Here is a 72089-nt window from a genome sequence, read left to right as displayed (position 1 = left end):
CTTCGAGGCGTTCCGTTCACAGCCGTCCGGCCAACGGCTAGAGACACCGTTTATGCGTCCGGGCTGTCTCTCCCGCGGCAAAAGCGCTTCGTCTTGCGTTCAAAAAAGTGGTGAGTAATTTATGTGATTTTTATAAATATTTATGTAGCCTCGCATCCGATCCCTTCCCTCCAGGCCCAGCGCCAGAAACACAGAGGATGGTTAATTATGGGGTTTTGACGTCGTCGTAAGGCGCACTGGAATTCAAATTAAGGCGCCGTTTCGCCATTTTTGCGCGCGACGGACACCGCTCAGCTCTTTCGGAAACGGTCGGGGAAAAAAAACAAAACCACAAATGATGTACCTGCAAGCTGTTGTTGGGAAGAGGGGAATGGTGACCAGAAGGGGAATCTTCCACCCGGAATCTTGAGCACACGATTGCGGGATGTACGCTTTACACTGCGGAGCGAACCTTAAAAAGCGAAGATGTCTCATTACACTGTCCGGTGGGGATCTTGTTGTTTTATTTTTCGTCCTTACTTAATCCATCAACATTGGTCGGGGAAAGCGGGAAGCCTAGATAGGGAGCAGCAGCTGAAACAAAAACATGCGTACCTGATGCCGTATGCAGATTGCAGACTGTCCAAACACTGGGCGTGTGGTCGACACGAAGGGAAAACAGATCCACACAGCGACATAAAATAGCGTCTCATTATCATATTAAATGCACGATTGAGTGTACCACCTGTAGTCGCTGGGCGCGCGCTTGCCCAACACTTGCGTACACTCGCCACATTGTGGATTATAATGTATTCAAATTTTTACCTAGTACACGGTACACACTTCGGCGTACCACACGCTGCAGAGAACCAGCTGGCGGAACATCGTTCCGGTCCGTGCGCTGTGGACGATCGAGGACGCAACAGAAGTAGCAGCAGATCCATTCAGGGGGCTTTGGTTTTGTGTTTGAATTGTCAGGTAAGTATGGGTTTTTTTTGTTTCGCTTCTTTACCGTTCAAGTAGAATCTAATCATGCTAAACACGGTTACGAAACTCACGACTACGCGTTTTATGTCCTGCAAGGTACACCTTTTAGGACATTAGAGCTCTTGGGCTCTTTTGAGAGAAGAACAAACCTGAAGATGTCTCCAATCAAAACGAAACGAGACACACACAAAAAAACAAGCAAGCATAAAACAAGAAAGCCAATCAACCTTTACACAGGCAAAAGCAGCTTTTCTGCGTCCCTTCGCACGCCCTTTGCACAATTAACTCAACAATTGGTCGGCCTTGTGCTCGCGACCATATTGACAGTGGCTCAGCAGCAAGATCCTACCATTGTTTTACCGCTTATATGTTTTTTTTTTGTTCACGTTCACGTTTGTTGTTGTCTTCTTTGCCCTTCCTCTTTCATCATCATTTTAATGATGCCGTTTGAATGCTGTTAAAGTCCTAAAGTTGTTTCTGGCGCCCGCGTCACCGCCCTGCATGGTGTGTCGCAAGGTGCAGCAGGACTTTCGGTTCTAGGAACCCTCCGAAAGGGGGAGGGAATGGTATAGAAGGGAAAAAAACACGGACAGCATCACGCAAGTGCCCCCGATCAGTATCGTCTCGTTACGGTTCATTCAATTTAAACTCCTCAATCCTCCTTAACTTCCAGCCAGCCGGGACAATCGGGACAGTTTTTCCCACCTTTTTTCTTTGTTTTTTTTTGCGTGCTTTAAATCGCTATTCAGGCTGTGTGTGTGTGTGTGTGTCTTCCAAACAACATAAATATAGTAGGGAAAAACGAACGAAGCCCCCGAAGTTTGATTGCCTGGCGAGAAAATTGGAGCAGCGAAAACGCATTTTCTAACGGCGCGCACGGTTTCGACGCAAACGGACCAATTCTCTGAGGGCGTTCGAGCGAATCCGAAGGAAAATCTTAATGCCCGACCAGCCAGACGGTAGGGTACGGAAATGCGGTGCAAACAGGCTCTTTAGACACGCAATCTGTCCCGAGGAATCTTCCCGAAAGAATACAACAAAAAAAATCCCAACAAAACTGGCAAAAAGAAAGAATCACACAGAAATCTGCTCTGGGGAAGTACTTAAATTACACTTAAAATACGATGTCCGCCTAGTGTCTGGTACCGCCGGGAGCAAAACCGGGGAGGGTCGAGAGAGATATATATGTGCGTATCGGTAGACCTCGGACGGTTCACCCCGGACATGCACATACACACACACACAAAGGACACATTCTAATCTGATTAACTGACATTATTAAAAACGCCTCCCGCGGTGAAGGCAAGCGCCGGCCCGTTAACGGCGACGTTATTTACGCGGCCACGGCCACTCCAACATGCGGACTTCGCACCGCTTTGGGAGCACAGCGGGCCGACCATTGTCTAGTTTGAGAAATTAAATCTTACCAAGGTGTAGCTACCAGCTCCATCTTCCATCACCTTGTGCCCACGCTGCACAACGACCCGCTCTGGACGCTGGGCATTATTTAAAGTCCCTAAGTGTGTATGTGTTTTCTTTTTGTCTTATCGCTTTGTTTTGCAATGTGCCACCAGTGTTGGATCGGCGAATGGGGGAGGAAGATTGGAATCGGAGCAGTGCGCTTAAATTTACGGGAGCATAATTTAATGAGTACCACCTCCCACCCGTTGTCCTTGGCAGCGAGACGACCACTCCGAGCATTCGCCTTGCCGGGCTACCGTTTTCCGCAGCATCCATACTGTTTGTTAATTTAATTTTTTTGCTCGTTTTTTCTTCTGGACATCCTCGTCTGAGCTGGAGGAACGTGTCGCGTGCCTACTGTGATTTTGGACAATTCATTCGGAGACAGAGAAAGATAGAGAAGCAGAGCAAATGTCCTCGTAAGAGGAAGCCCTCCAGTACATTTGAACACTGCGTAATCTAGGGAAAGACACAAAAAATAACTTTGTGTCACATTTGAAACAGAAGCACGTACAGTCGGTGGGAACGGGATACATCTGTCCACTTTTTGGTGCAAAATGTTTTTTTGGAAATGAACGAAAAATTGGGAAACGTCGACATTCGAGCAATACTTTTTGATGTAAAATTCACACAAAATTTACTACCACAAGCGTAAAACGCACAGCAAACTCATGCAGACCGATCAGAGCAAAAACCAATAAAGATCAGTTTGCACTAAATACGGTCTATAAATTGAGTACCTTGAAGAACCTAAACAAAACTGTCAAGAATTGAAGATCTATTACATCAGCTGCCCAAAATCTCTCGTCTTATGAGGCCCACTCATCGATACGGTTTCCCCCCTGCCCGAAGTTCACTCACTTCTGTTTGATATTCTCATTTTTGGCTCAAAATAAACAAATTTGCTACCAAGATACACAATTCAGCCCGTTGCTGTTCACCAAAATCGAACGACCACACCGCACTAATGTACCGCCCTCGGCTGCTGCGTCCAGATACCGAATTCCCTCTACGCACTTGCCCTCCGTTTTTCAGCGCAGTCATCAAAGATTCGTTCAAGCACAAACCGACAACCGAACCGGCCCTATGAATGGCCAATCAATCGAAACGCAAACATCTCGGCCCATCTTGGCCTGACTTCAGCACACACACACACACACACTCACGGCCGTGTGCTCTTCCCTTTCCCGCCAGGGGTGGCGGTTATCAATTTAAAGTTGCGCCTTGCGTACATCCTCCGCCGTACGGAAACGGTTGCCGACCGTCGCAGGCAAGCAAGCTTTGCTTCGGAGGGGTTTTCGCATTTCGATTATCTGATTCGTCGTATCCATTAGCACAGGATGCCGTCGTCGGCTGGCCGTGAGCGGCGGGTGTCTTCGCTTGCCATTGGCAAGGGAAGCACGGGGAAGGGGTACACCTCATCGTCGTTACCATTTGGTCAGCAACTTTGTTTGTCCCGGGGTTTGCTCTGTTTGGTCTCGGGCTGGACGGGAAGGGAAGCGAACTCGATACAGGAGTGAGCAATCACTGTCCGAAAAATCAGCAACAGCAGCAGCATCGTGTCTGGGGACCTCCGGGAATGGAGGGAAAAGTTTTTGCCGAAGTACTCAAACCGCCTGGCACCGGGGATAGAGCACCGACGGGCTTGCTGCACGGACCAGCTCGCCTCAAAAACCTTAAATGAGTTTGTAATCTACAAAATATCCATCAATACGTCTTCATAAAGGAGAAAACAACACCAACCCTCGGGTTTTTTCATCATCTTCTTCTTCTTCTTCTTCTTCTTCTTCTACTGGTCCGTTCGAAGTGGAAGCGAAAGCGATGCAACCGAGGGAGCTACGATTTTCCTCAAACGGCGTCCGTTCGTCCCCAGCGTCCCGCGCGTTGTTGTCATCGTCTGGTGAACCATTTTGCAGATCGCCTTTTCGTACCCGCATCGCCACCCTATCTATATCCTTTAGAATTGCCCCGTTCGGGGATAGGCGCACTGTCCTCTACGTCGTCGTCGTCGTCACGGGGCCAGCGTCAATGCGTCTTCCTGATCTGAAGGTCGCTCCCGGGGCAATCGAAACGCGGCGGTGGTATGAAACGATGGAAAACAGGGTTGCCGGGCCCGGGCCCGGGCAGGACTGACCGGAACGGGTAGCGCCACCATTGATCGTCACCAGTCGACCGAGCCGCTTCGGTTGTCAGGTTCTGCTCCAGGGTCCCGGAACTTTATCTCTATTCAATTTGATACACATTTATTCATTTTGCGTTCCGCTCCGATGGGTGGTGTGTGATGATGGTGGTGTTGCCGGTACTGGGGATGTTGGTGCTCGCCACCGACGTCACATTTTCCGGGCAGATTCCATTGTGTGCGTAGACCAAAAATCGGAAACTTCCGGGCCGGCGATGCGGCGTGCGTTCCGTGACGGTGGATGGTGCGGGAAAAGTACTCTAATAGACACACACACAAACACACACATATACATACCGGACGCACGAAGAAGGAAAGCAAGTGTACAATATTTACTCGTACAATGTGGCCGCTCGCTATGGAGCAGTTTCCTTCGCAGCCTTCAGCTGTATCGGTGAGCGTTGCAGCTAGAGAGGAGACAGAGAAAATTAACGCTATCCCTTTGTCCGGGCATACTTTATTAGCTTGCTGTTAATAATTTTAACTTTCCTGCTTACTCACTCTTTTCCTGCAAAGCGGCTGCCACAGACGTCAAACTGCTGATGGACAGATTCGGATTTTTTTAAGCAAAAAACGCTAAAGGTAAATGCAAGCACCTGATTACCCTGTCTGCTTACTTTCATCTTATCTTTAAACACGTTGATTTTTTAATCTAGTTTTGGACTAACGTATGGCAAGTCGCTTGCAACTACGTTACGTTGCAGTGTCATTTAAATCTATTTTATTTTCTAACAAACTGGCTGTATTGAGCGTTTTGTTAACATTACAAAGTTATTTTTAATATTTATTGCTGCTAAATTAAAACAAAGCACATGAAAGAAATAATGTGTTATTAAAATTACTTATCAACATTTTTGTTTGGTTTTGTGAGTTTATTGTCCTTATTTCTGTTGAATACAGAAATAGTTGATTATTTAGAACAGGGGTCTCCAAACTTTTTAGTTCGCGGGCCGCATTGCCGCATGGCCGTAGTACTTAAGACCCCTGATTTAGAAAAATGAAATGATGTTGCAATAATGTTCTGCAAACAAACACAAGGAGCGCCTAATTAACGCTAATAAACAGCTCAAATCACTGCAGTAAAATCAATCTCATATTCAAAACAACTTGAAGCTCGGAAGATTAAAAAATATAGCCCACACCCCGGAAACATTTCTCACAAACGAAACAGTCAAGAAGATACCCGAGATAGATGTGCAAATTTTATTCCCTTTCACCACTCCTTCACTCCCTTTGCTGACAATTTCCCACGGCATCCTGCCACCCATTTGACCCTTAACCATCGTATCGTTTAGCAGCGTTTAAAAAAAACATACACACACACTCACAAACTCACTCACCATGCGTTACGACGGGCTTGGGGAAGGCTGAGCAGGCCGCGGAAACATATTCATACCCGAAAACCGTGTGAATCGCATTTTATTCCTTCTCCTGCTCTCATGTTCCTGCTCTGCGTAAGGGAGCCGGGAGGAGCAACAAGCAGCACCAGTACAGTAGAGGCAGGCAACAACAACCAACAAAAAAAAACATCCTCTCAACGTGACGAGCGCGAGAGGAATGACGTCAACGTGATGTCAAGGCCCGGGTGGGCACGGTTCGCGTAAAATCAGCTTCCAATTTAACGCCGTTTTAATGCAAATAAAAAGTGCTTGCTTTCGTTCACACACACACACACGGGCGCGCGCTCGGCTTGGTTCCCTGGACGCTGCTGTAGTAACCAAACAACAGGGTACGAACCATGGCACGCGAAAGAGGCGTAAGCAACTACACACACATAAAAAAAAGAAGCGTAAAACAGTATGACGTACTCACACGACGTTCTCTAGCCCAGCGACTGGCCGTCCCTGCCGTATGATGACAATTTTGCAACCCTCCGTAGATAACGTTCGAAAATGATACGATTCCAGGCAACGCTGTTTTCCTCCCTCGAAATATGTGCGTTTGCGTTTTTTTTTTTGCTTTTTTTTGTGGCCAAACAGTACACGACCAAATAGAATGAAGATGTAAGCGGCAAACCGAGTGATTTGAATTTGGAGCAAATGTGTGGGGTTATTACGCCACGCAAACACACACCCCCAAAAACAAAAACAGGGAAAACGGAGTAAAAAAGGATTTCAAAAGTAATACCAGCAGCGCGATGTCATGAAGCGCCAAATAATAATTAAAAATGATGAAACGTTGTGCGCATTGCCTGTATCTAGGCGTCGCGTTGCCCTTTTAATCGGTGTCAAAGTAAAGGTTGGAAAGCAAAAACGAAGCTGCCACAAACTACGCGCTAATGTTTCCACGTTCCACGTTTTCCACGTTCGCTGCTCACACACGTCCTTTGCGTTCGTCGATCGCGCCTCGCGTCAAATGCAAAACACCGGTTTGCCCCGACCGGTACGGGGCGCACCAATCATTAATAAAATTGTGCTAATGGCATAGATTTAGAGATGATTTGTCAATCTTCTGCAAAACCCCACCCGCTGAAATCGTGGTCTGGGGAGCTGTGGGCTGAAATCTGTTGACAGTGAAATTAATTTCGAAGCGGTTTCTGAATCCCGCGGGAACTTTTCTGCGGGCGCTCGCGAAAAGATAAATGAAGCCAGCGGGCACGGATGCCGGCGGTTTTGTTTCGTTTCTTTTTTTGGCGATTTTTTTTTTTTTCGCACACGTTCACTTACTAGGCGGCAGCTAGGGCGCTACCGATCGCGCATTGGTATGTATGCAAATTTCATTCCTCTACCATAAGGGGAAGGACTTTTTGGTGCAGGGAAACGTTCAATATTAGAGGGAGCGAAAAAATACACCTTCGAACTGTACACACATACGCAGACATACACGCACTGTGCGTCTGCCGTACCAAGGTGAGCGTAAAATTGATCGCTGATGGTACTAGATTGTTGTTATCTTCCATTCTTGGTAGGATTAAAATTTTAAATTAATAGAGGCTTATCGATAAGCAGATTATGCGAATCTAGGGGGGGGGGGGAGGGGGAGGCGAGGGGAGGAGAGAGCTGGCAGAGATTTATGGTTTGTGCTTGTTATGTTTATTTTGCTTCTCTGTCTCACTCCGGCATTTCCTTTCGAACCAAAAAATTCGATAAAACCAACCACGCTGCGAGGCTACCCTATCTTAGACGAGTGCATGCTTCGGATTCCTTTTTTTTTTCATTGCCATTTTTCACAACGTAATTTCAAAGAGGAGACAAAAAATCGGACTGTATCTCTTGAAAATTGCGTTCGGTTATATGGGAGAGTAATTAAAATCGGACACAGTTGCCAGCCGGGATAAGGCTGTTCTTTTTAGTATTCGATTTCGATCCGGTCGCAGAACGATTTTTTTTTTTCTATTCCGTTTTTGAGAAATTAATAAACTATAGAACATGTTTCAGCCATGTTTGCTGCTGCAACATCTGAAAGGAAGAAGCGAACGAAGAAATCGATCAATGGTAGGTTCGATGAAATCAAAGAAGAAACCAAGAAACGGAATAAAATTTCACAGTAAACAAAGGCCACAAGGAAAGAATAGAAGAGAGTGGAATGAAAGAATCGACTAAACTTGAAGGAGGAGCTAACATGCAGTAAGAAAGATGAGCCAAAGAACGAATGAGACAAATGAGAAGGAAAAAAGAAAACTGAAAAAGAAAAAAAATAAATAGAAGTCGAACAGAGAATACAAAAAAAAACGATAATAACGATGGAGTTCAAGATGGTTGCCAATGGTAACAGAATTTTAATGGAAAAAAAATAAAATGAGAGTCACTGATGACTTTTTTTCTGATACTGATGACACTGAGTGTGAAAGATCTGAATTCTAGAGACTTTCAATATTTTCCCTTTTTATTTAAGTTCTATTTACTCAACATTCTACACTTTTGCTTTTTTAAACAGAAAAAAGATATAATACTGTTCTATTTTCCAACATAAAAGTATACATAATTCCCTCTAAATGTACTCCTTGCTGAAAGGATCGTTCAATTCCCCATAAGACTATCTTACACTCCTTTTTCGTACTGGTTCACATTTTACATGAATTTCTTTGGAAGCAGAAACCGCAAGAAGGCTCCCGCAAACAAACATTGCAACCAAAAGCCCGACCGCTTGATGACTGGATGCGGCATAATTACGATTTTTTTCAGACATCGGCAAAGTCAAAAGGGGGACAAACCGGGCCACAAAACCAGATAGCATAAACAAAACGCAGGCAGCAAATGCTTTGGCGGCGACGGTTAAAAAATAAAAACCATATCAACGATACCTTTGCACGGTTTGCCGCGGAAGGCATTCCACACTTGAACATTCTTCTTCAAAGATTCGGCCAACTACTAACAACAACGCACAGAGTTATGTGAGTCATTCACAGCAAAACCGAACGCACGCAAAACATGTAATCAGAGAGTGGAGCGAGCGGAAAAACACATTCATTGCCCATAATGGGCTAAAATTTACAACCCACTTTCCTTAGCCCAAAGGGGTGGCAACCTCCAGTTGCCCGGGCAAAGGGTAAAGTCACGAACGACCACACAGGGGACGGCCACTGTTTGATCGATACTTTCAATATGAATTAAATTATGGTTCCGCTTTGCCTTCTCGGTCGGCGGCGATGATCTAGGCACAGGAAATTTTAAAAAAGGCCTCCACCGCCCCTTCCCGCCCCGGTTGAACGTGTGGCGCCAATTGACTCCGGAAGGTTTCGTATTTTTTTTTGCCTCTCACACGCAATGTTTAACAAACACATGCACAAACACACGTATCATCACCATCATCACGTATCAGGTGAACGATCAGGCTGGTTTTGTAATGGAGCCGCGGACCATTCCCGGCCTACCGCTTTGTTGGACGAAGAGGAAGAAAGGGGAAGTCAACAACCTTTAAAACTTTCTCCTGCATTACTGGCTCGGTTCAGCGCTCCCACGTAGAAGGTATAAACGCCCGATTGTTCTTGTTTTTGTTTTTTTTTTTGCATGTTGCCCCTTTTTATGAACCCTAACACAGTGCGAGCCGCCTGAATGCAGGCAATGATTAATTTTAATTGAATAAAACCCCATCTTCGACATGCAAAAGCGCGCTGTGATCGGCTCGCGATGTGGAAAGCGCGGACAGAGACACGGTGCCGTGTGCAGGTAAAAACTTAAATACACCCATTACCCGCCAAACCATAAACACAGGGCGCTTACACCAAGGCTAAGCGGCCCGCTAACAAATAGGACACCTTGGGCTCGAACGCTCAGACAAAATAAACAAACTAACACAGGTCTCTTTGCCAGAAAAAAGACATTAAGTCGAAGGTCCTGCAATAAAGAAACACACAGCAGACATAGCGAACAGGCCACAACACCGAGCTGTCTTTTCAGCAGGAAAGATACGGTTTGTTTTCATGTTTATCTCCCCCTCCCCCCCTCCGCTCTCCATCCTAAAAAGGCCCAAAATGGATGAGGTCTTCATTAGAATACTGGAATTGTGAAAGCAGCTCATTTTAATAGCATCTTTATACGACTTCCCACAGAGCCTAAGCAGTAAAAACGCCAGAAGGTAGGCTTACCGCTCAGCACTAGACGCGTTGCATTCGGCTAACCCCCGTACTGCACTGCACACTGCATACAGTGCAGGCGAAATGACGGTAAATCAAACGCAAATCAATTATGACATTACATGCATTTACATAAAAGCTCATCATACCCCATTCCCCATGGAGCAGAAATCCACTGTGTATCCTCCTATTAGTCGATAATCTACAAAGCACTACAAACGAGCAACTACCGGCCAGAGGGTCATTTATCTTATCGTACGCAACAATCGGTCCCCCCACCGACTGCCAAAACTGCACCGTTTGGTCAGGCTACAGCTGCAACGCCCCGCTGACAATCGTGGGAATATATGTAAATGTCGAGCGTTCTCCGGTCAGTGGTCAGCTAGGGAGAGCTAGCTAATACTTTTGCGCGAGCGTGCACTTACCGGACTCCCGGGTGCCGGATGCCGTATTGCGTTTCACAGCGTTCGCACCCTCCCTATTGGGCTACTGCCGAATGGTATTTGCATCGCCGCGCCTGTCGCATGTAAACTCGAAACCCAATCCCCCCCCCCGACGGTGCAATCGAGCAAACCGGCGAAGGTGATTGAGGGCCACCCCGATGGTTGCTAAGCTGCCTGGGGTGGCAGCCACCGAGACATAACAAATTGATTATCATTAGTCAAGCTGGCTAGATGGCGCAGAGGGGCAAAAGGGCGATAATTGGGTCTACCCCTACGTTGCTTGGTGCTCTTGCTCTCGTTCTCGCCACCCCCACGCACAGGCCATGCTAATGTAGACATCTCACGCCCTTGGTTGATGGAGTCGTTGCCGGTTGGGAAGCGTACGGGCTGCCAGGTGAACCCGAAGCCCACACAATACAGAGCAGGAGGAGAAAGCGAGACAAACAAGGCCAGAAACCAGATGCATCCATCTCGGCTTCAATCCCAAACCCGCAAGCGGACGAAATCATTTCCCATTAATCCATTGCCGAACCGGAAAGCGTAACGGTAGGGGAGCATGCAAATGAAGCCACCTGATGGATTGGTGTCATTTTGTACGCGGTTCCACTATTTTCCACCCCCTACCCGTTTCGTCCTGCGGTGCGATGCGGTGGTTTGACGTTTAGCACACACCGCAACATTTCAACCACAAAAAACAGGCTTCCCCTTCGTTTTGCTCGGTGGGCGGTCGGGGGAAATGGCATAGTGCGGGCGTTACAAGTACTCTCCGTTTCCATCCCTCACCCTCTTGTTGCGTGTTGTGAAAACAGCTCCAGCACACGGCGTGGCACGGGTGCAGGCAAACCAGCAAAGACGTGAAAGCGCAAGTTTTCCCCCCTTCTGTTCGAGATATCGGGAAATGGAAAACCATAAATTATGAGCCTTATTTGTGTGTGTGTGTGAGTGTGTTTATTCGAGTGGTCAGTGGCCCGGGCGATTGGCAAATTGGCCAAGTATGTGGGTAACCGGGCTGTCGGTCAATTTGCTTAACATGTTTGCCTATGGGAGCGTTGCATCCCTCTCTGGAGTCACGCCACATCACGTCAAATCACTGACAAGTGAGGGAGTAAGGGGAGAGGAGTCTTTGCTCATGGGAAAATAAACTTCCAGCACCCGGACCGGGTGGCACGAATAGTTTTGGGAGTGAAGGTATGAAAGCATGTATGAGCAACAAACATCTCAATTACTTCCGTTTCGTCTTTTACATATCAATCATTTCCTGGGAAGCAAGTCGTCGGGCTGTGTGATGCGTCTGTTTGAAGCAAAGTAGCATTATAGACGTGTATGATGCGATCAGGTGGTTATCCCAATAGTTATCTTTGCAGTTTATACAACCGGTTCAAACAGCCAATTGCTCACACAGTAAATCGACATCACGCACTGCTTGCTAATATCGTATTACTAACAGCTTATTTATTTAGCAAAGGTTTAAAAAAAGGGTGCTCAGATCTGACATAAGCACATAACATAATCCAAATATTTGGTCCTTCCAGCCCGGATCAATCCACTGGCAAATATAAACACAACAAGGAAAAAGAGGAGAACGAAAAGAAGAAAAAAAACAACCAATCAGTGTCACAATCAATTCAACCTTTTTTCGCCCCCTTTCCCACGCCGCGTTTTGCTCACTCACTCAACCCACGCACACCGCGCGCAACTGAACCGGGTGAAGGGACACGGAAAAGGAGGAAACTCATAGCGGTGTGACGAGCTCGGCGATGGATTTAAACTGCCAGGAAATCGATACCCTCTGGCACCCGGTTACACCTTGCCGCGGTGGAATGGGCAGCAAATGGGACCATCCGCGACATCCGATTGTGTTTTCCTGGGTTTATTTTTTTACCCTCCACCGGAAATAGGTTCATTCAGAGATAAAGTGTAAATAAAAATCGATCGCTGAATTAATATCTACCCCAACCCTGGCCCATCGGCTTGAGCTTAAGGTCAAACGAAACGAGGGAAACAATGAAGAAAGTATGCAGAACATGCAGATGAAGAAGAAACAAAACAACAACAACAGAAAAAAACCATAACAATAAGGCGTGTAATTTTCTCAATAAAAGAATCCGTGGCAGCGGAAAATACATCGGCGGTAAACTTTCAACCATCCATATCGCTTATCGACCCTCCAGATTGTCCGCGATTGGTGGGTTGGGTTCGCGAGGTTGGAATCAGTGGGGCTCGATATCACGCGGGCAATCAAATAGAAAAACACAAAAACGTCCGTGCCGTTGTTTATCTTACAATTTAAGTACAGTCAAACGGTACGAAAAAAAAAGAGCAACCGCCGCGTGAAATGATTCCATATTCCAGAGCGAGACGTCGATCACTGCCACGGCACGACCAGTCAATATGTGGTGTCGATTTATCGGACAGCAGCTTGGGAGCCTTTCCAGTCACGGGCTCGTGTTCATGCACGCAAAAGGCAATTATATTCCGGTGAAGCTGAAACACAAACCAAATTCACCTTTCCAACGAACCGGGAAAGTGATCCGAATTTATTCAGCTCCAATATTGGTTTGCGCATTAACTGATGGGCAACAAGCTGTAAAGACGGTAGCGTGAGAAAGAAATGAAAAAAACAACAACACAATTGAAAAGCAGAAAGGTAACAACAAACGAAAAGTAAACGTTTTCTTTTAACTTTCTCAAAGATTCCTGCTGGCTGCTGCGATCAATGCTCCTGCCGGCTACCACTACCGCTAAGCTGAGCGGAGGGGACAAGATAAAAATAAAATAAAACAGCTCTAACCCGGCTCGTATCGCCAAACCGCAACCAGAGCCGTACGGGGGACGGGGGAAAACCCAACGTAAAGGAAACTGTGCGGTAAGCAATCAAAAATCTGCTGAGCAAGCAGTGTCCAAGCATTCGGTGAGCTATGAATGATTCAATCAATTTTTCACCTCACACCAAACCCCAAGCACGTCAAACATTTCCAAACGGGATTGGCTGGTTTTACGATAAATGTGGCTGGATCGTAAACTCTGTTCAAATGCTTCTACAAAAAAACGGTGGTACAAATGATACAAATTTGTATCATTAAAACCTATGTTTTTTTTAAAAATAGATATTCAAACATTGAACTACGTAACGAAAGTAGCAATAGCAAAACATAAACATGATCAACGTGTGAAAAATTTACATTAATATCAATCAAAAAATACAGAAATATTTGGATTCAAACCGTAAAGGCTAACGATACTAGTTAAGTTCATGCATCGTAAACCGTGTGTTGCTTCATAGGCTACGCTGTAGGCGCTATTGGCTGTAATTCGATTAACATTAAAGTTCACAGTTCGATTCCCACTCCAAGAACACCTTCTTCGCATATTTTTCTTACAAAAAAAATCAAGCTCATAAATCATCATCAAGTGTCGTGTTTTTAAATTATACGGAGAGGATGATTTTCTCTCCTGTTGATGGAACACACAAACATACAGCCTATAAACAATATGAAATCGATAGAACAAACCGAGTTAGGTGTTACTTTTCACATCGGAGGGCATGGCATATATATCTGTGCTTCATCCTGTCCCTACAACTCCTTCACTGCGCTGTATCACAGCGGGAAGAATCAGTGGTAAAACAAACTTCCTCTGAGCACGCTTTCTTGGACTATTATTTAGCCATCAGCATTTTTCTTTCCCTCGGCACGTTACGTTGTCGGTGTGCACCGTGCTAGGTACACACAACGAATCCCCCCATACAATGGATGATTGGGTGCAGATTACACCGAAATATCACTCTGTACAATTCCATCCATGCATAGCAGCACACATCACACCCGGTGCGTGGAATAGCTCCCGTGTAAATCAAGCAATAAGTGTTTTTGCTAGCTTTTTTTTCTTTACTTTCGTCCATAACATCATTTTCCACGCGCGTCTTGTCAATTTTTCGGGTGGTAAAAATATTCACTCCCCCATTTGCCGACGAGTTGACACGCGTCAGGTGGTCATAAATTGTCCGCATTTTCGGTGTGTCTGTGTGTGATGGATTCGGGATATCAGAGTTTGCAGATTCCCGTCCCGTGGCGCCACCACGTTTGCTTTATCGCACGGCAGGAGTAACATTCTGTGACACATTGCGGTGGATTTTTATGCACCGTGTTGAACCACTTATCATAGCAGGCATTTGTATGGCACTGAATGAAACATAAAGGTGAATAGTGTCTCTGGAGAAAGCGTTAGACGATAAAAATGGCTAGCGATGCTATGCAAAACATAGAATCTTATCAAGGTGCTTGCTTTTGTTCCATGGATTACGACTAATTCACAATGTTAGCCACTTCTTTCGTATCGTTTGCGTGCTACTTAAACTCACAGGACCAATTTCTGTAGCAAGTATGCACTCTTACTCAAACGAAACGCCTAAATGTCGGCAATCACAAAATCCCTTAACGAGCTGGTAAATAGTCTATTAGTTTCATTTCGCCCGATCTACTTACATCTTTTGTGCTCGGCTTTAAATTATCTGAAAATTAAAAGTGAACTTAAAGCGCCTCGAACGCATTCCCCCACCCTCGGACCGGTACCAAAACAGATGCTGAGGGGAAGCAGACATGGACACTCGCACGCCAAAGATAACACAAAGCACGTGCCAAGGTTTCATCAGGCAGCAGCGAAGAAGCAGGCACAAAGCTAGCTGTAATTTTGTTTTTCCCCTAATGCTCCCCACCCATCCGGTCCATTTTCAGCTACGTGCAGGGCCGGCTTCTTCGCATGAGCCTGATGGTGTGCACACGTACTGGCTAGATCCGGACCGATCGAGCTAAGGTAGAAATTAATGAAAGCCACCCGAACAAAGACAAGCAGCTATTTCTGCTGACAACCGAACCGGATGCGGACCGGGAGCTCCCCGACAACCTGTCAGCACTGGTGGAGAAAGGGAGGGAGGAGAAAATAAGGTGTAGGCAACATCACACATTCGCACCCCTTTTCTCCCGACGAGTTGCGGGTGTGTAAATTGTAGGCATACCACACACACACACACATACACACATACACACACACACATACACACATACACACACACATCCCGAGCGTACCCCCAAATGAGCGTGCTTAAGTTTTTCGGCTCAATCACGCGCGAGTTACCGCCTCACTTACAGCCATTGCTGCTGGGAAGTTATTGCGAACCGTTTTGTTCTGCTCCAGCTTGCTCGGTGTGCGGAAGGAATGAAAGAAGGAGAAAAAACACACGATCCATGGTGATAAAAATATTAGCATAAACCCGCAGCCAGCACAAAGGCAGGAGTGGGGGGGGGGGCATTTGAACCTTTTTCAGCAGCGCATTCCTCGATTGACACTAGATTTTATGCAAATGACGGTCTAATATATGTTAAGAGCGGATTATTTGCGCGTAAGCACTGGCGAAGGAAGGCGGCAACACGTTCGCATGCATACGTAATGCCGTGCGCGCATACACTGTCGCGTACCGAACGATCCGGGCCTCTTCACACACCGATTAAAGCATCCGTGCCCCTTGTTGCCCTCGTTGTGCGGCGCTTTTACCTTGCAAATCGGATTGTTTGAGGCTACCAGTGCCAGGCTTTTCCTTTTTGTTCTTCATTTTAAATGAACTTTTTCTTTTCCTTCTTCTTCTTTTTGTTATCTATTACAGAATCTTAATTTTTCGGAGGAGATTGATTTTTCTCTTCAATACTTTACAGTTGCAGTGAGTGCAACACAACAACTAAACACATACATCTTACAATTTTAACTTAGATCCAGTCTCGTCTCGTCAACTCGTATAACTTAGGTGTCATCCATCAATTACGTAACGCAAAAATTGCAAATCCCATGCATCAAGCAAATTCAAAAAGATTCTGATAATCGGATCCTCAGCACGGTTTGCAATGAACCTGCATCACCATCATCAGTAGCGTTTTTCATTCATCCATTTTACTGGTCCTCCATAAATATGTCTATCTTTCCAGAAATGTTTCTCTGGCTTCAGATGTTGTATCATCATCAATTTGATTATTCTATTAAACATTACATGTTTAATATAATATTCTACGCATATCCTGCAAATTACCAACAAAATCCGTAATATTTGCAAGAATTTCGGCTGCATTTACGAGTTATTTTTAAAATTACGACCAATGATCAACTCTGACGAAAAAACGGCTGACTACCTCAACTCGATCTCCAATTTGTTTGAAATGAATTGGGTTTGTAAGGAGTTGGATTAGTATAGCACCTGTTTACAGCGTTAATGTTGATTCTCGTGCCATTTGCTTCCACGGACATGTCGTCACTTGCGAATCGCATGCTATTGTGATCAAATGCCTGTCTATACAATCGAGTGGCAGAATGCTTCGTTACTGCGACGATCCTGTGTTAAGATTTTCCGTCCATCCGTCCGTGTTAACCAAATTCGATAGACCAAATGATGGACTATTCGACTGCGTAGTACTTAAAAAGAAGCGATATCTTTTTCAGACCGGCATAACCGCGAAGGTTGTGAAGTCACCAGGAAGAATCCACGTTGTTTACTCCTTAGTTATTCAAAAAACAAAATTCACAAAGTTTATTTTGCGTTACGTAATCAAAGTTAAACTCCCCCTCTTCCCCATGTAACAAATCGTAACCTTTGACGACACCCCCCCCCCCCCTCCCAACCAATGGACCCCCCCCCCGAATGGACCGTGCTCCCATACGTAGGACTGACTATCCTGCTATGTGTAATCAGTAGTAAGTCACTGAAAGCCAAGCCCACTAAGTGGTAAAGGCAGGCCTTAGCCGACAAGCGTTGTTGTGCCAAAGAAGAAGAGAAGAAAAACTTAGATCGCGAATCAAAATAATTTCAAATCTTCGATCACTGTCGATGGCTTGCAAAATGATTATGATCTGGATAATTAGCTGTTGGTTGTTTTTAAAATCATTATTTTGTTAATTAACGAAATCCTCCCGCATGACGTTGCCTTAATCCGACCAAGACCATTTTATAACGCCTAGTGCATTCTTCAAGGCGTTTTGCAAACATCCTTTAAAACGCCCAGTTTCTCACTTCAAAATCTCATTTCAATTTCACCTCTGCTATCCACATCGTTCGATAAAACGGAGCATCTCTTATTAAAGTGTTGGCGAGTCGGTTCGGTCGCCCAAATATGTTGATACCGCAGCAGCCCATTAAACCCGACCGGAACTGTCAGTTAAAATCTTGCCCAACATTCTTTCGCCCAACCCCTGCCAAGTAGCAAATGTGCCCTCAGCCCCGGCTAGGAACTTTTAACCATTAAGCTAGGCGTTCCCTAGCCTTCCTTTCCGGCTTGAGCGGCTCCCGCACGCCTCTCCTCCATCGCAAAACCTTCAATGGCCATTTTATGTGTCGATGTGAGCGCCGAAATTGGCAAACACCCGCCAAACGCGAGCTCCTTTGGGCAACCCGGCCCGCATCTTCGTACCAACTGTAAGAAGCAGTGTATATAATTAACTTCACTCCTACCGCAGAATAACCTCCCGCCTCCTTTGTGCCGAGGGACGTTTGACCATGTAGGACGTCGTACCGCACCACGCTACGCCGCCGCGTATCTGCGCGGCAAACAAATAAGGCGACCTCAAGAAAGCGACCACCTTCGCTCTCGCCCAGTCTACCGTAAGGACCGGAACGGTACACGGGCGGAACCCGTGTCTGGAATAACCCTACCGATCCCCAGTCGATCCCCGACACACTGCACACAGTCGTTCTCATTTAAATATTAAACGAGTGCGAGCCGGGCACTGCACGGCGCATACAGTGACTCCCACCTTCGGCGAGAAACCCCCGTTGCGACCGTTCAGGATCTTTGCCCAGTTTTGCCAGGACAAGGGGCAAGACACTCCACAGTTCACAGCCCATACACACACATACACATCCGTTTGGCGGGAGGCAAGGGTTTTGTTGGCCCCGAGATTTAAGTCTTGTACGTGTACGATTCTCCTTCCGTTCCATTCCGCGCTCCCGCTCACTCTCCAATCACAGCTCCGCGCCAGCTCAGCACACACACACACACACACACGACAGCGGGAGGGTCTGCTACTAACCTAACCTCAAACCCGAAACTAACCCCGAGGATAAATACAAATTAAACATAAGAAATAAATCTTTATGAATGTTTTCGGGGTGCGCTGCGTTTATTAGGTTCATGTTCCATGATAATTGTGCATGTTTCAGCGACGGCTCGTACGGGGAGAACACCCCAACTCCACACTGCTCCTTGCTCGCTCGGGAGCATTGCAATGCTATCACCTTCCGCTTCTTCACCCGCCATAGCGCTGCCTTAATTTCGTGCCCGTCTTTAAGTTTGCGGCTGCTTCCGCCTGCTTCCCGTAAACGTCAGCACGTCCTTCGCATCGCCCTTTCACCCACGTGCACATCTTGAGTCGGGTCGCGCGTCGTCACCCAAACCCAATGTCTCCGGTGTAGTGCCGGTGGCGTTTCACCCCACCCCCTCCGAACAATGCCGGTTGCTACACAGCATAAATATACAAATGCGAGTGCGCTACCTCGCTAATCAACCACCGTGCGCGGTTGTTAAGGCAAAGGTTACTTCCTTTTGGGGCGGGCGGATTTTATTGCGTGCTACATGCAGACACACACACACGAGCACAGACCCTCACTCTATCTACTTGAGAAGTGCATCCGGATGAAAAGGCAGCACCGTGCACCTGGGAATCGCTGGCGAAGCTGATGTGCTTGTAAGGTCATACACACGTAACGAGCGTGTACGGTTTCTCGCGCTGTTGATGGAGGGGCCGGAGGTTGAGAGAGAGGGAGAGGCGAAAAAATAAATAGCAGGAATGTCTCGGAGAATTCCCACCGCGCACAAACGCTCAGAAGCCCAGGCATCGGTTAACATATACAGGAAGCAAATTTCATAATTTATTGCTCATTATAATATTTGCCCCACCGGCTGCTGAGTAGGGACTTCTTGCCATGGGTAGTGCTGGCTGCCGGTGTTGCAGTGAGACACAGTTCATCACTCGACCAGGAGTTTTTTTTTTTTTGAGTTCATCCTTCACATGAATGTTGGTGTGAAACAACGGCAGAGGAGAAGGAATAGGGCATCTAGGAAGAAAGAGTGAACAACATTTCCTCTGAATGCACATTGCACATACTATACTTGAGGATACGGGAGAACTCATTACACTACCGGAAGAGGGTGTAGAAGTCGCCCGATTGTGCCGTTCGTAGCTTTTTTTGTAGAGCAGAGGATATGCTCCATAAAGCTTTCTAACTTTCATAATATAATAATGTGCCATGCACTACTTTTTTCTACTACTGCACACGACTTCAGAGAATCATTGATGTTTCGTAGATGCATTCCACAGTAGGGTATGAGCTACAAAACTGACAATAACTCGAAATTATGCATCTTCACGAGGGAACACTTGCCATTCTTCTTCTTCTTCTTTGGCTCAACAACCATTGTCGATCAAGACCTGCCTGTACCACTAGTGGGCTCGGCTCTCAGTGACTTATGGATTATCAGTGACTTATGGAACCTATGATAGTTGATAAGTCAAAGTTGTTAAGGCTAGTTGTTAAGACGTACAAGTTAACGACTGTAACACGAGATCGAACTAGACCTAGAGCGGCGCGAACACTTGCCATTAAACATGATACAAAGGAGGTACTAAATCTGGACATCTCTATTCCTGGGCATCTGGGACAAATGAATGTTCTCTGAAATATGTTCAATAAAGTCATTTTGTTGAAGATTTCAAGTAACCCCTTGATGTCTAGTTTTCGAGAGATTTTTCGAGAGAAACACGAACTATTTTGTGCCATGATAATAGACATCAAAGGGTCATCTAAACCGCCAACAGCCTAACAAAGGAGTGGAGCTTACTCCAATTCTAGGGAATAAAGTTTACCGAGTCTAGAGCCCAAAGACACGATAGAAATAAGCATTAGCATCAAAAACAATGTGAGGCTCTCACAGCCAAAGTAGAGCCTTGTCTCGAGTCAATTCACGTTTTATTCGGGGATCTCTTAGAGTCAACTTAATTCCCGAGATTTACATCATTGCAATACTTGGAATTCGCTTCGATTGATGCCTTGGATCAGCTTGACTTCAATCAAATTAATCAAGAGGCTTTACCTAACAGCTTTGCCCTTAATCTCTTTCGGATAGGTTTAGCTTCAAGTATCCAGTGGATAGCCACAGATTTTGAACTTCGGTTAATCAAAATAGTTAGCCAAAAGCTCCTCTAAAGGACATATGTCACCTCAAGCTGTTGTCTCAATAAAGCCCCAGTACCAGTCGCTAATAATACCACAAGGTGACCACTACAGGACGATCGAAAAGATTTAACATTCCACGCCCGGCAACTATTTTATCCTTAACAACACCTACAACATTGCTGCCTCGATCCGAACAGCTCCTCTGCCAAATGGCAAAGACAATCAATTCCGTGCACCTTACAGCATTCCTTCAATCTTTCCACTCCCATTGCTCCGCCCAGCGGCTTTACAAATCTTCACATTCACATTCTTTCCCTCCCGACCAATTGACGTACAGCTTTCTTTTTTTTTTTTTCAAACTTATTCAAAGCCATCGTTCTCCTTCTGCCCAGCCCGGTCTCGAAGCGTGCGGGACCTCCGAATTGCAGTCAAAATATTTCCACTTCCCAGTCCATCTCGCATGATTGACATTATTATCCCAACAGTCTCACCAGCTGTGAAGCCACACTCTCCCCCTCTCCTGAACCGCCCCCGCCTTGAGGACACAGAATGAATATCCGCAAGCATGTGGCCCTGCTTCTTGGAATGTAGATTTATGCACACCTCGCTTCCCCCGCTCTCTGGTTTCCCCTCCTGCATCGCCCGGAGGGGAATAACGCTGAGATGACCGAGGCGCAAAAGGAAGTGAAATGTTTTTGTTAAAATTAAGAGCAATCGAGGAGGGTTCGCTGCCGCTACAGTCCTTCCCTTGAATGCCGCTGCCCGGCAACCCGGCAGCCAGTTGGTGCCAATGACGCCCGGAGGATGCTGGTCCGTCCGGCCCGAAACACTTCCTTCCCACCCAATTCCTCCAGGCCCCCGGGAAGGAAAGTAAGTGGTGGTTTTCCACTATTCAAATTCGGAGTACAATTACGGTCCCGCTCCCTTATTTTCACTCTCGTCACTTTCGTGTTCTTGACTGCTGGAACAACGGAACGGAGACTTGGCCCCGCACAGAAAAAAAAAGTCTCTCCCACCCCTTTCCAGCCCAAAGCCTGAAGAAAGAAAACATCCTGGATCGGGAAGAGTTTTCTACGTTTTTCCTCGCTTTCACTCACTCTCTCTAGCTCCCATTCTTCCTGCCTTAGCAACACAGGAAACAGCAGCAGCTAGAATAAAAAAAGGTCAGCTATTGTGCAGACGGGTCAAGCCGGTGATGGTCGAAGTTTTGGGTGAACTCGATGAAAGGCTCGCCTTTCACCCTTCAGACGGGTCACCAGCGGCCAAACGAGACGAGCGTCACCGAAACGGTCTGACAGCTTGCCGCCTGCTCCCGGCCTGATGGGATGGAAGAATCAAGAGTGTGTGGTTAAGGGGCCCACAATTTGCACAGTCAAATTCACACACACACGCACACACATACATCCCAATGTTGCATAAGAATGTATGCGAAAAGATCCACCCCGGTTCAGCCGGGTTGCGTATTGAAATCGGTTTCAGAATTGCAAATGCTGCTTCATTCTTCTTTTTTTTGCTTCATACAGCTCGAGCAAATTTGCACACGACTCGGTTCGCTACAAATCAAATCAATTTTTTACGCCTTTACCGGCACCGAAAGTGAATGGAGCTAAGAGAATAAAAGGGACACATCCATACGGGGATGGTGCGTGAGTATGTGGCATAATGCAGTGGTCAGCAAGTGCTTCGATTATGATGTTTTTTTAAACGTCATCTATCTAGCGAAATATATTGTTAGATCGAAGGATTTTCTCAGTGAATGATACATTTTATCATCAATAAGGTTTCAAGTAGTATGTTAAACAATATTTTAGACTTTTTTTTGTTTCATTTCATATTAATTTTTATCAATTTATTTTTCTTCTTATAATTGGCGTAACCGACTCACACGGTCTATTCAGGCTTTCAGGAATTATTTAGTACCAAACAGCAGAATAATCAGCCTTTACTGACGGACGTGTTGTTAAGTCGTACCACGGGACCATTACCAATTTATTATTTTATTTTATTTCGTATGGCATTCCAGTTTAGGGCTGCTTGATTCTCTTATTTTATTCTGTAAATAATATTAATTTTATTTACTTACATTGCACACCAATGCAGCTTTTTTGCCCTTACCAGCCCTGACATAAACGGAGCGAAACAAAAACACAACCAAAAAAAAGCTACACCGAGTGACACAGTCACTCGTTTTGCATACTTGGTGTGTTTCCACCATTCGACCTCTGCGTGTCAATTCAAGCACATCATTTTTGCTGTTTTTTTTCTCTCTTTTTTGTGAGCAGGAGGAGAATTTCTATGCTATGTGTTATGGTTTGTTGTTGCTTTCCCGAACTAAGCATAAATAAAGATTTATGCTTGCGGGTGGCAAATGTATGGCTATACGGCGCTATACGGCAGCGGCACACACACAATGGTACCAGTCATCGCAGCCGGTCGCCACTCGCGTCACTTCCAAAAGTCCTAAAGTTAGGTTGTGGGAAGAATGGTTGTTATTGTTATTGCTATCGACAGACTGCAACCACCGGTCGTTGCTGTTTGGTGCTTATCTCGGGATCTGCTATTCTTCCTTAAACTCTCTTGCTGTCTCTCAATTCAAAATGTATGAGCATATATCGTTGGCATAAAAAACTGTAATGTAACTACATACGTCCATCGTGTTGTGTGTTTTTTGTGTGTATTAGCCAAAGATTTAGAGTAATATTTCAAAAAACATGTGCGTAAAATGCGTTAGGTTCCCGAACCCATGTCGATTCTGAAATTTTACAGAATTCATACTGGTGCTGTAACTGATCCCAGCCAGTTGTTTGAATTAGTCATGAACCTACTCTGGCCCTAGAATTGATCCTGACACCATACCGGTCGTGTAATTGATCCCGATCCAGGAGCCTGGAATCGATCTTGTCCCGGAAAACTGACTTGTCCCGGAAAACTGTACCGGCCCTGGAATTGATTCTAAACCCATACCAGAACTTCCTCTGAACCCATACTGGTTCTGGAATTGATCCTGATCCCACATAGATCCTGTAAATAATACCAGTACTGGAACTAATCCCAAACCCTTACAGATCCTTGATCTAATTAAGATCACCTATCGATCCTAGAACAGATCCTGACCCCATTCCGAACCTTGATACTGTTGCTTTTTTAATTCATTACCAAAAATAGTACCGGAATCTGTCTCAGTCAACTCTCAAAATCAAGTCTCGAAACCCTGTATAGGCGGGCATGATCTCTTGCCCCTAAAATAATATTATTTGTTGCACTAACTTGTTTAAAGAAATATTGCCACGAAATTTGTAACATCCGGACCTAGCGTTTCGGTCACCTAAAGTATTACATCTTCTAACTTTGAGGCTTCCCGGACAGTTCCTTGAACCATTTATTGGAAAACTTCCCTCACGCGTCGTAGATGACATTCTTTAGCAATGCTTGGGTCAACTTTTAGGTCGATGAATGAAAAAATCTTGTAAAAACCTCGCATTAATGTATATACAGTCTGAACTTGCTGGTTGAACTTTGACTGACTGCCAACTATTGAATATATGCTTTTTAGTTGGCACGATTTCATACAATTTTTTTTTTTTTGACATGTTATAAGAGTTATTTTTTCAACAAATCCCTTTTCCGTACAAACATGCGCATTTGAATTTAACTGCCAGCTATATATAGAGCGTTTAACTATAAAGCATGACAACTGAAAAACATTCAGCTATTGCATTCTGACAGTAATTGATATCATTCTTCTCCAAACCTTCCAAAACACTCAGAACTAAGTAAGCGTTTCGTTTTCCTTAACCATCCAAGCAGCCGCTGAAAAGTAACGCTCTTCCCTGAATAGTTGAAAAATACTTCTTAATTGTGCATATGTTGGCTTTTCTTTTAACCAATAACTACAATCGAATTTTTCATCCTCAGTTTTAATGCATGTTTTTATTATTATTTTATTTTAAGCTTTACATCGGTGATTTCAAACACACTATCTACACAATTTCGCTACTTTCTCTAGCCGCCGCCACTCAACTTAATTGTAGAAGGAACAAGATTTCTCGCTAACTACTTCGTCTAACACCAGCGCAACACCGTTACCATCCCGCTATAATGCTAATGATTTGCAGCGTCGTTTTATCGCTTCTCTCCGCGTTTGAACGCTTATCATCCACCCAAACCTCCTCTCATCCTCTCCCTCCCACTCCTTTCTTCGCACTCCTTTGGATTCCACTCTCAACCGTCTTCAGCATTTTCCGAATCGGATCATCGCGCGGACCAGCACGTGGCGCTTCGTTAGCGTTTAACAGAGATAGCAAGCGAAGTGCTTCAAGTTGGTGCTACTGTTGCTGCCGCGGTCACCGTTCAGTATGGGTGTGAGTAGCATATTTTACACCCCTCCTCTTAACGATAGTACGCTCGGCGGGAGACGTCTTCAGTCAGGCGGAAGTCGGATGCCGTCCCCGAGTAGCGGCTTCCTTATCCCACCGACAACCAAAACCCGCCTCCTCCATCCCCCAGCAAGGAATGATGAATGAAAGTGTAACTTAATTTACTTCCTCACTTCCTTTACCGCTTTGGTCCGCGATGTTCGATGGCTGCGTGCGATCCTAGCTAAAACCACTAAATGTCACCTCGCGCATCATCGCAGCACCCCCCCAAAAACCTCACCGGGAAAACACCAGCCACGGGGCCGGAAGCGCTCGCTTAAGAATGATAAAATACACAACGGGCGGAAGAAATAAGAGCAAAATAATAAGCGAAAACAGTAACCATTCCACAAGCAGCGGCGAGTTAGATCCAGTGCCGATCGGGCAGATGAAATATGCTGCTCCATAGTTCATAACAACATGCCCACACTTCACTTCACTGAGGGAGTGCACCCTCCCTCCTGCCCATCTCACTTCACCATGGCGTATTTGAACGGATCAGCAAATCGGGGAAATCGCGCTCGTTTTGTCATTCCGGGGGCAATCAAATCGAATCATCTAATTTTAATGACTTCACTGATAACACGACGCACTTTATCATCGATGGCTTCCGCGCGAGACACGCGTAAACACGCGCTTCCCCGCGGAAGCCCCGTGCTGCTCAAGATAAGCGGGGCACAGTGCGAGGAACGTGCTAGCGACACAACGACTACGTTTCTCATCTTTTAATGATTTGTTTACATTTCACTTGTCAGCCGAATTTCGTGCAGTCGACTTTTGATCCCGCATCATTCGGGGCCCGATTGAACGGGCGCCCTCTGCCGGGAGCAGGGGACCGAACGATGCGCTCATTACGATTTGTTGGACAAATTGGTGTAAACATTTCTTCATTAGCAGCGAGCGAGGAGCTGAGCGTGCTGCCGCCCCGCAAGAAGCTATCAAGTGAGCAAACATTTAATCGCATTTAATCAAAAGGTCCCGCCAGTGCTGGCGCTTTCAAAGTTGGCACATTAAGTCGCAGCCAATGTGGAGCAATCGCGTGAACTCTCCCGTTCTTTAATGTGACGGCATTCCCGGCCTTCCGGCCCTAATCCGGGGTTGGTATTGGCATATTGGTGGTCCACAACACCCGAAAACCACGGAGTAGTGGTTTACCGTTCAGTTACAAATCACCCCGCATGTCAACCCATACCATAGCATCGTTCTTTGGTAAAATAAACAGGCGCCAGCCCGTACGCAAAAGCGGCTCTGCTGCCGATTGGTTGTGGCTTTAACAGGCACCACGTACTACCGCAGAGCAAACCCACACGGCACGATAGTAAAACGCGATGAAGGTGTTTTATGCAGAGCGTATCACTTTTGGGCGTTTCTTAAAGCAAGTGGCTTGTTCAAAGGGCACATTTATGGAGCTACTTGAAAGACATCACAGTAAAGCGCAGTCAAATATATTAGGAGCTCTTGCAATATTTTCTCCTTTGAATGTGTTCTTTAATTCTGAGAGTTTGTGTGTAATACAATGCGCTTTATATTGAAAATCGTTTTAAGCTAAAAAAGTTTCAAATTATAATTCATCGCTCAATAATACACACATTCGCCAAGCTGTTTGATTTGTGTGAAATAGTTTCAATTTTAATGAATTTAAGATTAAACGGGTGATTCCGCCCTACAGTATGCAATTTGCCCAGCAATATTCTCTTATTAGCTCCTATTTTCGTGCTAGTTTCATACCACTCTCACCTGAAAACTTGTATTTATCAAGCAAATCGGTAAACTTTACGTCACAGTGCAACTTTCAAACAATTTTCAAGAGCACCTATTTTCCTCCTCCTTAACAGCGGGCGGTAGCATCAAAGCTTTGCCTGTCTTCTTGTACCGTCTGCTCGCAAGGTCACAGGACCGTGGCAAAACTAATCTAAGCGCCTAAACCGAAAGGATGCTTCAACTTTCCCAGCCGAGGAGTTTGCGTTTTGTTTTGGAACCGCTCGTAATGCTTCACGATTAACGGCAAGCACCACGCCAGTGTATGTGCGTCTCGCAAGCAGGCTTACCGAAAACAGCCAACCATTACCGCTGCGCACGGCAATAACTACCTTCCCGGCTTTGCCGAGTGCCGATGTGGGGCAGAATTATTGCAACTACCGCCACTAGACCATGTCAAGCAATAAACAACCTAAAAATCAACGAACCAAACACTAAAGATCCAGCACACTGCTCGGTTCGGTTTGCTGCTGTGCCGCAGTTGCTGTCTAAAAACTATCATCGATTTCGCTAGCGCATGGGAGAAGAGTCACCGTTTCTGGATGGGTGTAGCCGACAATAGAGCGAGTAAATAACTTAGAGCAAAAGGTTTAGCGCTACGTCCTTCCATCACCATTAATGGTGAGCTAGTGCGCCACACCATATGTGTGTATGTGTGTGTTTGGGAGTGTGTGCGCGAAAGAGAGAAAATAGTAAAAAAGATTAATTTAGCATTAAATTTAATTGAGACTATGCGTTTAATGTAATTTTACCCGTTCGCGCTCAGCCCAGAGCTGATGTGGTGCTTTTGCTGCCAGCGTAACCTTCGTCCCATTTAAGTTCAGTAACGCTCGCTTGCGGAGGTGATGATGCTGAGTAGCTTAAAATGTATCCATTATCGGAGCCAGCTTTTCCACGGGGAAAAAGGGAAAATGTGCAAAAACTAGCGATGTCAGCCATTTTTTGCCAATTATAACATCTAGTGGGGAATTTTTTGCTCCAAACCTAAGCCTTGGGAAGGCTAGAAATGGAAAGCACTTGATCAGATTAGATTTAATGCTGTGCTGCAGGGATCGTGAGCCAAGCAACTATGCAAACCGCCCAAAAGTATGCAAAATTCTGTATAAAAAGCATTTTTAATGTTCTTTGTTTTTTTTTCTTCCACTGTACTTCATTTACAAGTTTAGGTGTTTTTACAATATAGCCTTTAAATTATATAATCAGAGTAAAACTTGTTAGAAAAAGAAAATGGTTAGTGTGGTTTATAAAAATGCTTTGTTAAATAACATTTTTCATTACCGATAGACGATTTAATGTCAGCCCAACTTTCATTGCTGATAGTGACATTATTATGACCGATATTGAAACACATTCAAACTATAAATTAACTCAAATGTGACCATTTTAAAGGTAAACTTATGGCCATAAAAGCCCAAATGCAAGCATACATATTAATGAAATAATTTTAAATTGGTACATAAAAAAATTAAATCAAAACTTAACTCCCTTCCCACTCTGCAAGAGCAAAACCCATGCAACGCTGATCTAGGAGCCAACCTTCATAAAACTAATGATGAATTACCGCTCCGTTTTGTCCAGAATATTCATCAAGCCACAACCCCCACGACACCCCATCCTCCCTCTATACAACCAGCCACGTGTGTATGGGCTGCGAGCGTGCACCACACAAGGCGGGCAAAGTTTGTCGACGAGTTTTGCCCCAAAACGACACATTGAATGGATTTTCACTATGTTGCAAATATATTTTTTTGCTTACACGTACTTACCACCCCTTTTCCCTGTCCTATCGCAAACACACACACACACACGCACATCCTTTTGAGACACACGGCGTGTAATGAACGTATTACAGTTCTCTAGCCCTAGCTCTCTCTCAAGTGACCAGTAGCAGCAGTTTCGGCAAAAAAGAAACGAGCTACAACGAACCAAACCAAAATGAATAAAAAAAAACAAAAAAACAAGGGACAACGACGACGTTTGCGAGGAAACGACGTTCTCCAGCCGGTACTGAAAACGGCCGTGTGTGTGTGTGCGATGTTTTTTTTTTCGTCCTGTTTTGCCTGCATGCTCGCAGTATCCGGTCCACCTTTGCAAAACATTACCGGCGCACGGTGGCAACCGGGAGCGGAAATTTCAAAAGGAACAATTTAATAATTAAAAGTAATGATGATGAAACGCAGACGACAATGAGGGAGCTCCACCGCGCACACACGCACACTCTCGTTCAGCAGAAAAAAGGCACATTCGCTCGTCCGTCGGTTTGGACCGGTCAGACACACACGATGTGGCCGTCACGGGCGTCTTTCGTTCGGTGCACGCTCCATAAAGCATCGTCCTGCATCTTCAAGCCGGGGCGCGGGCGTGGGGTTTTACCGGACGGCTTCTGATGTCGCAGCTGCTCAATAACCCATCTCTGAATTTACAGCAAAATGGGATGTTAAAGGACACATATACACACAGGCAAGCCGGATGTCAAACCGAATGTCCACGGGTAGATGTTTTTTTTTCAAGGAACAGACGCATACAGGAAGTGTGCGATTTCGATTATAGTAAGTCACAAATGTGTGTGTGTGTGTGTGTGTGTGTGTGTGTGTGTGTGTGTGTGTGTGTGTGTGTGTGTGTGTGTGTGTGTGTAAACGATGATTTGTACTCTTAAGGATTCTAGGCTGTAGTAAGAGGATGGGAACCCGATGATCCTTATTCATCTACAAATATTGATTCTTGGGTTTTCCGCAAGTAGATGACATTTTCGGTTGATAAAAACGAGTGAATTCCACGCCACAGACATGTTGATATATTACCACAGTTGATGATACTATACCGTCAGCCAAAACAAGCCTAACTGCTTGTAGCGGACACGCACGAAAAAATTTAATCCTCCGGTTGCATAAATTTAGGCGTTATTTTAAGTAAATTGCATACTTTAAGGAGTAACTCCCCGCAGCCCAGCAGAAAGGTGCTATTTACACAATAGTACGTATTACTATGTAGTTTTGGCACTGCGGCACTATTTTCATGCCAAATTTAATCGATAATTTTCTTTCCGCAAAACTCTTCACGGGTTATTTCGGTGGTATCGATTCGTCAACCGTTCGCAAGAGCATGACCCGTTCCACTGCAGCCTCGCTTGAAGTTGATTGATCAATTCTTAATGACGGAAATAATTCTACCTCTCTTTCCCTCTCTTCTCTCTTGATAACATACTCTCTCTCTCTCTCTATTTCTCTCTTTTACTTCGTTTCATAATCAGTTACTTCAGCTGACAGCTCGAGAAAAAACATTTGTTTCCCCCCCGCTCGATTGGACACTTCAACAGTAGCCCGTGTCCTCTCATCGACCAAACAACAAACGACCTGACAATTACGAGTTTGTAACGCTGCGATCCAATTTAAATTTACAGTCAACCGAGAGTAAGTATGGTAAAGAAGAAAGAGTGAGAAATAAAAAAAGAGTGGGAGAGATAAAGGTAGATAAAGATAAAGAGCAGAAACGGTTTGTACCGAAAAGTGAACATTTCACTCCAATTGACACTTGCTCATTTCCGGTGGTTTTTAACCACTTCAGGTTAAGTACACACACACACACACAAATTCCCCACTGCACTAATGGACACCGACTGGCAGCGACAGCGAGTGAAGTAAAAATGTTCCAAGAGCCCCACACATATAACAGGCGCGTACAGAAAAAAAATCGCATCGCAACGGTCGGGAAAAAAAAGTCTTTGCCGATCAAGTTGAAACCACAGCACAGTGGTAACGCTAGCCCCGCTTTGATGAGTGGCCCCTAAATTGACTTGTTGAATAAAGTTCCGAGTCGAGAGGTTCCGCGCACTTAAACGGCTGGGAAATTGAAGCGAAGGAAAGTCGAGTACAGTGGTTGAAAAAAAACAGAAGCACACCCACACACACACGCGCGCGCACTAGCTTGTCCAACATCTGAAGAGGAAAACTGAGCGCTCAGCTCGATTTGAGAAAGAAAAAATAGATTCGGGGCGATTCAAAGCGCAGTGACGAAAGTATCCAAAACTGATGAAAAAAGGAGCGTGAGATTGAGAGAGAGAGAGCTAGAGGGAGAGAGAGAGAGAGGGAGAGAGAGAATAAAAAAGCGCAAAAAAGGGCAATCCACTCGAGATCAACGCTGCGTAAACCAATATCGAAATGACGAGCGCTGTGCAACAATCTGGCTGGCGGGTTGACGGGGGGAGGAAGGGAAAATGTAAAATAATCGCTTCGCGGGAAGGTCCCTTCACCGGGCCACGGGGAAAAGCGCAATGTGTGGTGATGGATTAGGAAGAAATCGCGCGCGCGGTCTTGCCCAGGCACCAGCACATATACAAATGAACGTCAAATGAATGAGAAAATAAAAATTGTTAAAATAAATGAGATTTCGCTTTGCCAGCATGCCAACCTAAGATGGGTTGAATCGCATGCACAGTGGAATAATTTGTTTGTAATTTGGCTTATTTTTTATTTTTTTTTTTAAGTAAATGCTCATTGTATACTATGCGAAAGAACAACATAAATTCGTGAACCATAACTGTGGTCGCCTTATTCAAACTATATCATACAAGTGCACACATTTAGGCGTAAAGCTTCATTTCATTTGGAAAATATTACATTCACACTTAACGTAATTTAGATTGTTTTTTTTTTCGAGACAAAAACTCAACACAAAAACCATTTCATAGAGTTTAAATCAAGCGTTTTGGCTTTAGGTTTTCCAGTCACTATTTCATATTTTCACTCCCTTCAAGCTGATTTGCATACATTTTGGCGTATTTCAAAAAAGTGCTTCAGCATTATCGTCCTTTTACAGCGAAACAATATTAACCAAATAAAACACACCCCTATCATCGACCGGAAGCTTCTACCAGTGCAAATTCCACCTTTCTTTCCATATTAAATTCAGCTGCTCCAGCATTCCATAATCGTCCAAAGCATTCAAATCGTGAAGTCGAAAAATATTCCCCAGCTGGCGAAATGCTCGCTCCCGTCAAACGAAACTACCCGGAGCAGAGCAGCAACAAAAATGCACACATTACAGCGAATGAATAACAAAGTAGTCGCCAACTTCCATAACTATATAGTTGCAATTTATAACGAGACCCCCCAAAAGCCCGGCCCATCCGAAGCGCGCCACGGCTGACGATGATGAAGATGATGATGGTGGCGAACGGCAACCGAAAAGTAAAATTATGAAATAAAATGAAATAAAATACGCTACCCCATAATAGCGCCACTTTGTTCTGGATGAGTTCGCACGCCAGCAAACTGTTTTTTTTTTTTTCTTTCCTCTCCCTTCTTTGGTTGTGCTAGCACGAGCACTATGAGCATCGAAACGGAGTGGACGGGGAAGGAGGCACAAGACGAAAAAACCAGGGCATACCAGGGGTCGGCCGAGATTGAGATTGCGAAAGACACACACTCTCGTCCGCACAATTCCACGATAATGAGATTAACCACTCGAGGCTCGAGATTTTTTTTTTTTTTGCTTCTTCTTTTGATTTGTGAAAGGCACAGAAATTAACTGCAAGTGATGTTTGCGTGAGCGGTGGATTTGAGGTTGCCGTCGCTTGCCCTTTAGCATTCCAAATGCTCCCCACATTCATCACACAGCAGCAAATATGAGTGCTTCCTGTTTGCTGTCCTATGATTTCTGCGTCCCCGGAAGCATGCTCGGGTAGAGCTAATATTTTCCCTCGCAATATTCACACTACGATTATAATTTCTCTTTCCGTTGTTGGATAAAATTACGTTGGAATAGGAGGGTTTTTTCCGCAATTCACGATTCATGCACCCGTGGCCGTACGACGAAAACTGTCGGAGTGGCAACAGGCAGCAGAAAAAAAAACAAATCCCTCACGCACCAACCTGCATCAGCACTGGACGGCAAAACGTTAAACATAACCGTGCCCGGCTGTCCATACCGCTCCAACTGCAATCGTCCCGAATGGAAAGAATTGTTCAATTTGTGGTAGAGAAACAAATGCTTCATATTTTTGTATCCTTAATTTTTGTTTTGGCTCTCAGTCTCACAACCGAACTCCTACCGCGTCATCGGTCGCAATAAAACTGGCAACACGACCACCTTCCCTGCAAAAAAAAGAAAGGTCAGTCTGAGTTTTGCAAACACCTTACCAGAAGCTGGCATAAGGGTGCCGGTTCATAAATCCTGTTATCACGCAGAGAGATTAAGCGAAGGGATTTAACCTCCTTTTCTAGCCGACCCGGTGTGTTCGGATCCGGTTGCTGCCTAATCTGTATCGATACATGTACGACCTCGGCCCCAGTCGGTAAGCTAGCTGGCAACGCAGCAGCAGCATAGAACGACCAAATTTCCAATCTCGCAAACCTCCCAAACCGTCCGACGACCGTTCACCTGCAGCGGGGATGCGATCGAACCGGTTGCTCGTCTCGGCCTGCCGAGTCGAGTAGACGCTCCCGGCATCTTGAGCGCGTTTTTTGTTCCGTTTTTCCTACACCCTCACTGTGCAGCGCCCTTTCAAGGGCTTTTCAAAGTTTACCTGCAGCCAAAAACTGCTCCGTTTCATGAGGTCGCCCTCCTGACATTGCCTGGAACTGATATTAATTTTCAATTATTAAAATATTGAAAACGAGCGCCCGTACTGTATGCAAACGCTGTGCAGTGTGCCTAACTTTCAGGAGCGCGCACACTTGAGCTCAACCGTATGTGTGAGAGTGGGCGCGCGCTTGCACGGCCAAAACCAGCGATTCTGCTGCCAAAGAATCCAGAAAGATTCCTGGCGCTCGCGTAGAAAAGCACTGGCGCGGTGACATTACGGCGCTGAGGGGCATCCTAAGAGATGCAACAAGCCAACTAAGCTTAACTTCACTTGTCAGCTACGAGGCGAACCCATTTCCTGCCCCTGCAAACCCAAACCCGGTGCAAACCGACGAGCGCCCGATAGACAAATTTTAATGAAATCAAATCATTTCAACGATCATTCAGCCTGAATGAACCTGGCGGAATGGTGGGGGCGCTTTGCGAGTGAGCAACATCGAGCAGAAATTTGGAAACAGTTCCATAAAACCGGAAAGGGGGTTTGGCTGGATGGTAGTAGACACCGCCTGACAGGTCTGCTGGTGAAAAGTGAAATTTTATTCTTGAAAAGGGTTCTGCGTCGCCCCACGTTGTGCCGAGCGAAAGGTACATTTTCACACATACACTTGGTTGTGCGGGTGGGTGCGAGGGGAGGGGTGTTTGTGTGCATGACACTGTGATAGAGGTCAGATTCGAGGGGTCAGTCGGGTGCCTGCTGATTGCTTTTACCGCAACCGTACCGGTAAATCCGATTCATCGCGCTAGGCAAGGCGGGATAATTGCAGAAAAGAACGTTGTCTTTGCTTCTGCTCCGCCCCAGTACCGACGAACAATTACAAGCTCGGGCAGCTTTCCGGGAGCAAAACTATAAGAACCCGGGCCCGGGTAAGAAACTGCAGCCAAGCAAATCGGCAAACGGTAAGATGCTTGTCCGACTCCGGACGCTCTGGCTGCTGGCTAAATAACTTTTCCCTCGTCTCGGTCAAAAACACAGCAGCGCCGGGGTGGGCCCACCGTGCCCACCGAACCGCCCCACCGTCCACCAGCACCAAGGCAACTGGAGCTGGGAAACTATTAGCAACATTTCCGGCCCGCTGCAAGGAAACGGAATGTTGCAGCTGACACTGTGTAAAGGGGATAGCTTTCGGGGTTCCGTCGGGGGATCATTTTTAACGACCAAACTATGTGTGTGTGTTGTGTCATCCGGGGTTTGCCGCTATCGGCTGTAGCAAAGTGGCGGCCACATCTTCAACAGCGGCAGCCATAAATTAAACTTCTTCGGTAATCTAATGTCCTTGCTGGAGGTGGAACTAATGCGCACATTTGTACGGTTGCCTGGCGAAGAAACCTCACTCCACCAGGCACACATTTATGCCCGATCGACTTGGTAAAGAGTTGACCGGTTGACCGTTTATCTTCAGCCGAACTATTTCTATATTTCTAGTACACCACACACGTATACACACACACACTATCTGACAACGAAGCACCATTACAACACGGTGTGAAAAATAATCACCCAAGCCATTGCTTGTACAGCCATTATCGAAAGGAATTCCCCCATCCCTTACCCCCGGCATGACTGCTGTTCGTGCTTATGGTCATACCGGACAATTGGGAAAAATGGAGCAAAATGGACACGTGAAGAACGTTGTCCTCTCTACTGGTTTTAGACTAACTGAAGATTCAGACGTTTTGTTCGTAACATTAAAATATTTAGAAAGATCTAGATCTACATTCTAGAAAGAGGAATAAATTGAATAAAAAACTAAAATGGTTAAGAAATGTTAAACTACACCACTCATTTTGTAGTCGCATTATGGTTATCTCAAAATAATATAAGTTCGTTAAACTTTGAATCGTAACCGCTACAGCTCTTAATTCGACTGTAACGTTTGGCTTTGTTAAATTTATTAATTTTCTCCCAGTTCAATTATATAATTCCAAAGGTAAAACATACATTATGCTGCCGAATCTCCGTTTCAAACTAACAAATTTACCTCATAGAATGTTACATGGTATTATTATAAATGTTTAAACATTCCAATCGTTGTTGTTAAATCAAAGATGTAGGATGAAGCGGAATGAAGTGGAATTAGCTGTGTTAGTGCCTGTACAGTATTTAGAAACTTGTTGCTGCGTTGTTGCAAATGTTGTTGCAACAGTCAACAAATGAGGAAGGTTTTAGCCATGTAAGCTTGTGTTGGAACTTCCTACAGATTTCCATTATGTTTTTCTGCGCTTCTTCGTATAAATTGAATGGAAAAAAGAGTGGATCAGAAAATATAAGTTGCCAGTAAACAGATGATGCAAAACAGCTGATTCTTTTTGTGCTTAATCGCTAAAGTGTCCGTCAAAGTATTGTACAACTGGTGCTCGTCTCGTATCATTTCGCTAAGCCAGTTAGTGAAATTATAAGGTATCAGTATCGGAAATGTACGGGCCGCCATCTAAAAGTTTCGATAAGAGTCCAGCTTCGAAGATGCGCTGAAAAGTGGTCGAAAACCTGGATCTGTGAACCAGAAGCGTAGTAAGTCTGTGCTAAATGTCAGATTAAAAGTGCGGACATTAGCATACGATAGTCTTTTTTTAGAGTAGTCTACTAATGTTCTCTCTGGAGCGTACCCACGACTCCGATCCGACTCCAACTATTGTTAGTTCGATTCCGACTCCGCAAAATTGGAACCACGCTATTTCCACCCGGAGTCGAAGTCGTTCGGAGTAGTCCAGAATCGTCCGGAGTCATCCGTAGTCGTCCGTAGTCGTCCGGAGTTGTCTGCTGTCGTCCGGAGTCGTTCGAAGTCAACTGGAGCCGTCCGGTGCAATGTGCTTGTGATCATGGATTTCATTTCGTTGTGTTTTTTGTCTTTCTTTTTTGCGTGCACTTCTTATAAAGCCCATTGTTTCGAAGGCCGACTGTGAACAACTCCGGCCGATTCCGGATAATTCCGGACGATTCCGAACGACTACGACTCCGGACGACTCCTTCTCCAGGCATCTCCAGACGATTCCAAACAACTCCGGATCATGATGGACGGACCTACCTTCCGGAGTCGGTCCCGAAAGTATTGGTGTCGGTTCGGAGTTTACTCCGAATTTTTGCCTACTTTACCCGTCACTACAATAGTACAAAACACGACACAAACACGGTTTATCGTATTCTGGACGGTTCTCGACAAGTCTGTATTGAACCTCGTGGGAGGCATCAGGTCTTAAGTTCGGTCATTAGAATACGATTTTTTTTAAACATTTGTTATTTTAGTGTCGTTTATAAATCGAACACGATTTATACAAAAAAAAGTTTTAGGATTCACTTACTTTTGAAATCGTGCTTTTACTTTCTGGTCCACCTATAATGAAAAAAGCATGCTTAAACTTGAAATGTCAATATAGAAATCTTGTTTTATATTATGAATACTATGTAGTAACGATAAAAAATAATTAGTAATGGCAACACATAAAACCGGCCTCTCTATTTACCCCGTGTCGCATCGTTGCTCCATGTTCCCATAATATTTTATAGAAACCCTAAAAAAATCCCAAACCAACCTCATAGTGAGCGAAAAGCTCATTATTTCTCGAGCCAACGAGAGTTAAAAGATAAGTGTGTATTTTTGTGTGTATGTGCTAGAATAAAATATTGTATCCATTAGCAGTGTTGGGCTTTTTAATTAACGGCTTAAGCAGAAAAGTAGAACGGACACCTCCGAGCCGCATCCCTAAAACGAAACGTGTGAAACTGTGATCGAACAATTCCTTGTGCGTGTATCTGTGTGTGTTCTGTGCATGCTTCGAAGCATTTCGTAGTGGTGCCCCAGTGCACGGTGCCCGGAAAGCTGTCCACTTAATGGCTGCCTTTGTGTTGAGCGCTAATAGAAAAGGTTTCGCTCATCCTTTTTTGCTTTCCGTTTGCTGCTTGGAATCGTTCCTGTGCCGTGCGATATTGAATCTTCTCACCACACACACACACACACACACAACCCCCACACAAACGTCGCTCGAATGCTTAATTCTTCCCCCTCCCTTTTTTGGTAGATGCCAAATTCACATCGTGTGTTTGTGTGTACAAGGTACAATCACCGTCACGGCACACCACATGACGCGTGACTTGCTTTAATGGGCAAGGCGGAGCGAGGCCACAGCTGCACTGGCTATCAAAAAAGAATTTGACACGCCAATATGTGCGGCTATAAATGATATCACACAGCTACGGTGGGGCTCATCACACGCCAAACACACACATACACATCGTGACAAATAAACGAGCCTGTACTTCCAGCTCCCGTCCAGCTCCTGTCACCGCTACTAGGTGTTGCTAGAGACGAGATACACACACCATTTCATTCGCCTGCAATCCGTATCCTATACCTGAAGTGGGCACACTCAGCTCTTAAGCCTCTTCTAAACTTTTCAAGCGTGCCGGGTACCACACCAACCGGTACGGGGCTAAAAAGCAGAGACCCGACAGTCAGGTGTGCTCCGCCCCGGATCCGTTCGCAAATGGACTGCAAAAACAAGCTTCTTATCGTTGGTGCGCTGCGGTGCTGAAACACTGATTGGTTGGAGAGTCATTACGAGTGCGAAAGAAGTTGCTAGCGAGCGGGACTCAACAGCCAACACGAACAAAATATATTAAACAAATAGCACATCCACATGAGCTGGTCACTTCTTGCCTGCCCTGCCGCACCGCGCGTTGGTGGGCCAACACTCCGGCCAAGCCACTCGGCAACTTGTTCCATTTTAATGCACCCCGGCTTGCTGTCCCGATGATTGTGTTGCCCCGAATGCAGTTTTCCAACCACGCGCGATGATCTAGAGCACATCGGCCGGCAAATATCTAAACAGCTTTTTGGCATGCATCATCACACGGGCATGCACGGCGTTTCGGTATAGTGCAGCCAGTCAGTTGGCCGGAAAGACACATATAATTGAGGCACACTGCACTGGGGTGCAGGGACGTAAGATATGCCGCGGCATGCCCCTTGCACAGTGTGGCCGACGATACGGCTAGAGCCTACGAACAGGCTGCCGGGCACCCGGTGCTCGTTCGCTTTATTGTAGCTAATTTGTGGCTGAAGCAGCACTTGAGCGAAACCATACCGAAAGCTCCGAAACACTCCGGACCACTTTGCTGACGCGGTGCGGATCGGTACAAACACACCACCGGCTGATTGTTGTAATCCATTAGCGTGGAACCTATTTACTGGGCTCTGTACCATCGCCCGCTAGGAAAGATGTTCCCCGTCTCTAACTTACTACACAAACACACACACACAGAGCAGAGCAGAGCACCGAAAACAACGAAACCGGCGCTCCAGTAATGAGTGGAGGTATTATTAATTTTAATTTACACCCGTAATGCATCACAACAGCAGTAGCAGCAGCAGGAGCAGAGTGTCTCGATGTACTCCTCCACCGACTTCCACCGATACTGTCCGCACGCATCTACTGCGCACAAAACAACACGAGCGGCCCGGCAGCCGGTAACGCAAAAACAATTCATTAATAAGTAATTAGCGAGATTATTATCGCGCCCGCCAGGCGTCTCAGCAGTCCATGCGGGAGGGGGATGAGGCGGGTACGACCGTACCGTGCGGTGGAAGCAACCGCCACCAGCAGCATCAGTAGTCTGCAGCGGGGGTGCCGACTATGTGCAGCCGGTCCACGCCTTCCGATTGTTACTGGCACGGATGCTGCTGCGAAAATAATAAAATGCCTGGGTGACCCGTTTCTGGAGGGCCCGCCCGAAACGGACACCTCCGCCGGTTGGGGGCAGTGGATGTGTAAGAAGAGTGAAAAAATTGTCCCGTACATGTACACGGGTTTGTAAATCATTGCTAGGCGACGATACATCGTTTGGCATGTTTCGTCGCTTGATAAACGACCGCGTAGAAAGGAAACTGTTTTTGTACGGTAAATTGCATACCTTGGGGCGTTTGGCGGCAGTGGACTTAAAGAAACGCCTAAAAGTATGCAACTCGTTGTACAGTATTACACTTATTTTATCTTACAAACACCCACAAACACACTGGATTTGACGCGTGTTTTATTAGCAACCCCTTTTTTATTTGCAATCGATCACACTTTGTTTGCACGCAAATATTTAAGAAAACCAAACCTACCCCTCCTCCCGAAGGCGTCAAAAGGGCAAACTTTGAAGCTCAGCAGTACTTAAGGCGATTGTATCACTTTCAGCACAAAAGCCATCCGCCACGCCAGTATCCGATTACGCCGGACTCATACCACGGGAGATGAAAGCAAATGCCGCCGGAAGTGTTGTCTCACAATCGGCCGCTTAAATAGATTAACGTTTTCTTGCACAACCAACAACAACAAAAAATAACGAGGAAAGGAAACGCTGGGCGCACGGCACTTCAAACGCGTACTGGACAACCTGCCAAATAGACTGGCGGCACTGTTTACCCTCCGTTTGAAGATGGTAAAGTATTAGATTATCTTCCCCTCGGCTTCGAGGCGGAGGATTGCCACGGAATTCGCTCAGCTCACGACGCTTCCTTGAAATGTGTACCGGTGATAGTCATTAGTTAATAATTTTACCCCATCCGGATAGACTCCGACACAACAGCGCTTTGGTGCAATTTAAGTTTGTTTGTCGGAGCAGTGGATTTTCGAGCGGTGAAAATGGCTACGGGCTAGTTGCGCTTGCTAAAATCAAAATCTGTCTAAACAGTGCAAACAAGAGCTTACGCCTTTTTCAGGCACTATTTTTATCGCAGATACAGTGGAAGACATCAGGAGTTCTTTGTTCGAGATGATGCTTTCATGTATACTAGCTCTTTTTAGTAGTAGTGGTGCAAAATACGCAAAGAATTGTAGTAGCCCTTGGAATCTTTGAAATTATGCGTTGAAAAGATGCATGTTTGCTACTGAATGATGACTTGTCTTGACCGAGAGTTGACTTACGTCCAAGTAAATCCTTTTCCTCTTATTTGTGTTTAATAACATCCTTCCGACCATTAAGTGGACCATATTATATTTCTGAATTATCGTACTTTTTACACTATTGTCGGTATATTCTCAACATTCGTAACTTCAACTAAACAGGACAGCCCTAGCGTACGTTTCAGCAAGATTACAGTGTATCATTCAATAATCCTCAACCAATGAATAAGACACAGTCCAAAAGGTCATTAAAATATCTCCAAACCGTCGCATTCTAGAATTACAGCAGCATCCTCAAGGCATCCTAACGCCTTCTTAATTTTAATCGATTCGAAAAACTTTGAACAAGCTTCAGTTTACAAACTAACACACACACATCCCAGCTTCATCACACACTACGGCAGCTTCTCGCATATGATCAGCCACGGTGTATCAGCTGAGCGCTAATTATCGGGTACTAGAGAGGGAGAGAGAGAAAGGGCGAACAAAAAAGAGAGAGAAAGAGAGAGAGAGAGAGAGAGAGAAGGAAAGAGAAGGATAGAAAGAATGGAGGCGAAAAAATCAATACCCATTGTAATGAAAAGTTTAAAAACTACGTCACAAAACGGCACACAGCGAACGCGTGTCAAACAAACTCGAAAGTGTCGTTTCTCCCCCGTGGTTGCCGGGCAGCCTTTTCACGCACCTCTTCTGTGTGGGCCATCGTGACGTCACGCTAATCATCATCCAATTTCGCGCTTGCCTTACACGCGCGCCATAGCGGCAAAGATGGTGATAATGCTCTCCGATTTTGCACTTCAACCCCGCGACAGATCCTTGGCGCTGGCAAATTATGAATGAAAACATTGGCACGAGAGGGAGGGGAAGCAACTCCCCGGCAACGACTCTTCTGCATGCTGCTGCGGCGCAAGCAACTTTCTTCGGCGGGAAAGTTTTAACTGTTGTGTCCCAGTCATTTGCGGCCGGTACAGTTGACGTAAAAACACCAACGAACCCCTGCAAGACGAAGCAAGGGCAGCAGCAGCAGCAGCAGCCACCAACAAAACAACTTCACCCAAAGTGGCGAAGTTAGTGGAGGAAAGGGCAAAAAATACGCACAAGAAGTCCCGTCAGTCGAGGGAGAGGGAGAGCCCGCACAGGGGCACTAAAGTTTTAAGGCTGCATTAATTAAAGTTTACAAACATTTTACGCATCCGGGGAAACGCGCGGCCGGAGTGCGTGCAAGGTAGACGAGAAACCCTGCCCTACGCAACTCGATTAAATTTTAGGCCTGCCATCGATCCGTCGCTGGTTTGCTCTCAAACACGTCCCAGCATGCGTGGAGCGTTAGGTCGACGTTATGTTGTGCGTGGATGTGGTTCTTTGTGGTTTATCGTGTGTAGTTGGAAGATTTATCGTCTGAGATTCAACTGCTGCAAAATGACAAGCGATGACGGTAGGAGGCTCACCTTTAGTTTACATTGAGAGAGTTGATGTGTTGCAATTATAGACTTTAGCTTAGAGGCATAGTTTAATGAGGGCAGTGACGTATTTTAGCACTTTGGTCCTTCGAACCGGATTAAACAGTATCCCACACTACACGTTACACTAACCTATATATTATATTGACGTTCCTATCACTAACAAAGTAACTCCATTAAGCCTTACTGTGCCCTCTTTTCCATCTGTGTTCCTAGGAAACTTCCCGAAATAAAGCATTGTTCTATTCTAACCCGCCAATCTTGGGATCCACACATCTCCTCACATTACTTCGGGGAAAAAGTAGGAAACCTTTTCCAGCGCCCCATAGAATCGCCGAACTTTCGCCCCGGCTCATTGAACTCTTTCTCTCGCACACTATGGCGGGTGCCCAAGAACTCATCAGTACATGTCATCATGGCGCGGTACGTATGTCTGCCGAAAGGCAACCGGTGACGGCTAATTTGAGCCAAAAGTTGCTTTCCTAACCTTGAACTACTGAAAAGTTTAAGCAGTCATTGAAACTTTTACACCCTCTACCAGCCGCCCGCGAAAGAAAGGAACCTCTTCCGCCCCTCTGTTTTGTGGCAATTGCCGCTGTCCCCTCGTGCTGCCCAGCTTTTTGGGTAAAGTTTTCCCTCCCTTTCGCCGGGATGGCGAGGGGAAGTTTTCGCGGGCTGGAAAGCACCCTACAAAAAGAAGATTTATAATACAATGAATTGGCAAAAGTTTTAATTTTATTATCCAAAGTATTGATTTTTCGATGTGAGAGGTCCCGGGCGTTGTCTACCAACTCGGCAGACTCACAGCAAGCGGGGGTTGGCCAAACTTTCCCGACACTCCCGAAACTCACACACACACACACAACTTGCGGAAGTTTTTGGGGTGCAAATGAAGTTTTTACGCTACGCTACTGGGCCCCCCGTACTTGCCGGTTTGGCTTACTCTGCAACGGAATTTTTCACGCCGCTTTTCTCCGTCACTTAAATGACACAAAGTGGCCGCCATCTTTGACTTTCTTCACTGTTTTTTGCTTTGTTTTAAGAGCGCGTCGGCAAATGAAAACCAAATCACTTTGGGTGCTTTCGAGGTCAGCTGATTGAGCAAACCTTAGCGAAACCGTACCAATTTCCTGTGGTACTAGGTCCGACACTGCAATTAGACGTACGATAAAATTTGTGCAAAGAATTCAAGATGGCCGATCGGGCGGACCGCGCCCAAAACTCTACTACCACTACTAGGACAACTACCGGGCGGTTTTATGCAATCGATCGAGCATTCAAACTGTGGGCGATGCTCAGAGTGAGTGCGGTACGGTTTAGAAGAGCACAGTGGACAACTTCCTTTGATGCCTGCACCATGGATAAGCTGCAATATCAACTCCAGTAAATGTTCACTACCACTTTTGGCATCATTAAAAAGAATTCTGTGTACACTAGACCCATTTTAAAAGAGTTTCACCATCTTGCAGCGCTCCTGTCAATCGTGGCAGGATTTATCAGCTTCAGTTTTGCTGCGCTTCAGGTCTTTTATCAGCACTTAAAAATAATAATAAGAACAAGAAAAAGGTCGAAAAACATTGACAATACGATGGAATTTCCTATTTTACTCTCCTAATTCGGCAAATTAAATCCCCAGCGAAACATCCAAATAAATTCCCGACAATCCAGCAGCAGTATGCAGGGCATTCGTTTGGTTCCAGCATCGAACCACCAGGCAAAAGCACGAGACCCACGCAACCATTCCGTAAAGTACAAGTCCCGCCAGCATTGGGGCTGGGCTTCCAAATCCGTCAATCCTCTCCTCCGTAGCCTCCGTCGAAGCAAAAGAAAGGAACTCCTTCGACGGAAACGCCTCCCATTTTCGCTCGCCGCGCTTAAACCAACGAAAGAAAAAATTTCCACACCATGTCGGCGGTGAAAATACAACCTCAGCTTCGTGCTTTTTTTTATTCTCTTCCCCACTCTCCGAGTAGAAAAAGCCCCAAGGTTGGCCCCGGGCCCAGCGGTGCGAGCGGGACATAACACTGATGTTCCGACCGGTTGAGCTCTTTCCCTGGTGTCCGGTCGCTCACTCTGCTCGGGGGGAAATAGCATCTCGGACCGAACGGGCGAAACACGAAAGATCTCTTTCTTTCCTGGCTAGCCCGGATTCTCCTTCGGAGAATCGCCGTCCTGTGTCCTGTGACGGGCTTTTGGGACACAGGGACACTAGCGGGGGGAGAGCGACAGGTTAGCCCGCAACGGTTGGCAGCTCCAAAAGCCGAACGAGTCAAGGGCTCGTTGCTCGCTTCGCTAGCTCGCAGGCACTTCGCTACAACCGCTCGTGTGTACTCTTTTCTTCCCACGCGGTTGCATTCACTCCATCGCATGCGCTCTTCATTGGCGTTTATTTCGTTCACTCGCTGCCTGTAATACGGATCCATCTATCGCCCTATCCCTTTCCCTATAGCTCGGGCGATGAAGATGGGCCACCGGCTGTTCGCTTTTCTCGATGTTGGTTGCATGTTTCTTTTTCTCACTCCCAAAACATTAGCTTTCAGCAGCGATTTCCTCGCGTACTCCCGCACACATCCCACACGGACCACCAGTTGATGGAAGTTGGATCGGGTGAAGCGAAAGGGAAGGGGGAGGTGGTCTGAGCGACGTACCTGGCAGCAATAAAACAAGCGATATGTGCGCTCCGCGCGTGCACTTTTGTTTCAAGGGCGCAGGAGAAAAATGCATGCACCCTCGTGAAATTGCCGCCGACGCTCCGTTCCCGTCCTCGAACTTTCATGGTTGAGTGAATAGATTTTACGCGCTTTTCCTTGCTTTGCATCATTATAAAAGCTGGTGGCAACTTTTGGCGGTGCACATTATGCTAATTTAGCTACAGGCGGAAGAAACGCTTCCCAAACGGACTGGCGGGAGATTCATAGCTTTTTTTTCCTCAGCCGTCTGTCCTAGCGGATGGTTGTGCTGGGTTGGCTCATTAATTTTCACAGTTTGCTTAACTAACCAATCTTTATAGCACTAGGAAGTCTTTTCAAGCTTCCCAACACTTTCACTGCAAGACTCCCTCGGAAGCTGGCACACTTGTTTCCTATCGATCAGTGTTCCGTGTTTGTTAAAGTTTGAACGCTGAAGGCTACGCAAAAAATCAATAATCCAACTTGAGGCAAGCCAGGTTTAGCTCGCTGTAAGCTTTTGTGGTTTTACGTCACTACACCAAGAAGACAGATTCTGGTGATGCTTAAAGATTGTTATCGATAAAAAATAATAATTAACATGTATTATACAGTTTTACAAATTAATAGTAAAACACCAATCATTTTCTACTTTTTTTTGCTGGCTACTCCTTTGTTTTTGTCCTTCAACCTGCTTTAAATTTGCTCGAAATTGTTTTTCCATATCTGCTCGATTAGTACTCGATACGCCTGAAATTGTGGATTTGTGTGTGATCAAGTGTGTTGAAAGAGTCAAGATTTGGTGTGATCGTAAATTAGACTTTCATCCATCGAAGGACGATGCCGTCGAGCTCATTTTACATTCATAGCTTTGATTTTTGGTGAAAAACGAAAGCTAGTTTTGTGCGACGTTATTTTATTGAAAATCGACATTATTTCAGTATAAAAAGGCTGCATGACCAACTATAACGATAGGAAGCATCATTTCCTAGCGAATCTAGAAGAAAACAATGGAAAAGCCGCATCACAGTTGATTTTAACGAACTTTTTCTAAATTCCCTTAAACTAGTGAAGTAACTAGTCAAATACGCGATAATCCGTGCTCATAAATGTCAATTTTAAATTGATTGTAATGCGACTTTATTGTTTCTGTTTTCTGTATTTACAGAAAAATAACATTTCTCATCGTTATAATTGGTCATGTAGCCATTTTATTCCTTTAAAAATGCCATTTTTACAAAACAACGTAACACAAAATTTGTTTTAGTTTTTCATCAAAAATCAAAACTATGAATGTAAAATGAACTAAACGGTATCGTCCATCCATAGAAAAAAAATCTAATTTACACATAATCTTTCAACACCGCTTGATCACTCACAAATCTACAATTTCCGGCGATAGCCCAAGTGACATTTGCTCAAAATAGTTTTTTTTGCTATCAGCTCGACTAGTACTCGATCTAGTCGAGCAGATATGAAAAAAACCATATCGAGTAAATGTCACTTGGGTTTTCTGGGTACTTTTTATCCGGCCGGGCATATATTCCTGTTGTTTAGAAGTGACAATCCAATACAAGGATGATATTGCATACGAAGAAGGAAATTTGAAGAAAAAAAACGTTTTCAAAACACATTTTCACAACGGAAAACAATAAAATTTAAAGTAAATTTCAAATATTTTTATAAGAAAAACATGAAGGTCTTAAAAAAGACCATATGACACAAAAAAATAAAACTAGATTTCAAACAATAACTTCAAATTGGTTTTGATACAAAAAATACATACAATAGAACGTCGATTATCCGGGCAGCTCGGGTCCGGACGGTTGCCGGTTAATCGACTTGCATGGATAATGGTCCAAGAAATGTCAAACGCATATAAAATAAATGAAATTCACTAGTTTTATGATTAATTCACCTGGAATCAATCGATTAATTGTTAGTAGAATATTATTTTAATCAATAACTGTAAGTTTAACAACTGTTCATGAACAAAAATGAATTTCCAAAATACCACTAGACACTACAGAGCTGCATAAGAAACTGGTTACCCACTTGACTATCGCTGCAAACATTCGCTGTACGCATGAACAGCTGTCAGATTTATGCGCACGGTTAAGCCGCCTGCCGGTTAATCCGTCCCCGGATAATCGACGTTCTACTGTACTTGAACCCGTTATCCGTGTTATTCGAGTATTTGGACGAGGTTGAGTCCCGATAAGGCCGGATAAACGGAAACCTTCTACGGTCTTTCCCCGAGATACGCGAGTAATGCGTTCCAAAGAATAATGCGTTCTGTAATTATCGCACAGCTCATATTTCCGCGTATGTCGAATATCACGTTTTTCAGCCAAAATATGAATGATAAGAAGTTAATAATCATTGAATTGCATCATAATTATGTTTATTATTACTTATTTGATACAATTCGTGTAGAACATTCGATAATGTATGTGTACTTAGCGATTTCAAACTTTAAATAAAACTGCAATATGTTTTGAATTCAGCAATTGTTGGAGGACAATGTACCTATTTGACGTATAAATTGTTAAAATTAAAAATTCGCGTAACTCGAGTGTCGCGCAAGTCGGGGAAAAACTGTATATGTTAAATGAATGCAATCCATCCTTTTGCTTCAAACGCATTGATAATTATCGTTTTTTCGATTCGGTTATATCGGTTATAAAATTCTAGGCGTTTTTGGCGCACGGAAAATTGATATTCGTTTCCACTCATCCGTCCAATCAAGCCTAAAACCGCTGAAGCAAGCATGTTTTTTTTTTGGAAAGGGTTACACGCTTTAAAGCAGATCGATTGCTCCGCATCGCCTGAATGTACGCTATACTTGGTGAGAAACACACATTTATGAGTCGTTTATGTGCACACTTGCACGCTCCTACCCCCAATACGCCTGCGATCAAACTGCGCTCACCAAGCTCTGTCCGGCGCATCACTGTGGCGAGGGACGGGTTATGGAAAATAATCTTAAATAATCTCGCCTTTATCGCCCACGATTGATACCGATATGCCCACGTTGACAATGGGGCGGTCGCACCGAAAGCCACTGCGCCCGTCAGTAGATTAAAGACGCGGCACATTAAAGCCGCGGCTTCTTTGAGGCCCAAACCGTCCCCCAGCGCCGAGCAAAAGAAGAAAACAAAGCAGCACTTCCACTTCCACCACTGCCCTTCTCTCTTGGCACTCTACATGTGGTGAGCGGGAAAAAATCCCCCTTTCGAATCCCTCATCAGCAAGCGATCTTTTATCCCTGGGAGCACTAACCCGAGTGTTCGGAGTAATCAAGAGCCCTGCTTCTCTCTCTCACACACATATACATACCCGCACACGATCAAAAGGGGGGAGGGAGGAGGGGCGGGAGGTGTTGTGGGAGTGAGGAAAAGAAAAAGGGTACGGGTTTTCCCATGGCCAAAAACCACTGCCACATTTTGCCGTTAAGCATTTACACGCCCGAAAAAGCGAACCAACTGAACGTTCGGTACAAGGGACCGGAAGGTTTTCCGTTGGCAGGCATCATCGGTTGATCCGTTGAAGTGATCCAGAAATTAAATTACTCCCGCAGACAATGGTTGGGTTTTTCTGCGGGACCGGGGCCGGAGCGGGAGCTGCTCTGCTGGCAGAAGGGGCAAAAAAAGGATGTCTGGGGATAAGAGGGAAGTAGCGCGCGAGTGGGGACGAGTTTGGCCCTGCAGAGAAAAGGATGTTGCTTCCCCTTCCCGGACAATATTTCCACACGGCGGAGGTTTTCACTCGCTTGCCACCGCCTTCCCTCCGACCCTTCCAGCCAGCCGCCGGGTCCAGGAGATTCTGGCCCACACTCCGTGTGCTCGTTCTTGTCAAATTAGAAGCTCATCCTTCCTGAGCGAAGCACACACTCACAGCAGAACATACACGCACAAAGGCGGCCTTGCCGAGGCTTGTGACGTTTTCGGTGTCTACCACCCGCACCATGTGTGTGTGTGTGTGTGTGTGTGTGTGTGTGAACGCGCTTGTTCTGTCAAGTCAGCGGGAGAGGGCTCCCGGTCCCCGAGGGGTTGAGGGATGAGCGTTGCGGCTCGAATGCCAAAGACGATAACCCTTTCGCTGTTGTCGCCAAGCGCCCGCTTCTGCTGCTGCGTTGTGCCTAGCAAGTGAAGGTTAAAAAATACGTACGCAAAGCAGGCGAGCAAGGGTGGAAGGAGCGAGGGTATCACTACCACCACCGCTGTCCTTTTTTGTCCGCCACCCGTTTGCCACCGGCGAGGGAGGCAAAAAATCGTTCCCTCCCACCGTTTGCCAGCCGTATCCTCCGGGGATGGAACAACGAAATGACGACGGTTTTTTGATGGCTTGATGGGATCCTTATGGGATGATATATACCTGAATGGGTTTTCTGCCGGCAAATTCAAATCGCAAACCCTCATAACTACCACCCTGCCAACCCATGCTGCCCACTCGTTCACTCGTTCGCTGTTTCTCGTCTCGTTTGTTCGTTTTTTTTTTTTCTTTCATCCCTTCTTTCTTTTGACGGATTGACCTACCTACTTCAAGCATCCGAGCAACTCCAACCCCCATACCGACAGTACCACAGTAGCCGGAAGTAGTTTATGAACCAACAATACGTAATCCAACCGTGCACAGTGGTGGGAGAGCAAAGCGAGTGCGGTTGGAAAATGCTAATGATATGCGACGCTGAGTTTTGGCATCGCGAAGCCGAGCTAGTTGAATGCAAATCAGCCGCACGGGCTGGAGCGCAGTATGTTCGCAGCAAGTTTAGCTTTTCGCCACGTTATGCACATATGCTTTGCATGTGAAGCGCGAACATGAAACGCGAAAGGAAGACACCAGTCAGGCCAGCGGGTACAGAAGGCAGTCAAAGACGTTCTACGGTGATTGCAGACCACGCGTCTTTTGTTCCCAACCCGGTGGCTTAAGCAATTTTCTTTCCTTTTCTTTTTTTTTAAGCGATGCGTTTTGAAGGGATGCGTTTTGACTCATTCTAAAGTCAAATCAGTTCAGGATGGAGCAAGTTCCATTAAAATTCGGTCGCTTACACTGGTTGGATTAATATTAAGCGCTTCATAGTAACGCTCACAATAAACATTCAGAAAAAGTATTGCAAAAAATGTGACGAAAATTACAAACTATAACTGCATACTTTTACGCGTAGGCAATCAGACGGTGCAACCAGACATTTCGCCAAATGGTGTCGTGCCGTAAAGCATGAAGCCAAAATGGATGACATTCGATCATTTTCGATGAGAATTATTTCACGCCATGTGTGGACGCGTGAAAATTTTGTGATTTCATTGAATATCACGCACCATACACGATGACAGCTGGGTACATACATTCAGGCGTAAAATGTTTCAGGCATGTTGATTTTGCCAATTTTTTCTGGTTTCATGTCTTGATGTGTCTGGTTGCACGGTAAGGTAGAGCTCAGGCAGCCATCGAACGAAACAAACATACACGATTCTGTTCGATAGGTGATCTGTCGTCTGTTTCATGTCTTATAGAGCTGTCATGATGCAATGTTGTTAGTATGGTTTAGAGAGGCTTTGGCTCCTGCGGAGTTCTTTCGCCTAAATCATGATGCAATGCAAAACACCGATATAGTACCGATTCATAGAAGAGAAAAGCAGGGCAAAATGGGCATGTTAAGCAGTTTACTGAATATTCCTTTGGATATGCCACAAAACATAATTATTCTTGCATTATTATCTGCCTCTACGATTTATCTATGGATTAAAATTGCCACATAGCCTGAAAATAACTTTAAAAAATTAAAATAAATGTTGACGTTTTACGAGAAGCTATTTTGACACGCGGGACAAAATGGGTGTAGCCCTGGGGCAAAATTGACATTTGTAAACAAACTGTGAAACGTCAACACACTCGGGGCAATCTGGGCCACAACAACTGCGCTTAGCTAATGGTCTATGCTTTAGCCTACGTTTCGTGAAATGTATTCTCGTCATATCTATTGTTTTGCTGTTCAGGAAAGCCATCAAAATTCTTCCAAAAATATGTTATCGAAATTAAAACAGTTTTTACACGATTCTATCTACAAAATCAAATTTTTGAAGCTGTGTCTGTTACTATTATTGTGGGGACAAATACAACACCATAGCCTCACTCATTTTGACATATTTTGGCATCTGCGCATTTTGCCCAATCGTAACTGCTTATTTTGTCCCACGTGAAGCATTTTTGTATTTTTTATATAAACAAATCTTGAAAAATATATCTTGAACTACCACGCATCCCTGTGAAACTGGTTCAAGCTTATTTTCGAAGTGGCAAATATTACAGCAATACGTTACTAAAACTTATTTTTCATTTTTCTTGGTTATTTGTCATTAAAGGGTTATAAAACTTACATGGTGTTCATAGAACACTACAATAAATACATTTTGAGCATTTGAATGTATGTTTGTAGTGAAATAATACTTAAATAGAAGGTGACCATTTTGCCCTACATGCCCATTTTACCCGGCTTTCCTTTTTTATATAAATATCCAGTTACTAGGGGGAGTTTCAACAAATGATTTGCCAGTAATACACAATAATAATGATAGAAAATGCATTCTAATTTAATAAAATAAATGCAAAAGTATAACCATAAACACATAATATAAAGTTTTATACCTATATTTTTTACATTTTAATTGATTGTGTAATTAATAGAATAATTCAGAATCAGGACGTTTTGCAACAATAAATATATTACAAACATTGTTTTGCAGAAACTTGCTAACTTCACTGCGTTTGACAGTTCTATTCATATTAGTCATATTGGATTTCGGCAATTGTGTATAAACAAAGATACACTTTGAAATCATTATGGCTTATTTTCTTCTACTTCTTGAAACATTTTACAATGCTTTGAATACACTTTAAAACATAAACTCAAACTGTTTTTAACCTTTCTCGACAAAATATATATGTGTCAGCAGAACATATGAATAATACATGAGCATGCGACTAATTAACGCTTTTTTCTGGCTGAAATATTCAAGGCAAAACCTTAAAGGCAAGTTTGATGTTTGATTTTATTTGGAGTGATTGGCATGATTTTAGCCATCAACTAACACACTCCAAATAAAATATTTGGCTAGTATCGTAAAAGCCCCCAGTATGAGACAATTTTCTATAGTTTTAGTTCTTCGTAACGGATTAATGATACAAACGCTGCATACATGTAGGTGTAATTCAATAGTATATCATATTTGATGTAATGGTACAAGGTATCCCAATTGGTAAAACCGGTTTAGCAAAATTTTGACAGTAATAGCTAAGATATAAAAATTTACCCGCAAGGCAAACTATACGCACTAATATTAATCTTCTTGCTGCTTATCCTGGTTCGAGCAGACTTAGCACACTGTTCATCACCACAAACAGATGGAAGGAGACATATTCTATAGGTTTCTAGGAATAACCACCAATTACCACACACACTCTCTCTCTCTCTCTTTCTTTCTCGTTCTCATTGTCACTCTCGCATGAGTGTGCTGTACCGCCTTACCACTCCAGCTGCTTCCCGTAACCAACCCCTAAAAACAGTGGATCGCGCAGCAGCGATAGATATTATTCATTTTAATGGATTCTACATCATATCACATTTTTATCTTTTATTTTACTTCCCATCACGGGCACATTTTTCGGGTTCCGTATCAGCAGCTCGCCTCTTCCCACCACTGCGACTCCCACCAGCACCAGTGCGGGTGCCTGCGGAACCAACCGCTTTTTTCTTTCCCTCCACCACCCATGCTATCTGACGCGGTTTCACCTCACAATGAACTGCAAAATGCCGGAGGCCCTACCCTGCCTATCCACCACACAACCACCGACGCTTGGAAGCGCCGACACGCTCCGTCTTGAGGCGGACGGTGAACTTCATTTTTCGGTGAAGAAGCCGTAAATTAAATACCGAGAAGGTAAATAAAATATGACGCATTTTATATTATGCAAAAGCTGGGCTGGCAGGCCGGGAAGCGTGCCGGCGGATAGATTAGCAAGGGAGAGAAAAGGGCTAAATTGGTGTACTCCTGCGAACGAGTGGGACAATTAAGGAAGGGAATAATTTGCTCTCGCTGCTGCCACGGCAGGTTGAGTGGCATCAGGTTACACGGCTGGAAGGCTGAGCGAGGAAACTCGGCGTAAAATCTTCAATGCACACCATTGCCCACATTCAGGCGCAAGCAGTGCTTGCCTTTATTTTCATAATCGTATCGCATCACACTTATTTCCTGTGGCGTTTTTAAAATGTACCTCGCTCTATCTTTAAAGCAGACACCGCCCGGGCTCAAGTTATGCAGCACACACTTCATAAAGATTCCAAATAAAGCCAGTAATCTCGTCGACTGCGAATGGCTTTAAGATGCCACCCACCACCAACAAGTACATCCATTCAATGCACTGCTAAATCACGCTAAATTGCTCCACACGCCAAACTCGGATCGCCCTACGCAAAACTACCACCCAAACACTGCAAGGTCGCTCCGAGCGCTTGCGAACAATCGCAATGGCGAGGCGAGCGCTGTAGCGCAAAGGCGATTGCTCCCCGGGGTATGCTTCTTTCGCATTCTTTTTTCTTCCCTGCCTCATTCCCTGGAAGCTCGGTCGCTCCGGACCATCCCGGAGACAATAAACGAGCCGAAAAGTGGTTGCGTCTTGTGACCATCCCGAACAGTTTGGCACCTTCTTCGCACCTTGTTTTCCAGAAATCAAGCATTACCCACGCCTTGTCCCTGTGCCTTAATAAGCATACACTGCCTGGGGGAGATTTTTTGTCTCCATTCAATGGCCCCTGTAGCGCACGAGGGGTAGGGGATGTTGAGAAAATCCTATCAGTCTCCCGAGAAGATTCGGACCACTCTTACACCCGGAGGAAGTGGAACATCATCCGTTGCTGGTGTCCACAAAAATTGAACCAAACCAGGCCTGCTCGGCGTGCTGGGGCGTCCTTCGACGCAGGGCAGATTGGATTTAAGGTTGAATTTTCGGCCAGAATCTAATTTCCACCTCCATTAGGCGACCGTATCGTACTCCCTTTGGCCCAATTTTTAATGTCACCCTGTTTGTTCTCATTCCAGCATTGTCATCATCTTGCCCGCCGTCTTCGATCCATTTGGTGTAGAGTGTATCTTTGCTAACGGATGGATTTTTATTTTCAATTTCAAATAACATTAAGATTGATTAATAACATTTAATACATCTTTCCAACTTTGGCATGTAAAACATTTGAAACTAGTTGAAGGTTCATCAAAAGACAATCATGTCAGGAGAAAGACATATATTCAATGCACTTTAAACTTAGGATGAAGGTTCAAGGTAATACAATGCGCCTACATGCATGCAACATGACAACAACTGCTTAATACACCGCTAACAGCTTGTTGGTCACTTTACACAGCACCGTTTCAGCCAGGATTTGGTTGAGCAGTTCCCATACACACCCACACCCACAGCTAGACCGCCTAAAACTGCTTACTTAACCTTACTGCCATTTATAAAGACGAAGTGCGACACCGTAACACAATCCGTTACACTTACTTTCCCTCATCCACACGTGCAGCAAGCAGCAGGAAGACCCGTGAGTAATGGTTTTGCGAGCTGTTGTGGGGCCCGGTTTTTGTAGCAGCAATTTATGCGACATCTGGGACCACCATCTTAATTTCTAGCCACCTCCAACCGCTGCGTTTTCGTCCCGGTTTGCTCCAACCCACCCCAGCAACTAGCCAAACGTGACGTGTGTGCGGAACTGAACCGTTCCGATGTTCAACCAAAAACCCCTTTTTAAAAGATTTCACTCGTACAGCCCCTAGATCCATAAGAGTCGTACCCGTACGGTGTCCAGTTCGTGTATCTCCATTTCGAGGAAAAAAGGATACTTACCGTAGGTCCCCATCGGTCCCACTCGGTCAGTCTAAACCATAACCGGCACTGGCTGCGGTTCGGTTCCGGTTAAGACTGTTTCCTTTCCATGGCACGGTGGTGTGGACACAACAGAAACACACTTTCTATTTTCCCTTTGCTGTGGCCAATGTCTATGCGGCCCACTCACGCTCGATATCTAGCCACACGGAGGCACGGAGCGTATGTGGTAAGACATTTGTAAGCGTCTCCACACGGCCGAAAATAAAAATATGTTTAAAAAAGATACACATACGCTACACACTGGTCGTTACAATCAGCTTGAAGAGAAAGAAAGAAAAAAGCACGAAAAAGTGTGCGCACGGTACAACCGCTTCTTCATCCCGGTCCAGCATCTGGCGGCGTCTAAGGAGCCCAAGTCTCCAGCCGGGGGAAATCAAACAAGGGAAAAATGAACGAAAAGCGGAAATTAAACTGAAATTAGAACTAATGTCCACACTATTTATATAAATTCTAATTCCGAAGCACCCAGGACAATGGGCGAGCTGGCCGCGCCCGACACCACTCCCAAAAGCGATGCGTCTCTTGGGCTGCGTCTCGAGAAACAGCTCGTTAGGAAGGCACAACGCAGTGCGCTTTTGCACCATTTATTCAAGCATCCATTTGTTTCACTCGTAAGCCGAATGAACCTGGACCTGTGCAAGTCCGGCACCAGAGCAAAAAGAAAAGAAAACACCGTTGTGTTAGAAACACAGGGAGAGACAGGGTCGTAGGCAAAGAGAGGCAGCAACGTTCGACCGTTCCACAGTGGCAGGCAGGCACCGGGTCAGATTCGGTTTGCTAGTTTCTGCTAGTGGTAGTCAGCAACTTATCGTCTGGCTAGAGCGAGCTCGTCTCATGATCTCCCGGTGCCCGGAGCTCTGGCAAGGGCATCGAGTAAAGGCATTTTTTAATGTTTGGGGGATAGGATATGGCGGTAGCCGTGAAAGTGTGACAATTTATGCTTTCCGAATTCGACACAAACCCCCACACATTCACACACAAACACACACCTTGTGTCCCCAACCCGGAGTATTGCAGAGCAGTAGTTGTCTCGACCGACAACACCGAAAAACCTTAATGCCCAAAACGCCTGAGCTGCTTGCTCAGCCTACATCGCCCCAGGTTGACCGAACTGTCCGAGCGCTTCGGCAAAGTTTGACTTATCTTTGTTTATTACACCGTACTGCAGCGATGGGTATGAGGCAGTGAACGGGGTTTTCGGTACGTCTAAGGCCACGCTCGTCGCTCGTATCAGGTAGTTTTGCCATCTGTTCTCGCTTCTTGATTTCCGGTTGCCGGCCGTCCCACAAGACAGATTTGTATTACACCTTGCACGCCCTTGCGCCCTCCAGACCTCCGATGTGCGGGGGTTTGCAAGAGGACGGAGAAAAAATTACAACTGCCTTCCAAGCAGCCCAAATTCTGCTCCAAAACCCCGCCCAGGCACATCCGGACCATTGCATTGCACAGGTAGCTTTTGCGGCCAGCCAGGACCCAAATGCAGGGTGGACATAACTCCCGTTGCCATAACTTCGTTTCCGGGGTTTTTTGGTCGGAGGACCAGTGGAGGGTCGCTTCCGGCCATATCGGTAGCCGCGTTTATTCAGAGTCTGAAGAGTGCCGAGATCCAGCACCGCAAAACCACATCTCACAAGCCGGAGATCCCGCATTGTTTTGCCCCTTCTGCCAGGCTCCAAATCTGCGGTAGCACGAGAGAATAGCTCTTTATTGTTTACCCAGGAACCGAACAGCGGATGGCAGGGCCCGTCCGGATTTTGCTGGATGAGACTCCACTGCCCGTACAACACTCGCACACAAACAAAAAACCCATCAGCAAATTTCAGTTCCACTAAGAATATGTTTTATTGAATTAATCAGATTATATTTATTCACTGCTGTTGCCTTTCGAATTTATGTGTGTGCGTGTTTTGTAGCGTGTAACGAGCGAAGGAATCTCATCGAACCAGTTTGGCGACTTTCAGCACACTCTGGCTGGCGCTGTCGCTTTATTTATTGTACGCTGGCTAGTAGGTAGTAAATCCACCCGCTCGCTCTAGCTCACTCCCCGGTTTCCAGTTGACAAAAATGGCAAGGAGATCTATCGGTTGACTCGGAAAGCCACTGCAAAGACGCACGAGCTGATGCTGCTTCTGCTGCTGCTGGTGTGGGCACGGGACCACCAAAGTGTCGGATTTATTTACACGAATCATGAAGCGTTAATGCTACTTTCCCCAAACCCCCTGCCATCGCTAAGCTAAATCCGAATTACTTGCGACTGTTTATTGGATGTGTCATAGCAAAGTCACCAGAGCGGAGAGTCGTTTTGTTGTGACGCGTAGGATAGGAGGCTAGAGGTAGTGTGTTTCTTTTTTTTCCTTTTTTTGCCTTTTTCGTGCCGGCAACATTCCCTATAGCAAGCGAGCGCGTGCTAGCGAGGAACTGGCAGTGACTGTCAGTAGTAATTTGTTTAATTACTTTCTACATACTGCCCGGCCCGTCATCGTGGCAACAGGAAAGCGGAAGGGTGCTGGTCGCCTGTCTTATCGGAGGATTACGCTCGTGGTGATGGCATTTAGAAGGGATTCTCCCACCCCTGCCGTGCCCATCCGCGCTGATTGTGTTAATGTGTACAGCCGCCAACGCACAGAACGTGTTCACATATCACCCGTAGAATAACTGCCGGTTACCGAACACTAAACAGTTCACTTTCGAAGCGAGCGTGCGTGCTTCACCATTTGTTGACGGAAGAGCATTGATGCATTCGCCGGGTTGAGTGAGGTAACGGTTCAGTTGCTGGTTAATTTCTATATTTTTGTATATTTAGCTGTTTTCTTTCGTCATGTGACGTTTGGCTGCTTGGGCAGAAGGGTTTGGATTTGCTTTTGCTGGTATTTGTGGAACCTTTTTTAGCTTTAATTCAATAACGGAATTATTTCACATAAATCAAGCATGATAAGATCGGTCAAATTATTTGATGTAGAATTTGGCATATTCAACCGCTTTCCCAAACTCGATCGAAGAGGAAATGTAGTTGCTATTACCTGGATATATTGGTTGCTTTAAATTTATTTCATAAGTATCCTGTTCAGTAATGCGTGCAATATGCTGGATATTTCCGATTGAAGCAAAGCTCAAAATTAAGAAGTTCATGGAAGAAGTTGCAAACTCGACTGTCAGCAACAAATAAAGACAGCATATAAAAGAATTGGTGTTTTTTTACAATGACCACAAAATGACATAAATTTTTAATATTTTATACCTATTCCCAACCGGCCAACTATTGTCAAAACGCCTAATTGGTTGGAAATTGATGCAATCCTGCTGCACAAACACAATAATGTCCTGCTGCATACACTATCACCATCAGAACAATATTTTTAAGGAACTAATTGATTAATTACGATTTAGTTATCAAAATAACTAATGATATCAAATGTCATCTTAACAGATCGTACTTACTTACTTACTTATCCGGCGCTACAACCGCTTTGCGGTCTTGGCCTGCCTCAGGAGAGTCCGAAACCGCTCACGGCCTCGCGCCTTCGTCTGCCAGTCCGTTATCACGGCCTTAATGGCGGACGCCTCCACGCCATCTTGCCACCTCAATTTTGGCCTACCACGCCTCCTCTGTCCTTGCGGACGGCCTAAAAAGACTTTTCGGGCTGGATCGTACAGATCGAACAGATCGTACTATGGCTTTAATTTTCTCTTACTGTCAAGTTTACAGATTTTGCAAGAATCTCGTTTCAGGGTAGGAATAAAAATAAGCAAAAAATAACTTCACAAACTACATGATGCAATCTCGTTGTGGTGGTAAGCGTTAATACATCAGAGCTGGCAAAAGATATGGAACAAATCACCCATAACGAACCTTTAAAAATTAAAACAAGCTACGGCACGTTGGAACGATCCACTAGATCACAGCAAAGAGTAGTAGAAAGACTGAGAATTGGACACACCCAACTTAGGCATACATACAGACTCAAAAAGGAATCACCTTTAAGCTGCTCGTTTTGTGAATGTGTTACTACCTTAGCACACATTCTAATAGATTGTTTTGGATATTCCACCGAAAGGAAAAGGCACACTCATGGAGAGCATTTGGACATTGTACTTTCAAACAATTACAATGAAATTAAAAAGCTTTTTAAAGAGACTAGTCTCTACAAACAAGTTTAGGAAGTATATGAGTAAGTATATATTTATAAAACACAATTTAAATGAAAAAGCACCAGAATTAACAAAAAAAATCACCTTTCATCATCATGGTAATATGAACTCTTGTATATTTTTTTCTTGAACTTTTTCAATGTTTTTTTTTTATCTCCAAATTTATTGACCTTATTGGTAGGCTCTCAATCGTAAATTACGAGAAACGAATTTTAAAAAACCTCGTACAAGAATACTAAAAAAAATAAAACAGCAACTATGTAGTCTCGTGTATGAAAGTACTTATTTTTTCAATTTGACATATTTTTGAAAAGAACGCTACACTAAATCAAGCTACCTAACGTAGTGATTACCGGAAGCTCTTAGCAAACCAAACAGATCCCTCCCGAGTAGCACTAATTTATTTTTCATCCCAGTGCTGCTTCCGGTTAAGCGGTTGGCAAGCAAATTTACCATCTGCACCGGTACAACAACTAGTCCCGCTGCCATCCTCCAATCCAGCCGCAGTCGATAGCACCTAACTAAACGCACTCGCAGCAGCAACAAACAAACAACAACAACACATCGGCTCATAAATCTTTCTTCGACTAGGTGGAGCGGACGATGGAGAACCGACCGCTCTAGAGGGTGCACAGGTTGACCGATTCCTCTGAACAAGCAGCAGGCAGAGAGAGGCAAAGGGGAAGAAAAACGTTCCATTTCGGGAAATTAAAAGGACCAAATTGACACGGTCCGTTCCCGGTCCCGCCGGCACTGGGGCTGATGATTGTAGAGGAGGAGAACCGCTCCAAACTACCAATTGCTTTCAAAGTGTTGACACCTTTCTTTTTTTTATGTGTGTGTGTGTGTGTGGGGATGTAGTGGATTTCCCTCTTCATTTTTGCACTCGTTTTTCTCCCACTTCCAATGAGTGTGTGTGTTAGATTGGGTCACATGTGTACTATAAAACCAAAGCAAGCTCCCATCTTTGATCGCCTTTTTTCCACCTCATGTGATTTTCGTTCAGTAGCGGTAAGAGAGAGAGAGGAATTACGAACAAGAGGTGATATACAAACTGCTGACCTGCTGCTACCGTACTACTAGCATTCGGACCGTGCACACTACCTCCCTCTGTCCCAGCTCCTTCCAACATTTTTTTTTCCTCGTAATACTCTCGTTTGTAAGCACCACACACAGTTAATCCAATTTCACCCATATCCACCGCTGCGCGCTGCGCAGCCTCTTGACAGCCAAATAAGGCATCGGCACCGAAGATGAACGGTTCGCTGGGAATCGGGCACAGCACATTCACACACAAATCCTCCAAAACGAACTTCACTTGTTCCGCTCGTAATTTATTGCGGCAAAGTCAGTAAATCACCTTTTGATTACGATATCTTTGACACTGTCGAAAGCGTTGTAGGTGGTGGTCCGGACCCTGTATATTCGGGAATGGAGGAATCGGGTAAGAGAAGTGGAAAAGAGTCATGCCAACTCATACCACTGTGAGGTACAATACTCAAGGGTTTTTTTTTTTTTGTTTGAGTAAGTACAGGCTCCTTTGTCCGTGGCCGCACATGACGACCGGTAACTCCGGCTGTTGCCGAGGTTCTGCAACAAAGCTGCGCCAGCCTGTATGCTGAAAGGAGTCGAAACATTTGTTTGGTCAGGCGTTGTTTCGTTTATTTTTGAAATAGTAAATTAGCATCATCTCAACATTAATACCTCCGTTAAGAAAATCAGATTGTGTATATGCCTACAACCTTGCCCATTCATTACTCTTATTCTCGGTCTCTCCGTTCGTTAACTTTCTAATTTCGTACCGTCGACAACTGACATTTTCCACTCAGAAGTGGTATATTTTACGACTCTACAAACAAACCTATGATTTAATTTACATTCCGTCGTCCATTGTCGTGCATTTACCGAACCATAAAACACAATCCACAAAATTTTCACCCAATTTTCCCCGAGCAATACAGAGCATCGGCACCAGCAAACATGGCCATCACGCACACAAAAAAAATCGATTTAAAATAGCAAAATTGTATTTTATTTTCCCATTACCACGCATCACAGAACCACTAGTATAGTTATGGTTCGATTTGAACGTCACACTGGCTTGCCTACCACGTCCCACCGCCATTCCTCGGGGCTTAGATTCAACTATGTGCCAGGGGTTTAGGTTTTGGCTGGAATTGCTACACGGTAAACTTTTCTGCCCTTTTTTCCCATTCGTCCGTGTGTGGTTTGGGTTGCCACCTTGGGATACTCGTACCTTTTATTTTGCAAAAAAAAACACACACACACGCATACGCCGTCAATCGGAGGGAAGATGTTCCATTATATTGTGAGATTCCCTTGTTGGTTGAGATTCCGCAAAACCAATGCAAACAATGATTCTGAACAAGCCCCGTAGATAAAGGGACGGGTGCGGCACAGTTCCACAAAAGTCAGCAAATCAACAGTAACACACAAAAAAGGCTTTCCGAACTATTCCGTGGTAGGTTGAGAGGGGCGGGGTGAGCAGGAACGTTGTGTTGGAAAGGGATAATGGCTACGGATATTGGTTGCCGGATTTGTATTTGCGGTTTGATAGTCAGACTAATTTAATTCGTATTTTAAAGTTGTGCTGCCACTCTAAAGCTCTCGCTTTCCCCCGCGCTCTCTTTATTTATTTTTTCTCTATATCTCTTGGCTATCTCTTTCTCTCTCTCACACACATACACACACTATTTTTGTGTTAGTAAAATGAAAAGGAGTTGTACACGACACGTCAATTTTGTTTGGCAGTAGATCAAGCGTTAAAATCTCGTACCAACAAATTCCTGGGTACTTATGTCCAGAATAACTGCCTTGCTACTCGCCAAACAGTAGACTTTCGGGCTACCGGAACAGCCATTGCCCTCCATGTAATCCTAACTCGCCGACTGATTTTACTGTGTAAAAATGGGACTACACACCTTGCGCAGTATCATCACTTCGTATGGAGTGCCGCAACGAAGTAATCAGTGAACCAATCTCTGCAGGGTTTTACTCGGGGGTCTCCAAACTACAGCCCGCGGGCCGCATGCGGCCCTCGAAAGCCTATTACGCGGCCCGTGGCGACTTTGTAAAGGTTAAAATAAGTAGTTAATTAGACTATTTTTAAAGAAAATATTATTGTTGCCTTTAAGAGACGTAGACCAAGCTTAAATAATAGAATGCTATAGAGTATAGTTTTGAATATTATGTTAGTATTTTTTATTACGACGAAATTTAAACATTTACATTAGATACGGACAAAGGAAAAATGGCCCTCAACACGCAACCGGATATAGTCAGGTCTTGATGCGGGGGGACGGTCCATTCTACACCTGAACCCAAGATGGACATGTTGTTAAGTCAGGTGGCTTGACGACTGCACCACGGATCCGCTCCAACGAAAAAAAAATCAATTTCCCTATTCGCTGGTAAGCAGATCAGTTGCATCTTTTGGCCAATTGTGCATGTTCACTGGTGCTTCACAAATGTCCTGGAACTATGTGCCGAGAAGTGTGCAGTGATCACCCTCACCGAATTCGCTTTCGGTACGATTACTCACTGCGCTGCGTAACAGCTGTGTTAGGGATCTTGGAGCGCTCCTTGAGCTGAGCTTTCATGACCAGCTTGATCACGGCAGCACGGCCTTAGTCCGTATGGAGTAGTGATGTGCTGTAAGGAGCGCGCCCACGACTCCGATCCGACTCCGACTATTGTTAGTCCGATTCCGACTCCGGCAATATGGAACCACTAGATCCGCCCGGAGTCTGAGTAGCCCGGAATCGTCCGGAGTCGTTTGGAGTCGTTCGGAGTCAGAGTGGTCTGGAGCTACCCGGAGTCGGATCGGAGTCGACTCCAGATTTTTTCCAACTTTACCCATCACTAGTGCAAACCGTGCATTAGTCACTGAAAGCCTAGCCCACAAGTGGTACAGGCAAGCCTTGACCGACAACAGTTGTTGAGCTAAAAGAAGACGAAGAAGAGTGCAAACCGTGCGGAAAGCGATAACTCTCCCTTCCCGCCCACAACAACGCAAAGTGCAACTACCTTAAACATTAATTGTGTACACCAAACAACGGGAATCTCAAGAACAGACAGATATCTTTAGCCTTATCTGGACACACTGACAACATAGCGTTTGCACACAATGCAGAATTGGTGCATCATTTTCAAACTATATTAACTGTATGCAAGCGCGAGTTGACGTTAGAACCGTTTGCGACGCGATCGCGTGTAGACTGTTTGTTGAACGAGCACCATGGAAACGAAACGCTTGGCCAACTGGGTGGCGATTCTGCTCAGCTTCCTAGCAATTGGCTTGATCAGCGCGCAGAAGGACATCAACACGAACAGGTTACACCGCGGGAAGTACTACTTCGGGAACACATTTAAGGTGATTTTAGTTTGTTGTCGGTGAAATGTCGTAATGTTTTTGCAGTGTATTAAAATTAGATTTTTTTTCATCGCTCACACAAACACACACACACACACACACACACACACACACACACACACACAGCTCAACTGGTACAAGGCGGTCGAGTACTGTCGATCGCGCGGCATGTTCCTGCTGTCGGTGAGAAATGCCGAAAAGCGGGAAGCCGTCATCGAGTATCTGGACAGTACCGGGTACACGAATACGCACAACGGCCTGATAGCATGGATATCTGCAAACGATCTCGGCGAGGAGGGTGAATTCCACTGGGCCTCGACGGGGGAGCGCGTAAACTATCAGAACTGGAGCGAAACAGAACCGAAAAATTACAAGATCGACGACTGCACGGGAGAGGATTGCGCGATCCTGGAGTACTGGTCTGATGGTGGGGCCATCTTTAACTACACCTTCAACGATCGGTTCTGTGGGCGGGAATATATGTTTATCTGCGAAACGTTGCCTAAATAAAATGTCCACGACCCGGTTTTTGTGTGAAGAATTTTGAGTATACCATAACCAGCTAGAAGCGCGCTCACTTTGCTACCCTTAGTTAATTTTCGCACCACAGTGGTGTTTTGTAGTGATGGGTCATCGGAATCGCACCCACGGCTCGGAATTGCTTCCGAGCATTGCTACTCCGGCTCCGATTCCGACAAATTCAAATTCCGCACAGAATCGTCCGAAGTCGTCGGAGCCGTTCGGAGCCGTCCGGAGCAGGTCGAAGCCGGTCCAGTCAGCAGCCGGAGCAGGTCGAAGCCGGTCGGAGCCGTCGGAGCCTTCCAGAGCCGGTCGGAGTAGTCGGAACCCTTGGCTCCGAGTTCGGAATTTTGCACCTACATTTTTGTTGAATTTACCCATCACTAGCATGGAGTCCATCCGACAATCGATGTGCTTAACTACACATTATTGGGCTCAAGAAACGCTGAAACAACGCAATTGCAACATACAGCGACTATTATTCGCCGGGATACTTGGCCACCGGATCAACACTACTCGCCAAGCTAAACCTGTACGTTTGGGCGAGATTGCTCCGTGTTAGACCGTTACTTAATCGTTGCCGTGTATACGGATCTAGAAGCGTCGTTGAATAGAGTGGATCTTCGGTTCCTGCTGACTAAACTATGTAAAATAGGTCTTATTAGATTATTATATTTATTTCAATTGTTTGCCTGCAATTGGGCTGTGCAACAAAAACTTAAAGCTTACCTTGTCTAGCTAAACCCTTATACTAAAATGGAGTTCATAGGAAGTTTTAATATCTTTGAATCATAAAAAGGGAAAATCTGATCAAGAACGTAAGGTAGACAGAGACAGGTGGAAGTCAGAGAGAATAGCCGTAAATCACCGTAAAAATTACGTAAATTAGAGAGAAGTCATAGTCTGGCTCAGATCATACCTCCATGGCTGCAAATATCGAGTCAATCTTAACCACAAAGTCTCATCATTAATCAGTTGTCACTCCGGAGTATCACAGAAAAGCAACCTTAGTCTCTTGCTATTTTCTTTTTATATTAACGATTTTGGGCGGTCCCGGATATAGTCGTCAACTTGAACGACTCAGTAAAATGCCAGTCACCGGTTCAAGCCCAGAATGGACCGTCCCCCCCGTAGCAAGGATTGACTATCCGGCTACGTGGTAAGGAATTAAGTCTCGAAAGCCTGTATAGGCCGGCATGTTCGCGTAGGACGTTACGCCAAATAGAAGAAGAATTAACGGTTTGATGTATGTGGTAGCCCGATGACCCTTATCTTTATAGTAAGCTTTATAGTACAGTACAGAACCCTGACGATTGTATCAGCCTACACGAGACAATCAATTATTCTGTTATGTTGCTCGACTAATAGACTCGACTAATGGAAATATCTATCAATAAATGTTGTACCGTGTCCTTACATCGCTTGAAACGATCATGTGTAAAACATGATTTTGATGCGCCTTCTTTGTTGGAAAGAAAAAATATCTACGAAACCACTCCGTTCCCAAAATGTTTTGCAAGGAAGACAAGGCGAAAAATACACTTAGCATATGAACCGTTCTTTACCATGGCACGGCAATGATCTGATACATCAATATTATAAAACTTCAGCTGTCTCAGCCAAATTGAGCATAACACAGATAGGTACAAATATATAAATAAATAAATAAATATAATATGCCGGACTACCGCAAGCGATGTTTGTTGCTTGGGCTGTAATCTCTGGAACCGTGCCGAAAAGTTGCACAAAATGTGTTTCTAAACAAGCTGTTGAGAAATGAGATTGACGCGCCTGTGTAGCTAAAAAATATTGTCATTTTCACACCAATTAGAACAACTCATAGACAACGCACATTTCTGAACAATAATTATAGGAGAACATTAGCTTCATATAACGACACTCTACTGACAATGCGTAGACAATTCTCATTTCCTACCATGTGTCGTAAATTGAAACCTGCCTGTGATGATTACGAACCTGGCGTGTCACTATTTGCTTGTTTTGTATTCGTTCTATGCCCCTACACCCACTTGACAAGATTGTGCTATGTTACAGTCGTTGCCACCAAATTTTAGCTCTAAGGCATCAATTTTTGACAGTGCGCATCAATTTTTGCCTCTAAGGCGTCAATTTTTGACAGTGCGCATCAATTTTTGACTCTAACGCACATATTTTTGTCTGTAAGTCATCAATTTTTGACTCTTGTAGGAATCATGACAATTTTACAAAGTATTTAAGCAGATTTTTGACAATTATCATTCCACATCTCATTAAAAATACAAAAACTGTGTAAATTGATTGTTTCTTGAGAAAAAATGATGAAATTTTAGAAATTTTAAAGCTTTTGTTTACAGCTGAAAACACGTGCCAATTTTTTCACTCCATTCTTCTTCTTCTTTTGGCTCAACAACCGATGTCGGTCAAGGCCTGCCTGTACCACACTTGTGGGCTTGGCTTTCAGTGACTAATTGATTCCCCCCCCCCCCCATAGCAGGATAGTCAGTCCTACGTATGGCGGCGCGGTCTATTTGGGGATTGAACCCATGACGGGCATGTTGTTAAGTCGTACGAGTTGACGACTGTACTACGAGACCGGCTTTTCACTCCATTAAATCTTCTAAATTGGCAAAACAATTATTTTATTTTAAATTCTATCAATAAAATTATTCACTACTTAACTTAATTTCAACCATTTCAGAACACACAGTTTCAGAAAGTACGTAAAATTTTGTAAATAAAGCGACTGACTCACAGTCAAAAATTGATGCCTTCGAGGCAAAAATTGATGCGCACTGTCAAAAATTGATGCCTTCGAGGCAAAATCGTGAAACGCTGTCAAAAATTGGTGCCTTCGAGACAAAAATAGGTGAGTTAGAGTCAAAATTTAGCGGCAACGACTGTAAAATCATAGAAGTTAAGGCCCCTTCAAATGGGTCACAAGTGGTCTATCAACATTGAAAAATAAAAAAAATAGGCAAAAACCAAGGTAAATGATCATAAGAACCTGGGAAACTTCTTTGATAACATATACTGAAAGTAAGATCCTAAAAGACCCTAAAAAATCATACAACTATGGCGTCCATAAGACCAACGAAAAAAAAAGGAACAAACACTCTTCAACTTGTCCTTACGGCGCAACCGTGCATCAGTGCACTACTTAAACACAATTTACCGTGATTTAAACTACTAGCATGTTTACCAGCGTTACATGCTACTTTCGCACAACCAGCATAAGCAATATGTGTGACCAATTTAAATACAACCACTCTAGTACTCTGCTAGTGTAGTGGTGTTAAGGTCTACCCCTTTTTCCACAGCGTTGCCAGAGCGTTGTTCCTTCTGCAGGTTAAAGGATAATACACACACACACATACACTGCACTTGTACTCTAAAAACCATTCCCTGCAAAAATACACACACCACCCACCCTTCACGTTATGCTGCCAGCGTTGCGCTTTCCCTTAAACCACTCTAGCGATGGCAACAAACCACTTGAAACTTTAAACTAATCATAGCACAGGGAAAAACCTCGGGTCAGATTAAATGACAGCTCTTCCTCCGAGTGCACGGTGGGAGGAAGCTGGTGTAAGTTGAAGTTGACGAGGTAAGGGATAAAGAGAAAGATAGAGAGAGAGAGCGAGAAATAAATCGAGAAAAAGAGAGAGGGAACTAGAGAGGGACTAGGGAGCAAAGAGTGAAAAGAACCTGAGGTCTGCTGACAAGTGGAATAAAGTGTAGAAACGTTTGTTACCACAGGCAAGGTACGCCCGGACGTACACTCCGGTGAGGTGCACACACTTGTACGTTCGTTGTGCTCTTTTCGGCACCGCAAACGGTTGAAGGTTTTGCGAGCATTTTGTTGCAAATGCCCCACGGGTTAAGCTCGATGACGTTTCGGCTGTTTGATTATAGACTTCTATTTCCAGGCCTGTCCGGGAGGAGACGCCCGCTTTCTCTCGCTCTCTTCGAACTGCTGCTCCTAAGAGGTGTGAAAGCGAGCAAGCTGGGAATTTGATTTGCGGTCAGACATGTTGTTAGGAACTATGTCAAGCCTGGTGCCTGGTACGGTCCGTGACGGTGTCGGTGTGCGGAGTGTCCTGTGAGCTCACCCAGCCGACTACGGCATCCGACCCGATGATGAATTTACCTGTCGAGTTGGTTTGTGTGACTTTCCGACTCCACATCTCTCCCCATTTGCACTCTGAGCTCTTTCCAGAGTTCACGATATGCTTGGCTCGGTCGTTTGGCTTTCCAATCCAAACCAACCAAGGAGAACCTGGGAACATTCCAAAAATATGTTCTCATTACCAGTGGACAAACGAACCAGTGAAGGGGGGTGGGAGACGAGGAGCGACTCAGTGATTGAAATTGGCAATTGGTTTGTCCGCGATGTAATGGTCCATTTGTGTGTTGGAAAGTTGGAGTTTTTTTTACTTCCCTTCCCTGCGAAAGTTTTCTGCACGCCTCTCAAACCGGTGCCGCCGCACGATCAATAATTTGAAATTGTTATTAGTTTCTCCCTGTCGGATGCATCCCGTGCCAATTCTCGGGCTGGCCACCAAAAATTCAATAACGCTTATGCCAACGGTTATAATACCGCACAAATGCCTCGAAATGGAACTCGCGGTGCGGTGGAACAGCCGCACCGCTGGTTTTGCAATATTCCAAAAAAACCAAATCTTTAAGTTCCAGGACGCCGGAGGAATCCAGGCGGACGAGAGAAACAATTCCATTGAGGAGTGTGTTTTTTTAACAGTCTCCCCTTTCCGCTCAGTGTAAGGACGCCAATCTGTTCAAAAACAATTTACCCCACGGGACGGCAGAGCGACACAAAGCGTTAGCGGAAGACGAATTACTCGTGGAGATTCCCGCAGGTAAGCATCATCAACCCGAGTGCGTAATCAGAGCCAGCGTGGCCCCGTAGAAGTCATCTGCGATGATGTCTCGCCGAAACCATCAACAAGATGATGGAAGTACGGAGCAAAGCCCAACCGAAAAAAAGACAAACGAATCACTTCCGCTGGATGTATAGGTGGTGAGATTCTTTTGAATAGAAATTGGTTTTTATATTAAATTAAATATTTTTCTTCCCCCCATGCCACTTCCCCTCGCCCCACAAATACGGGAATGTACCGGAATGTGGAGGGAGTAGCTTCGACCGCGGAAAACAAAAAAAAACGAGAAAAATAAATACACATACCTTGTGCTACGCTGCCCTCCGGCTTCCTTGCGAGCCGGGATTGGTTTCCCAACTCCTGCCATTGCCGCAACCTTTCGCGCGAAAATAAAAACCCAAAATATTGAAAACGTACCGCGCAGCGAGTAAGGAAATACTAAACTCAATGTTTTTTTTTTTTCATTTTCAAATTCCCTTCGCTTCTCAGCGGACTGTGCTGAAGCTGGCAACTGCTGAAAATGATGTTTCCCTTCGCAGCGCTGGTTTGACGATGATTTCTTTTCATTTATGCCCGGCTGCCAGAAACCGACTCCGCTGACGCCGACGGCGGCCTCCGAATGTTAGCAGGCATCGGCAAGGCATTGCAAGTCACGCAATATTTCCCACGCACACGCTATACACAGACTCATCGAGCCAGCCTACCATCGAGGTTTTCACTTCCTCCCTCCTTAAGGGGTGTGTGTGTGTGTGTTTTATTCCTTTAATTTGTTCTATTGCACCTGAGTTTGTTTTTTTCTCTCTTCGCTTCGCTGCTAACCAATAGCACGCGTTTCATTCACTATTTGTGTACAAATTAAGGAGGAAATTTTAAGAATCGTGCTGCCCACACTGGCCGGATCAAAGCCCGGTGCAGTAACAGGCGAAAAGTCAAAAGAAAAACCAACAAGAACGTTATAGTAATAGCTTGCCTTTTAGCAGCGAAAACAACCTATTGACAGTTTGGTAAGGTATGGGGAGAAGATTAGGGAGGAAGAAGGCAGGCACACTGCGCGTCCCTTTAAAACAACAAAAAGCGTAGTGTGAGAAATGTGAGCAGGGAAATCATCAGTAAATGGAATTACATTCATCCATGCTAATTATTATTGCTCTTTTCCCACTCTCCTCTTCCTCTATTTGCTTTTGTGATTGAAGTGTGTCCCGCTGATGTCGTTAAAGTCGTCAAGTGGCGTACCTTGGGAATTTGATTTTCCCGGTTCGTTTCTTTCTTTTACCGCCTTCTGATTATTATCCTCCTCTCTTGCTTGAATTGCTTTTTTTTGATACCGAAACAAATCGGGTGGAAGGAACAAACCTATACACTCACACACAAACAAATTGAAATTTGCAAGATGTTCCATCCTTAGTCCTTGCTCTGGTAAGAAAATGATCATATACCGTCAGCGCCACTAAGATTTTTAACTACATCGAGAACATTTGGGAGAATGAGAGAAAGTAAAATTGAATAGACAAAGGGACATATTAGCATGGTGAGGGGGGGGGGGGGGTATGTGGAGGGGTTGATTGTATAAAAAACAATGAAGCAATCGATCGTCTATCCATATTCCCATCGTGCCGGGAGCTAAATTAATGAAATGGAAATTAAAACAATCGATCGTTTGCTTTGCCAAAAGACGCACGCCCGAGTGCAGGCGTGTCAGATGATTCATTTGTCTGGTCAGGAACACGATTGCAAGTGATTGATTTTTTTCTCTCTGCTTTGTATTTGTGTGCATTGTAAAACAGGAGCAATTTATTTTTATTGTACTCACTGCCGCCTTGCAGAAGCTGCTTGATTGGAGGGAAACAATTAGATGTGCTTTGATTGGCGTACTTAAATTGTATAAAGTTACTAGCGGGACCACCCTCAACAGTACATTAGCTGCTTTATCTTAATGTTTTGATAATGTCTTACCGATACAGCGAATATACGGATGTACAGAGTGTATACAGAGAAAATACAGATATTGGAAATAGTATCAGGGCAACATTTGGATAATTTTGTTATTGTTTGAAACCCTTAATGTTCCAATTCCTGAGTTCCCAGTTATTTCCGAGAACAAACTACTCTTGAGTTTTTTGGTAAACATAATATAAACCGCACAAGGATATTGGGAATTAAGATCCTTCGTTACTTAGTGACCTTCGCATTATTTATCCTTCAAATGTCGGATCTCCGATTCCACAAATTAATCTCACCATATGTTCGCAATAGATGTTGCAAAATCTTTGATCATAATCTATATCATACTGCACATATCAAGATCTTTAAATTAGTTATATTTTTAAACATCTATTATTCTTAAAACAATAATTCTATTACAAGACATAAGATCTCAAAAGGAGCAATTTATTAGAGTAGCTCGAAGTAGAGTTTAAGGATGAAGAACGAAAAACATAAGGTGGGGCAAGAATACTTGCATCACTAATTGAAAGATATCTTAGAAATCCTATCTGTTGATCTGTGTTTTTGCATGTTAGAGATTAAGCGTAAAAAAATCATTATAATTGTCCTTATAGCGACGAATTAGAGGGAAGGATATGCGTTGGAAACGTGTATCGACGAGTGACGAGCATGTAAACTAAATCTACCACAAACAAATCTACGAAACAAACAAACAAGCAAACATCACTTCCCTATCCCTACGAATAACACCCCGGTAGCATAGGTCATCCGCTCACAATTGCTTTACGTCCAGCAGGATGACCGTATTGTAAATCCACTCATCGCAATCCATTCAACCGCTCGCTGAATCCGCTGACCGGACGGGATGCAATTAATGCATATGTTTGTCCCTCCCTCAGACTACCCATCTCATCACGCGTCCCAGCCCAGCTGCAAAACCATAAGCACCAGCCATATCCACCTGGTTCGCTAACAACATCTCCCCCATTTCAGCCCATTTGCTACCTTCACAATATCTAGTGGCGGCCGAAATGAAACGAAAAAGTCGATCCCTTTTGTAGGGGTTTTATTACACCGCAGAATGTACTTCGACCCCGGGCACGGTGACGACAGCGCCCGCAGGATGCAGCAGGCCCGGGAAGGCGACCGGGGTGGAAGTTGGTCAACCCTCAACGCCTCTGCCCGAATGTTTAATGGCCTATTAATGATGCTATTTGACCACCCACGCGAGTAAAACCCCTGGGCCGGTCTCGGGGTTGAGAGGTTTTGGGTCCGCGATTTCCTCACACACCCACACACACACACACACACACACACACACACACACACACACACACACACACACACACACACACCCACGGGCAACAAGTGTGTGACACTTGTGCGAGGGTTGTCACACCGATGCTTGGTGATGCAATGTGTGCGCGCGCTCTCTCACTCTGTGGCCCTTAGCGAGGATCTGCCGGCCGTATGTGATCACTTAATCCGCTAATTAATGAGGGTGCCGCTGTTACAGTGGCTTTTCCAACCGGACGGCGTGTGTGAACGCGTACTCTCGGTACCGTGTGGAGTGCTCACTCGAATCATTGCATGGGTTCGCTGTTCATTGCTGGTTTTCTTTGTTAAAGTAGAGGTTTTTTTTGCTACCTCCTCTCTTTCCCTGGCTGTTCAGGAAACATCATCCAGCGGTGCGCTACTGGGCGACCTCCA

The 72089-nt window shown here is 45.0% G+C and overlaps 1 protein-coding gene across 1 annotated transcript; it reads left to right on the top strand.

Annotated features, from left to right (window-relative positions):
- The first annotated feature begins 63189 nt into the window (after positions 1-63189).
- LOC120961643 (alpha-N-acetylgalactosamine-specific lectin-like) lies at positions 63190-63531 on the top strand. The gene has a single exon (XM_040385561.2). It carries the CDS (start codon positions 63190-63192, stop codon positions 63529-63531), a length of 342 nt encoding a protein of 113 aa, XP_040241495.2.
- The last annotated feature ends 8558 nt before the right edge of the window (positions 63532-72089 follow it).

Source organism: Anopheles coluzzii, chromosome X (genome assembly GCF_943734685.1).
Source record: "Anopheles coluzzii chromosome X, AcolN3, whole genome shotgun sequence".
NCBI lineage: Eukaryota > Metazoa > Arthropoda > Insecta > Diptera > Culicidae > Anopheles > Anopheles coluzzii.
The sequence above is the reverse complement of the archived record's forward strand: the minus strand, read 5'-3'. Positions and strand labels throughout refer to the sequence as shown.

Bases quoted from the DNA above. Each gene is read 5' to 3' on its own strand.
- LOC120961643 (XM_040385561.2), top strand. From the start codon at position 63,190: ATGTTCCTGCTGTCGGTGAGAAATGCCGAAAAGCGGGAAGCCGTCATC.